Raw genomic sequence first — 65,473 nt, 5'->3', positions numbered from 1 at the left:
CGCTATCTTACAAGCAAAATCCCCCTGACTTTTGTCCGCGGGCAATTTTTCGGCCCACAATTTTGCCTGCTTTTCAAGCAATAAGATGTAAAAATTACATTGTTTAGATGTAGGATGTGTTTGATAGTACAATGTACCATTATACAAATAATGCACAGGTGAGAGGGCATCAGTAGAGATGCAGCCCACTCAAAGATGCTGTATTTACGATGGTGTAACATGCACAAGGCGCAGCGGAGTGCATGCTGCACAACATTGTGGATCCCGAGAGTGAGCTGCATGTCCGCTTACATCTCAAGCTTAAACCTGTACATTATTTGTATCATAAAATGGTAAATACCAGTGAGCTACATATCAGAACTTGCTTTTGAAAAAGCCAAGATGTGCGAAGAAATGTTCCAAACAGACTGGGTACCGGTACTGAACATGAAAACTTGTTAAAGTAAATAGGTGACCAAGTGCGCGCTTGTAAGTGCGCATTGCTAAAGTATTCAATGTGATGTCATTGAGCATGATTATGGCATGCCAAAGTCATGCATGTACAGTATCTCTGAGCGGTTGTTAGTAATCAGTCAAAGGTTAAAACTAATGACCATTAGGCAAAATTAGTCATTTGAGTAGGATCCATATAATCATTTTATAATACATATTTTTGTTAAGAAAAATTAAAATTGGGGAAAAACTCTATGGGTATTTAGGAATCACTTACAAGGCAAATAATCTGACTGTGTCACTCAAACCATATTAAAGCTGTACTAAGCACAAAATACAAACAGTATCAATGAAGTCATACATATATAGGACCCTCCTCAGTAGTCAAAACTTATCAAGTTGGGACAGTTTTCTGCCCCTGTGATCATTGTGAAAGGGAAATACAGTGCACTCCTGTTATACGGAAGTCCTTTAGACTGACAAGTTTTCTTTCATTATATCAAATTTTGTTATGACCGAACTGACGAAAACATGCTAACCGTGCTTACTGGTATATTGTGTCAATTGTTTATTGATACTCATCATACGCTGGCTATCTTATTAATTTTGCTTGAATTTTACATTTAAGAGAGAGCAGAAAGTTGTCTGTACTTATATGCATACAATAGTTTGAAAATACATGTAGGCCTATGAAAAGTGATGGTTTAGGATTCAGTAACAGTTCAATTAGAAAGGTTCATTGATTGGAAAATGGAAAAGATGTGTTATTCCAAAGGTTTGTTAGTCTGAAAACAGTACAGTGGACTCTCGTTATAACGAAGTCCTCGGGACTGACAGTTTTCTTTTGTTACATCAAAATTTCATTAAAACCGCACAAATAATCAATAAACAACATGGAGCCGATAATTTTGCGACCTGAAATTTTTATTTCGTTGTAACTGGAATTTCGTTATAACAATGTCTGTTATAATGGGAGTGCACTGTACTCAGCTTTCTGTTTTTTATACCTCCACCACGAAGTGTCACCGGACGGTTGTCCGTCCTTCCGTCCGTAATCAATTTTGTGGACAGCGTAACTAAAAAACGGTTTGAAGTATCCTAATGAAACTTGGCATGTATATGTATGAGTGGGCGAAGTTGTGCCTATCAACTTCTGGGTGCCCATGCTCAAGGTCAAGGTCAAATACTGAAAATTTCACTGTTTCCCCCATATCTATGCAATGCCTGAAGGTTTTTTCTTGAAACTTAGTGTATACATGTGCTACCACATAAAGATTCCTCAGAGACAGTTTTGGGTCATGAGGTCAAAGGTCAAGTGAACATGTTAACATTTCACTTTTTTCTCCATATCTTTCCAATGGTTAAAGGTATCTTCATGGAACTTGGTACATATCCATGTACTGATTGGCAGTGATTATTTAGGGAATTTGGGGGGTCAGGGTCAAAGGTCAAGGTCAACTCCTCAAAGTTTCACTATTTCCCTCATTAAATGCAATGCCAGCAGGATTTTTCTTGAAACTTGATGTTTACATGTACATGTATTAACCAATAGAGATTCTTTGGGAAGTTTCTTGCCCAAAGGTCAAAAGGTCACAGCTCAAGTGGAAGAGCTAAATTTCACTTCTTCCTCCATATCTCGAAAGTGACTCAAATTGTGTCATCATGGAACTTATTACATAGGAAGTAGTAATGCATGTTCTAACTGACAGTGATTCTCTTGAGAATTTAAGGGTCATAGGGTCAAAGGCCAGACTAAAAGGCAAATAATTTGTCGTATGTAATACTGAAATTACACTTTTTCTCCATACCTTGAAAATTACTCAATGCATAAAAACTTGTAATATAAAAAAGTCAAGTAAAAATCCTCAAATCCCCAAATACAGGTCTGCATTCTACGACAATACTATATATAGCAAACCTAGTTTAATGAAGATTCAACACATTTGTGACAAACCTGTCTTCAATATTTTGCCAGTTATGTGAAACTGTCATCATACATTGTCCACATGGACTATAGACCTATTAGGAGAATCATGCATTATGTCGGAGGCATACCAGTCGCCATAGCGACATTTCTAGTTTGTTTTTTTTCTTCTTCTTTTTCGGATTAACAAACCTAAGTTCATTTTCCGAGCAATGAACCTTCAGAATAACAAAGATTCCCATCATATTGAGATTAATGAACCTTATTTCATTTTGGAATTAACAAACATCTAGATATGTACATTCATGGAATTTTGTGTGTTCCGGAATAATGAATCTCATTTCATTTCGGATCAACATGATACATGTACACGTAAAAACGCAAGTTCCCCTCGGAAACAGTGCATAACACAGTGAGCAATAAACACACTGGAATCTGAAACATTTGCCCATGCAGATATGCTCTGTACATGATTGCTCTGCTATGTAACTTCGTAAGCGATCTGCAGTTTGTTATAACAGCGCACATTCTGTTGTTTTTCTTTATCAATAGCATTCGGAAATGACTTTGTTATAATGAGAATTTTGTTATAACTGTGTTCATTGTAAGCCAATTCTGCAACAAAGACTAATGATTATCATTTTGGGACCTGAATTTTTACTTCACTGTAACAAAATTTCGTTACATGTATAATCATATTCATTTTAATGGATGTGCACTGTATAAGAGCTAATATTTGCCAGCATCATCGGTATGTTGTCAGTGTAGTTAGTGCACATGTAACCAGATTTGATGATGTGCATGGCGTTTGCCATGTTTTGTTCTGTAGGATCTTGAAGGAGCCAGCAACTTCACCTTTTGAAAATGTGATCAATAAGTGCACATGCACTGCACATGCACTTTCATACACTTTCCTTTTGTGTTGCTGACACGTAGTACTGTATCTGCAGTTTATTTTGCAATGTTTTATTTGAAGAACTTTATAAATCAAGTGCTATACTGTACATGTACACAAAATGTACAACTCATTTTAATTATTGCCTTCCGTAACATAAATGCCCTGGGACATGTATATCATCACTATGATGGAAAATAACTAACTTTTCTACAGAAAAGGAGTAGTACATATTTTCTCATTTCAACACTGTGGTTCATGATTTTGAATTCAACTGCTCACATGCAGTGTATTCATCTTACGAAACAAAATCTATGGCAGAGTACAGTGTGTTTGAATTTAAAAAAAAAAAAAAAAAAATGTGGACCAACCACTTTTCATGTGTGTATGTTGTAGATGTGACATAAATGTATAAATCTCTGTTCCACAGGTTTGTAACACTTATCATCATCTTAAATCCATGCACATGATGAGTTCATTTAATTCTGAAAACAAATATTTTCTATAATTTGTTTGATGTTCATTGTAAAACAACATGTACAGTGTATCTCTATGTGTTGTGATTTTTTTCACCTGCCATTTGTTATGCCTTACTAGTCACTTTTTCAAATGTGTGCTCCTATCTAAATGCCTATAAAGCTGTACTTGTACTTGTGTGAAATAACTAGTCAATAATCATCATAAAATCTACCAAAATAAAGAGAACATGCGTTAATAAAGGTTAATATACAGTGGACTCCTGTTATAACAAAGTCCTTGGGACTGACAGTTTTGTTTTGTTATTCGTTATATCCAAATTCTGTATAACCGAACAAATCAACAATTAAAAAAAAAAACATAGAGTGGATAATGTTGCCACCTGAATTTTTACTTCATTGTAACCGGTATTTCATTATAACCATGTTTGTTATAACAGGAGTGCACTGTAGTGTATTTACTTTGAGCAAGTGAAGTACGAGGCAATGAAGTCCAAAGAAATATATGACAGATTATGATACAAAATCAGTGTGTCCTTGTGTTGTTTATGCATATCTACATCTGCAGTCTACTCTTCATAAGTGTATGGCACGTACGTACATTTGTATGTCAAATAATTGGCTTAGTTGGAAAAAAAAATGATTTATGCATAGCCTTCTTTGCGTTAGATTCCTCTGTCCACACAGAAGTTGAATGTTGCTTCAGTCAATGCATTTTCTTCAGTCCAGTCAGGATCGAGTCGTGTAAAATTAACTTTGTACCGTGGTATTTCAGTCTAAACTTCTTTGAAGCACATCCAGACTTTCTATCCATCTACACATACAATCTCTGTATGTACATTCCTCAAAAAAGTTCGGAAGTTTTGATTTTGGTCAATTATTGCTCTTCTATCTTGGTGATAATCGACATATCCACAAAAAAGCTTGTTAAATCATTTGTAAAATTCATATACCCTGTACTCGTTAGGTGCAGTGCTTAATATGTGGGATAAGATCAAAATTGAGTTAAATTGAATTTGGAGCTGACAGCCTTTTTTGCTGCATGAAATTTTTGGAAATTGCCACTAACATTCAGTGCATGTAGTGTAGACAAGAATTTTCTTGTGCTCCTTAATTTGGTGAATTGTGGCTCTCATAACGTGTGAAATTAAAATGCACGTGAACATTTCTGGTGTTACAGTAATCTCACAGAATCTTCACCACACTAACCCAACAAGGTCATCAACAAATTAAGTTATAGTAGCAGGGGCTTAAATTGCATGAAGTTTCATCTAAGTTGTCTCAGAAGGGATCTTTAATTGATCAATGTTTATTGATTTTGATGACAATTCACAGCATATATTTTATTCACAGCACCAATGAAGGTGGGTCTGCTTGCACGGAGTAGTCATTGCTGCCTTCTTTGCAGTCTTTAGTGTTTGTAGATGGGCAGCATGGAGGCAATTTCTCAGTCTGATAAGATGCTCTTGTACCTCCTCACAGCACTTCATTGGATACTCTGTACCATTTGTCTGTGATCCTACAGAGCAAGCAGTCTGATATAATGGACTTACTGTTCTGTTGTGATACAGGCAACTGCCATTATAACGAAGTCTTCGGGACTGGCACTTTTTCGTTATATTGTAATTTTTCCATATCGAAACAAAGAAAGTGTATCAAATTATTTGATAATATGGGGCCCTGAATTTTAGTTCGTTGCAGCCAAAATTTTGTTATGACCGTGTTCGTTATGATGGGAGTGCACTGTTTTCAGATGTATGCTGTTGGGTTGGTCCTTGACATCTTCTGGGTTTGTTTTGTTTTGTTTTGTTTTGTTTTGTTTTGTTTTTTTATGCCTCCACCCTGAAGTGGTGCCAGAGGCGGCATGTTTTCGGGTTGTCCGTCTGTCCGTCCGTAATGAATTTTGTGGACAGCGTAACTGAAAAACCTTTCAAATTATCCTAATGAAACTTGGCATGTATGTGTATTAGGGGGTAAAGTTGTGCCAATCAACTTTTGGGTGCACATGCTCAAGGTCAAAAGGTCAAATACATAAAATTTCACTATTTCCACCATATCTATGCAATGCCTGAAGATGTTTTCTTGAAACTTAGTGTATACATGTATTACCCAATTAAGATTCTCTGGTGAGTTTCGGGTCGAGGTCAAAAGGTCAAGTAAGAATATTAAAACTTCACTTTTTTCTCCGTACCTTGGAAATTGTTCAAGGTATCTTCATGGAACATAGTATTATACATGTACTGACTGGCAGTGATTATCTAGAGAATTTAGGGTTCGTGGGGTCAAAGGTCAAGGGCGACACTTCAAAATTTTACTATTTCCTTCATACTTATGCAATGCCAGCAGGATTATTACCTCCGCCAAGGGGGGAGGTTATGTTTTCGTTACCGTTGGTTTGTTTGTTAGTTCGTTAGTTTGTCCGTGTGCAAAATAACTCAAAAGTAGTCAACGGATTGGGATGAAACTTGCAGGAAAGCTTGAGAATGACACAAGTAACAAACGATTAATTTTTGGTATTGATCCGAGAATTTTGGGGGAATTAATGAAGGATTTTTCATATTTTGGCAGGTAGGGTCGATGATCTTGGGAGTTCAGGCTGCGCGTATTTGAGGTTTACATGCGCGCACTAAAACGCGTGCTGTAGTTTCTGCTAGGGCGAGGCGCGCTGTGCAGCTGAGGGTTTATGACGTAACAGAGGCTTCTATGTTGGGAAATCGGTCGGCTTTCAGCACACTGATCTCTGTGGAAGAACAAGATCAGTGCTTGTGGAAATGGGCTGCATGCTTGGCGGAGGTTTGCGCTCTCAGAGTGCTTCTCTAGTTTTTTTGTTTTTTTTTACACTTGGTGTATGCATGTATAACCTAATAGAGTTCTCTGGAAAGTTTGTGTTTTTTTTTTTTCTTTCTTTTTTTTTTTGCCTCAAAGGTCAAAAGGTCAAAGATCAAGTGAAAGTGCTGAACTAACTTTTTCCTCCATATCTCGGAAGTGGCTCAAGTTATCTTGAAACTCACTACATATTTATGCATGTTCTGCCTGACAGTGATTATCTTATGAATTTTACGGTCAAAGGCCAGATGAAAATGGTAACAATTTACTATTCAATACAGAAATTGCACTTTTTCTCCATACCTTGAAAATTACTCTGTGCATAAACTTATGAATGGGTAAAAGTCAAGTGAAAGTCCTTAAATCTCCAAATACATGTCCTCCTATTCATCCAATTAAACCTAGGTCAAGGAAGGTGAACATTCAACACATTTGTGACAAACTTGTCATTTTAATATTTTGCCAATTTTTTGAAAATGTAATCACACATTGTCCACATGTACTATAGACCTATTCGGAGAATCATGCATTATGGCGGAGGCATACCAGTCGCCATAGCGACATTTCTAGTTTGAATTTGTTTTCATCATTCTGTAATGGTCCCACAGCTTATTCTTTGCCACATCTTTTTAAAACATCCCAGCTTTGATATGCCCTATCGCATGGGCCTTTGGAACATTGCTCACACATGGTATGATGAACCACCAAATACAAAATGAGCTCTCAACCCCGCCTGATATGGCAGCACTACAGGCCTATGCTTGACATTCTATTAAAATTGCCATTCACAGCTGACCATATGAGAACAAAAAAAGATAACTCTATACAAAAGAACATGTTCTGTATTGCCTCTTCATGACCACTGGTGTGTTCATTTTGTGACTTTCAATTTAGACCTTATTCCATATTTTGAAATACACTGTACATTGTACATTTGTACTGCCCATCCCCAATAGTATAATCATAACAAGTAGGGTGTACACCGTAATTTCAAAGAGAATCAGATAACCTTTCTGATAGTACCAAGCATGCATTGATTATAAGTGAAGGGATAAGGGTGAAGGAATCATTGATCAAACTTAGATTTCCAAATTTTTATGGCAATATAGGATATGTGATATACATTGTAGATATTGTAGATATTGTATACGGTATGTCCCAAAAAAAAAACTAGAAATGTCGCTTTGGCGACTGGTATGCCTCCGCCATAATGCATGATTTTCCCAATAGGTCTAGATAGTACATGTGGACACTGTGTGATTACATTTTCACAAAATTGGCAAGATATTGGAAAGACAAGTTTGTCACAAATGTGTTGAATGTTCACCTTCCTTGACGTAGGTTTCATTGGATGAATAGGAGAGCATGTATCTAGGGATTTAAGGACTTTAACTTGACTTTGAACCATTCATACATTTAGGCATTGAGTAATTTTCAAGGTACAGGTGTGGAGAAAAAGTGCAATTTCTGAATTGAATTGTAAATTGTTACCATTTTCATCTGGCCCTTGACCCTAAAATTCATGAGATAATTACTTTCAGGTAGAACATGCATAATATGTACTAAGTTTCAAGGTAACTTGAGCCACCTCCGAGATATGGAGGAAAAAGTTAGTTCAGCACTTTCAATTGATCTTTGACCTTTTGACCTTTGAGGCAAAAAGAGAAAAAAAAAACTTTCCAGAGAATTTCTATTAGGTTACACACGCATACACCAAGTGTAAAAAAAAAAAAACCCTGCTGGCATTGCATAAATATGAGGGTAATAGTAAAATTTTGAAGTCTTGCACTTGACCTTTGACCCCTGACCTTTGACCCCATGAACCCTACATTCTCTAGATAATCACTTCCAGTCAGTACATGTATATACTATGTTCCATGAAGATAACTTGAACAGAGAAAAAAAGAAGTTTTAATATTTCTACTTGACCTTTTGACCTTTGACCTTTGACCTCATGACCCAAACTTTCACCAGAGAATCTTAATTGGGTAATACATGTATACACTAAGTTCCAAGAAAATATCTTCAGGCATTCAATAGATATGGTGGAAATAGTGAAATTTTATGTATTTGACCCTGACCTTTTGACCTTTGACCTTTGACCTCATGATCCAAACTTTCACCAGAGAATCTTAATTGGATAATACATGTATACACTAAGTTACAAGAAAATATCTTCAGGCATTCAATAGATATGGTGGAAATAGTGAAATTGTATGTATTTGACCCTGATCTTTTGACCTTTGACCTTCGACCTCATGACCCAAACTTTCACCAGAGAATCTTAATTGGGTAATACATGTACACATTAAGTTTCAAGAAATATCTTCAGGCATTCAACAGATATGGTGGAAATAGTGAAATTTTATGTATTTGACCTTTTGACCTTTGACCTTGAGCATGTGCACCCAAAAGTTGATAGGCACAACTTCACCCCCTAATACACATACATGCCAAGTTTCATTAGGATACCTCAACAGGTTTCGATAGTTACCTTGTCCACAAAATCCATTACGGACGGACGGAAGGACGGACGGACAACCCGAAAACATAATGCCTCCGGCACCACTTCGTGGCGGAGGCATAAAAAAATACAACGGGATCCTCCACAATGATAACTTTAAAAATAGTAAATCAATCTGAAAACAATTTCAGGGTATGAAATTATAACTCATTACTCACATCTTACAGAAAGCCCCATTCAATTTGCTTCAGTGGTCAAAGAGAAATGAGGAATTGTGTAGAACATGTCAGGAATCCCTTCCCTCCGAGTTCTGTCTATTGTGTTCACACATTATGCAGTTCCAAGAGCATCCGTGTGCTAAACGTGGAAGAATCACACCCATGACACAACTTGCATCAATCCACATTTCTCTGTGACCACTTGACCAAATTGAATTGGGATTTCTGCAAAATATAGCTAAGATGTTAATATTTTATGACCCTGAAGTAGCATTTAGACAGTTTGATCACATTGGTAGTTATCAATGCAAAAATCTGATTGTAAATTTTTGGGGGACATATTGTACACACACACACACACACACATGCACACACACACACACATATTTATATAGTAATCAAAATATGAAAGTTCTGTGTCAGTGCGTAATAAATAGATATCAAGAGTAAAAACAGTCGTATAGAAACACCGCAGGAGCAAAAAAAAAAAACAAAATTGGACTGACGTTTCGGTCAAAGACCTTTATCAAAGTAAGTCTGAACATAAAGAAATAGATGCAAGAAACTGATGCGTACTGTTAAAGTGAAAACATAGTTCTGGTAAGGGTCCGAGAAACCGTCTTGTACCATTTCATATTTGCTTGCAATACATCAAACTGAGAGTCTACCAAGAAAATTACCTAGCTGACGCGATTTGCCGGGATGATGAGTCATTTCCGAGTATTTTGAGATCAAAAATAAAGTCGGTATATTATACAACTTTTATTCAAGAAGGATCCAGGTTAACTCGGTCTCAGGGACAACTCGGCCCTATTTCAGACAATTTATACGGGTCTAGGACTTGTCCCCCGGAGGACAACTCCCCCGGGGACTACTCCCACCTGACAACTCCCCCAGAGGACGTCTCCCCCGGAGGACTACTCCCCCGGAGGATGTCTCCCCCGGAGGACGACTACCCCGGGGGACGACTCCCCCGGGGGACAACTGCCCCGGGGGACAACTGCCCCGGGGGACAACTGCCCCGGGGGACAACTCCCCCGGGGGACAACTCCCCCGGGGGACAACTCCCCCGGGGGACAACTCCCCCGGGGGACAACTCCCCCGGGGGACAACTGCCCCGGGGGACAACTCCCCCGGGGGACAACTCCCCCGGGGGACAACACCCCCGGGGGACCACTCCCCCGGGGGACCACTCCCCCGGAGGACCACTCCCCCGGAGGACAACTCCCCCGGAGGACAACTGCCCCGGGGACGTCTCCTGGGGGACAATCCCATACTGAACAGAGATTTGTGTGTGTGTGTGTGTGTGTGTGTGTGTGTCCTAGAAATTAGAATTAAATTCATCTGTCTAAAAACAGTATTCTTTTTAAATAAAATTTAAATTAAAGTTGGCGTTACCTAAGACACGTCCATCTTTATAACAAAGTTTTTGAAATCTCAGCACAAACTTTTTACCATTTAACACGCTACATGTAATGTCGAAAAAAATAGAAACGCAGGTCCATTTTATCACTGAAAATTGGTCAAGAGATAAACACATTGACGGATACACGCTTTTGAGGGGAGAGTTCATTCCTTAGCATGTACCTGTTATTCTTCATTATTTTATAATATTTTAAGAAGTCCATTCTTTGATGATTTTCTTTTTCTTTTTGCAATTCATGATTATGATAAGGAATATGTTAAATGAAAGAAAGATATCATTCAGAGGGGTGAAGGCTCAAGTTTTTGAGTTTCTTCAGTTTGTCTCCCTCTACAAAGGAATATGTTGTTAGAAATACCCTTTTAATGGGGTTATGATTTTTATCTTAGATTCTTATGATATATAGTTACTATTCTGTATGTCACTGTCAGTAATTTCATTGTGCAATTTTCGTTTGTTATGTTGACTGTGAATTTATCTGAACATCATTACAATTGTTAATGTCGGAGAAATAATTGACAGAAAAAAAAATATGAATATTCTGTTCCTGAAAAGACTTGAACGTGTAAAAAGGTAATATCTTCCAACCGGCATTAGGCACTACAATGCAGAAACAGTATTAGCACTGGTTGCACAGCTACCATGCATCCTGAATGCACCAGCCACATACCGGTATCTGCATGACACACGTATAACATAACCCTTGCTGTACTATTGTTGGTAGAAAACACCAAATTGATAGCTAGAACTTGTTATTAAGAGTATGGTAGTCAATACTACTTGAAAAAATACAGAAAAAAAAAATGCAAAAAATGGCAGTTGGGGTAGGGGTAAAAGGCAAGGAAATTTTATGCCTAAATATGGGCAAAAGGTTAGTATCATGTGGAAGATTAGGTTTTACACTAAAATTATCATTATAATCCATTTCCTTGACCCCCAAAACATGGGGTTAGACACCAAAACCATCACAATTGACCAAAAAATAGCCGAGTTATAACCAGAAATGTCTTTTTAAAGCCGAAACGGCGACCTTTCTTGGCCGCGGGGCACCCTGGATTTCGCATTTTTCGTTCTTTTTTTTTTTCAAAAATGGTGTCAGTAGGCACAAAGTCATCAAACTAAGGTGTGATGAGCATGTTCTGAAAATGTCATCCTCTTTAGCCCATCTCTAAGAGATATCAAGGGATGACGACTGTAATATTTAGCCTGTTATTTAGAGAGTTCCTTAGTTGTTTCTTTAATCAGTCAGAATATTCTCGAGAGGGGTAACTATAGAGCATAGCAACAGCATCATCTCTGTGGGGATTGGTTGGTGCTGCATACCTAGGCACTAGTCTCTGCGTTCAAACTGTACTAATTTCAAACATTTGGCATCTCCTTTCTTTTTTTTTTTAGAAAAGTAAAGTTTCTCTTTTTCACACAGATTTTTTCATTTATCAACTACCACTGAAACTTAATTAATAAGCCATTGTCTCTTTAGGATTATCATGGCAATTATTTCACACAATATACTTGTCCTATTTGAGTAATAATGGAAATACGTCTTGTATGGGCGTGTTTGACTTGCCATATCTTATATCTTACATTCAACTTTACTACATGTGTAATCATAGCAACACATCTTATAAACACAAACATTACTGATACTTGTAAAGTGAGTAACAATTCACTTCAATATTGAGATATCACGGCTTTGTATGACACATTACAACGCACTCTTATAACGACGTAAGTTCAATCTCGCTCTTCACACTTGGAGGAACTATACTTGTGATTGTTTTGTAAACTGTACTTTTGTTCACTTTTAGAAATGTGTTATTTTTGTCTTTGAAGAAACGTTAATCATTGTTTCTCTTATAATAATCGACAAAGCTGTTACTTCTGATAATAAAGTTAGATGAAACACTTTTATTGCACTCAAAATGTAACCAACTCTACTCTCCAGATGAATAGTTCAACATCTAAACATTATCACAATCCCATGATCATTGTCATTTCATTTCCCGTCAAATTCCGGTATCTATCCTATAAAATAGATAAGTTTTTACACTGGTCCGTATTTTTGACGTGATCTTGTGATACGATATTATGTTGAGTCATCTAGCTTTGTTGCATTAAGGATTGTTTTCCGCTGTACCTCTTCTGATGTCAATTCTGTTTTGACAGGAGCATTTTTCCTTCACATTCCACTATGCAACTTCTTGGAAACTTTGTCTTTGAAACAACAACGCTTTTCGCTTCGATCAAAGTAATTTTACTGCACTGTTGTTTCTTGGTCAGCTTTGTTTGCACATTCTATATTACTTTGGTTTCAGCAGCTGACTAGCTGATGGCAGGGTGGTCCTTGTCCTCCTCTGCATCAACAATTGTGCAGGACTAGCATCTAGCCCATCGATCGGTGTGTTCCGATAGTCAAGAAATGCCAAACCTGGATCTGTTCCATCTCTCATTGCCTTTTTCATTAGACATTGCGATTTGTACTGTCTTTCAACTTTCCCATTGCTATGTAGAAAGTGATGAAGACGTGACAAGCTTGAATTGGTACTGACAAGCAAACTCTTTGAACTGGTCACTTGTAAACTGTGTACCATTATCTGATACCACAATATCCGGTATACCATTACGTGCAAAAGTGTTGTTTGCATACTTACTTCAATTACTCTTACGCTAGACATTTTTTTTTGTTTTTGTTTTCCATGTTCAAACGTTATCAAATAAAACTGTGAAACAAAACTCAATTTTCAATTAATTGAAACTCGATTCATCCCATCTTTGTGGTTGAGAGATTTGTGTTGGTCGTGCGGGTGTGCTTTCCCAGGGCTGTTGGAAGATATTACCTTTTTACACGTTCAAGTCTTTTCAGGCACAGAATATTCATATTTTTTTTCTGTCAATTATTTCTCCGACATTAAGAATTGTAATGATGTTCAGATAAATTCACAGTCAACATAACAAACGAAAATTGCACAATAAAGTATTACTGACAGTGACATATAGGATAGTAACTATCATAAGAATCTAAGATGAAAATCATAACCCCATTCAAAGGGTATTTCTAACAACATATTCCTTTGTAGAGGGAGACAAACTGAAGAAAATCAAAAATTTGAGCCTTCACCCCTCTGAATATCTTTCTTTCATTTAACATATTCCTTATCATAATCATGAATTGCAAAAAGAAAAGGAAAATCATCAAAGAATGGACTTCTTAAAATATTATAAAATAATGAAGAATAACAGGTACATGCTAAGGAATGAACTCTCCCCTCAAAAGCGTGTTTCCGTCAATGTGTTTATCTCTTGACCAACTTTCAGTGATAAAATGGACCTGCGTTTCTACTTTTTTCGACATTACATGTAGCGTGTACAAAAGTAAAAAGTTTGTGCTGAGATTTCAAAAACTTTGTTATAAAGATGGACGTGTCTTAGGTAACGTTAACTTTAATTTAAATTCTGTATAAAAAGAATACTGTTTTTACACAGATGAATTCAATTTTAATTTCTAGGACACGAATAAGAAACATCTCTGTTCAGTTATGGGATTGTCCCCCAGGAGACGTCCCCGGGGCAGTTGTCAGGTGGGAGTTGTCCCCCGGGGGAGTGGTCCCCCGGGGGAGTGGTCCCCCGGGGGAGTGGTCCCCCGGGGGAGTGGTCCCCCGGGGGAGTGGTCCCCCGGGGGAGTGGTCCCCCGGGGGAGTGGTCCCCCGGGGGAGTTGTCCCCCGGGGGAGTTGTCCCCCGGGGGAGCTGTCAGGTGGGAGTAGTCCTCGGGGGACTAGTCCTCCGGGGGAGTTGTCCTGATACGAATTTATACACAGTTCGTAATCACTATTACTGTATTCTATACATAGGCGCACACATTTATAGGCGTACCCAGGATTTTTTAGAGGGGGGTGTTTAAGATTAGATTTATTCTTCATTTTGACTGAAAATAATTGATTGACAGGAGAAACGGGAACGCTTTGGAAGAGTGGTGGAGGGAGGGGGTGGGAAGCGGGAAGAAGCTCAAAGGAGTTTTGTCGATGAGCCTAAAAATGGTGGTAATAACGAAATAATAATGCAATAACAACTATGTTAATAATACGAATTCAATCAATTCATCGTTTATTGTCCATATGGGTATTTGTTCTCTTTACATGTAACTCAATGGAAATTACATATCCAGAAGATACAGAGACATGTAGACATAAAAATAAAACATGCAAATATATGAAGTTTTGAGGGTGTGTATGCATGCTTGTGCGTGCGTGCGTGTGTATGTGTGTGTGCGCGTATGTGCGTGTGCTGTCAGTCTGGAAACTGTAATGGGGACTGCAATACATAACGAAACAGGCGCGGTGGAGCACCCCAATTTGCATGTCATTATCGCCCCGTTCTCTTTGAATTCCCAACGGGCATCCACGGCTGCCCGAAACTGTGCGCATGAAAAAGTCAAATCTTTACCTTCTCCTTGTGCCGCTATGCGTGCCGCTAGTAAACTCAAACTTCCCACGCTATCTAAGTTTTTAAAAACCTTCCTTTTGATGAAAAAAATTATGAAATTTGCTGCACTAGAACTTGAGATATTAAAGCGTTTTGAAAATCACCTCTCGCAAAACATGCTCTCTGGTTTTTTTTTCCGACTGGACTATGGCCGGGCTCCAATGTGTCCGAAATTGGCAACATAAGTTTATCAGGCCTCAATCCATATATGGTGAAAGTTTTCGCTTGGTTCCACCTGTTCTTTTTGAGAAATCAACTTGTTTCTACAGGGTTTGGAATAGAAAATTGTAGTCGGTGAAACAATTGAAAATGACGTCATTTCTTTTCCCGTAATATTGGGCATGCGTGTTACGTGAGATTCAGGATTTCGTGCTCATTGTTGGTTTGCATGTGACGCAGTCAATTTTGCCTAGTGTCGCACGGCGGTGTGACTGCTGAGCTGCTGCCGCGCACGCTGCATGCAGCAAAGCGTTGTGTGTGCTGTGACATGCAACGCTACAGTCACGCGATTATATATACATGGGACCGACCTGTACGCTTTGCGTTCGTGTCATTTTTGACATCACCTTCTGTTTTTTTCCGACACAACCATGGCCGGGAATATTACGGTATGACATTTAAAATGCAAGCAGATAGATAAATTTCGGTGTACTTTGTTTGAATGGCGATTTGGTTCCGCAATCACACTTTGTGAATTTTAGGATGATTTTCGAGGCATATTTTTGGTAATTTTGCTCGCCAGGTTTTCGCTAAAATTTTACATTTTATCATAGTCAAATCCTTTAATATGTTATATGTGCATATTCGGACATGTTTTCAAATTCAAACTAACTCAATTTTAATCCGAAAATAGGTTTCCTTAAATTGTTATTAGCTTGAGAAGTTGTTTACTTTTTCTCAACTACGCGAGTAGATGTTGTTTACTTTATGCAAATGAGGCTCGGCTGCCGATGGATTTCTGCGAGATAATTGGGGTGCTCCACCGCGCCTGGAAATGTGATACATTCCACTGCGCAGTCATTTTTTTCCTTATGTATTATGGAATGACGGTGTGAAACGACAAACCACTGGTAGCAACATCAGGAGAACTGCATAAATGAATGCGAGCGAGCGGAGCGAGCGAGCTTGAAAATTTTGACATTTTACAGTCCCCAAACTGCCGTTTGTAGCTATATTTTTTCGCTTTGGAAATTAAGGGGCGCATCGGACGCAACTGCTGGCAATTACTGGCAACGATATCAGGAGAATGACATAACGATTATATGCGAGCGAGCGAGCTTGAAAATTGTGACATTTTACAGTCCCAAAACTGCCGGTTGTAGCGATATTTTTTCGCTTTGGAAATTAAGGGGGCGCACCGGGCGCAACTGCTGGCAATTACTGGCAGCGACATCAAGAGAATGACATAATGATATGCGAGCGAGCGAAGCGAGCGAGCTTGAAAATTTTAACATTTTACAGTCCCAAAAATGCCGGTTGCAGCTACATTTTTTCGCTTTGGAAATTAAGGGGGCGCAACGGGCGCAACTGCTGGCAATTACTGGCAGCAACATCCTAGTAGAATGGCATAACGATTAAATGCGAGCGAGCGAAGCGAGCGAGCTTGAAAATTTAGACATTTTACAATTCCAAAACTGCCGTTATGTAGCTATATTTTTTCGCTTTGGAAATGAAGGGGGGGGGACGCACCGGGCGCAACTGCTGCTGACAATTACTGGCAGCAACATCATGAGAATGGCATAACGATCAAATGCGAGTGAGCTTCACAATTTTGACAGTTTACAGTCCCCAAACTGCCTTTTGTAGATATATTTTTTTCGCTTTGGAAATTAAGGGGGGCGGCACCGGGCGCAAGTGCTGGCAATTACTGGCAGCAACATCGGGAGAATGGCATCACGATTAATGCGAGCGAGCGAAGCGAGCGAGCGTGAAAATTTTGACATATGACTGTTACTGTCCCCAAACTGCCGTTTGTGTAGCTATATTTTTCGCTCTGGAAATTAGGGGGGCGCACTGGACGCAACTGCTGGCAATTACTGGCAGGGACATCAGGAGAATGACATAACGATTATATGCGAGCGAGCGAAGCGAGCGAGCTTGAAAATTTTGACATTTTACAGTCCCAAAACTGCCGGTTGTAGCTATATTTTTTCGCTTTGGAAATGAAGGGGGGCGCACCGGGTGCAACTGCTGGCAAATTCTGGCAGCAACATTAGGAGAATAACATAACGATTATAGTATGCGAGCGAGCGCAGCGAGTGAGCCTGCAAATTTAATTGTGACATTTTACAGTCCCAAAACTGCCGTTTGTGTAGCTGTATTTTTTCACTTTGGAAATTAAGGGGAGGGGGGGGCGCACCGGGCGCAACACATCAGGAGAATAGCATAGCGATTAAATGCAAGCTTGAAAATTTTGATATTTTACAGTCCCAAAACTGCCGTTTGTAGCTATACTTTTTTGGCTTTGGAAATTAAGAGGGGGGGTGCAACGGGCGCAACTGCTGTCAATAACTGGCAGTGATATCGGGAGAATAGCATAACGATTAAATGTGAGCGAGCGGAGCGAGCGAGCTTGAAAATGTTGACATTTTTCAGTCTCAAAACTGCCGTTTGTAGCTACACTTTATAATAATGGGGGCGCACCGGGCGCAACTGCTGGCAATTACTGGCAGAAACATCAGAAGAATGGCATAGCGATTAAATGCGATCGAGCGGAGCGAGCGAGCTTGAAAATTTTGTCATTTTGCAGTCCAAAAACTGCCTTTTGTAGCTATATTTTTACGCTTTGGAAATTGAGAGGGGGGCGGATCCGCCACTGGTAGTCAAGGGTGTCGGTTTATGTTCATGATTTGGGGAGGTATGACCAGCGAGGGGGCGTCGAAGTGACCAAATGGGGGAAGGATATCCAAAATCTGCACTTTAGAACATCTCTAATTTTTTGTGTTTGTGTGTGTGTGTGTTTTATGTACATAAAAAAGTTAGGAAATAGCCCAGGTCAAGTCTTATTATTGGCAATGCAATGCATTTTGATATAGACTAGTATGTAAAGCAACAATGCAAAATCATTAATGATCTAGCTTTGATAATACGAAGCGTAAGGTACAAAGGTGTACATTCTACCTCACATTGCGCAACGTTGCAGCGACTCTTTTTGCCGTTCGGATGTTCTGAGTACACTGCGCACATCCTGCTTATATTCAGAATGCCAACCAGGAATCATGCTGAATCGCAATATTTTGTCGGCTCCGGACTTTTTGAACAATGTTTCACGTTATATACCTCTTTAATTATGGTTAAAAGAAATCTTAGAAAAATATCTTATTTCTTGATCCCCCTTTCATGTCGATTTCAAAAGCAGTTTACTAACCCTTGAATTACCATTTTTGTAAGTTTTTTATTCTTTTTTTTTTTTTTTACCAGTGGATGGGGGGGGGGGGAAGCTTGGCGCCCCCCCCCCCCCACACACACACACTTAACAGGGATCGAATGTACCACTGTTTTGCATGAAATATAAAGTATGAGGGAAGTGGCAGCAAAAATATGAAGACTTTTTGTTTTTGTTTTTGTTTGTTTGGGTTTTTTTTTCTTTTGCTTGTCAACCGACTTTTGGCGGAAAATCAGACCTTGAAAGAACGAAGAATTTTTGTTGTTGTTTCTCTAATCTTTTGATTTTCTTTCTTCTTGACTGACAGGTGATTTTGACCCCTCCCCCCCCCCCCTTTAAAAACGTAGCATAGCCCTGAATAATGCCCAAATATATTCAGTGAAATGGTAATATGGATCTCCATTTCTTTGTATGTAATAACGTACCGGTATTATCTTCCTGTAGGTATTGTATTTTTCTATTTTCTTGATTTAAGTCAATAAAGCAATCATCCCAGGGGCATCGTTCTGTAATGATGGTGGGTGGGGGAGGGACTTGGAGTTAGAATATCTGTGCGAGGGAGCGGAGCGACCGAGTGGGGGGAGGGTGTGGGAGGGGGATATACCCCCCTCTCAGACAAGGAAGATTTTGCATTTTCAGACCTGAAATTAAGCGATCTGGTGCACACTGTTGGTGAAATTTTGGATTTACATGTTTACAATGTAGGCTTATAAGAGAAGAAGTAGAAACGTCGATGCTTCGATAATACACAAAGCGCGTCACAGAATCGAATAGGCTGCAGCGCAGCATGCATTGTACACACATAATATTATGCATCATACATAATTTACGGTACCGCGTACGGTATAATACCGGTAAACGGTGAACATAATTATGCGCGATGTATCTTCGCGATTCGGCCAGAAAGCAAAGCAGTGTGGGATCGGGAATGTTTGCGCGTCAGCTTCGCGCGCGGTGCAGGAACGTAGTATTAACACGTACTGTACACGAGTTCTTTAGTGCGTATGATATTATCAAAGAGATTTTTCTCCTCCCCACTGGGGAAAATCTCTTTGGATATTAGTGTAACTCCATAATGTATCATCATCCACACAAACATTAATAAAACAAGGAAGAGAGAGAGAGAGAGAAAATGAACACAAAAGAAAGGAAAGGCGGAATTCAAAACGGAAATAAAAGCGGAAAAGACAGCTTTTGTTTCATTATTTTGTCAACATCTAAACATTGCTGAAGAGGGGTGTTGAACAGCTCAAACACCTCCCTTTTGCCCAAGGGAGGTGTTTGAACACCTCAAACACCCCCATTTTGGCAAAGGGGGGTGTTTGAACACCCAAAACACCCCCCCCCCCGGTATACGCCCTTGGGCGCACATTCATTTTTGTAGGTGCGCCAGAGGTTCTTTGATGCGCGCGTTGTATTAACTCGGCCCATAACTGCGACCAGCCAGAACGCGAAGCGTTTCCATATAGTACAACACTGTGAAATCCAGAGGGACAACTCGGCCCCGCCATCAAAGTGAGGCCGAGTTGTCCCCGAGTCCGAGTTAGCCTGACCCCGATCGCGTAAGTTCTGAGATGTGAACATTTTTGGTTAATACAATGTATTTCGCATTTTCGTCATTACCCAACAAATATCTTGATACTGTATTCTAGCGTTATTCCACTCATTTCTTAGGCATTCGGGTACATTTCGGAGCGAAATTTGACAATTTTGTTGGCATACCAGAACTATGTTTTGGCTTTAAAACAATAAAGTGCAAATTAATGTTGCAATGACGCAAGAAAACCTGGGGGCGTATCAAAGTAAGCGCATGACGCCATAAAGGAAAGTATGCCTTTAAAATATATATGAAGAGTTTGATTGCAAAACGCAATAAATCCTTTTTCACTGAATTGAGAAAAATAAGATTTTCTATTTTGAATATTTCTTGAAGAATAAAACCCATGATTTTTTTTTTCTTGATTGTTGAGCTCTATGAAAATATCAAAATCACACATTGAGCTAAAATCTAAGTATGCAAGATTTCTTGGAAAATCAATGAATTTGAATGATTTTTCATCAAAATGCAATAAATCCACAATGTCCTTTTATTGCAAAACGCAATAAATCCAAGCTGTCCATTATGCAAGTGTATTTTTTTAAATTAACACTTTGGAGTTGTTTGGGGCAGCAGGTAGATCAGAAGCACACAGAAACACACACATGCAAACACACACATACACACGCGCGCGCACATACACATACACAAACACACACACATGCACGCACACATGCATAGTGCAGATTGCGGGCATGAAGAAAGACTAGGTTTTCGAACACATTCATTGTATTCTTTCTCTCCCATGCGCGCGCACACACACACGTGTAGTATTTATGATGATACATGGATAAATAAATAGACTGGCAGACCTGACTGTGATCCATGCTTTCTCTGCATGTGTTCTCCTTGACTTTATTCATTACTCCTTTTGTGTGTGTACAAAGTGTATATAAAGTACACTGTATGTGTGTATACACAGTACATTCTGTTTGTGTCATACAATCATAAGACTCTGTGTGTGTCATACACAAATTTGTTGTACTGAGTAGCCAGAGAGCCACATGGCTGTTATGGAAAGCCAGATATGTAAATGATATATAAATCAGTCATAACATTATCATTGACCAAGTACTGGATACTACAACACGCACGCACGCAAACACACACAAACACTTTTTTTTTTTATAATATTCTTTTATTTGAGTTTCATTCAATGTGAAATCCATATTAACAATAAAATTAATACATCCACCAACAAAAGAAGAAAGCAGCTGTATTCTTCTTTCTTGTGCTGCTAAATCATTTTTCAAACATACAGTTCAATATATTTGATTCTTTTTACCAAATCATACCCTGTTTTTATAAGGGAAATGACATAAAAATCTACATAATTCTCAGAAAAAGCTATTTTGATCAGCCTAATCAAGCCAATCCGAATGTGCCTTATCACTCACACACCGACTAAGAAATGTGTGCTACTCAATCACTTTTTCACTTAACTTCCTTTTTTTTTCTTTTTTTTTTTTGGCAGAGCACGCACTATATACATAAATATATCAGATAAAGTATAACTCTTAAAGGGAAAAAAATCTTGATCAACTTGATCAGATTGCTCAATATCCACTTCATTATATAAATTCTCTTACACTCTTTTGAGAATACAGCAGTTCCTAAAATATATAAAAAAAAGCATTCTTTACTTAACCGAACAAAACTCATCATTTTTTTTTCCATCTAACCTATCAACCACCCCTCCCCCCCCCCCCGTACAAGCACAAAATAACCATATGTGTATATCATCAAAACAAACCATATTCCTGCCTGACCCCTTAACCATTATTCTACCATTGCCTAACTACATCTACCTAACCCTAACCATCCCCACCTATTTCCCCGCTAACCATTACTCTATTCTAACCTAACTACATCTACCTATAACCCTAACCATCCCCACCTATTTCCCCACTAACATACCCCCCCCCCCCCCGTAGCCTTCCCTCAACACACACACACACCCATATATGCACTAGACATCAACCAAAACAACAACATACCCACCAGTGCGCACTCACAAACACCAACATTTGCACGCCAAATCACACTACATACTTGTGGTATCTTGGTTACCTGTTTCTTTGACAGTTAAACACACACCAAATTAAAACCGAAGCTAACTAAACATTTTACATGGGGGAAAAAAAAAGTGACCAGCATAATGCTGATACATATACCAATTCCTAAACATTAATACGGCTAAAACCTAAACTGACCATACATCTGACTCTATGAAAGTTTCAACTGCTCCCATTTTTGCAAATGAAAACCGAGCTTACCTGCTTTAACCGCAACGTTCTTTTCCTCCTCTATAAAATCCAGAACACATTTCTTTATCTTTTCCCTCTTAGGTAACTTATTTTGTTCTCTTGACCGAAATATTACAATTTTCATCAAAATTATCAAGGCATTCACGCATTTGATTCGATTTGAACTACCTCGTAAACCTAAAAAAATATCTCTCCATTCTAATTCTTCTAACTCAACTAAATCATAAAACTCAATAAGAAACTGCCATATCGGCTTTATGGTACGTTCCCACTGCCGATCAGATCAACTCGATCAATCCCGATCAAGCTTTTTTAGCCTGGTCGGGCTGACTCGGCATTGGTATTCGGGGTCGATCTACCTTGATCGGCATCGCTCCTGCTTCCTTCACGATAATTTTGGACATGTCCAAAATATTCGAGTAGGAAGCCCGAACACCAACAGCTCGGGTAGTGATCGAGAAGAGATCGTGCTGATCGGGAATCGGTCGTATAGAAATCTAGTGTGGTCGGGACGGATTTTTCCCCGAGCTCAGTTCCCGATCATCTCGAGTTATACTCGAATGCTACACAATTGATTTCAGATCATCTCGATCCAGGATTCATCAGTTTCATGAATAACTCGACCGCTACACGACCGATACAGGACTGCTATCGATTGATACTCGACTAAACTCGATCATGCTTCGACCGGCACTTGATCAAAAACCGAACACTTTTTGACAGTGGTTGCAGCAGGTGCAGACGTACTTTCTTAGCACTCATTTATTGTTCAGGTATTAAGAAAAAACATATGCAGTCCTTGGTCACGTTAAAAAGTTAGATGTCGTCAGTTTCTTCATCCACTCCTGGCCCACTGAAGAAAAGAAAAGGGCCACGAAGAGAGGGAAAAGAGAAGAAACCCTAAACAGCAGACATGACAGAATTTGACTCTCCAGACAAAAATACCAGAAGTAAGAAAAGAAACACAACTGAAACTGAGAAAAAATCGGTTTTCTGGTAATATGACTGTAACGTGAAAGGAATTTTTCTAGATTATATACTTTACTTATAAACTGAGAAATGTTTCTTGATTTCTTTTGCTAGCTTGTCTGTTTCAAAGTTGAAGTTGGTTACGTTGATATAAAATCTATTTCTTACACTGACGTGTTAAAACGTAGATTCATAAATGCTCAGTGACCTAATTTACTTTTATTTACGTAGATGTTACACTTTTGCTTCGCTTAATAAGGTTTTTTTTTTATTGAGAGTTGTATGTACATTGCTTGAAGTCCACCTCGATTTCGATTGGCTGGGATGAGTTGACAAAAAAAAATAAACAACCAAGATTTTCATCATTTTTTTGCTAGTGTAAAATGTTATATTATTTTATTTTCATGATAATGTACTCTGTTCTTCATATCAGCACACTTCATGAATTTAGGAATTAATATGATACATGTATTTTCTTTTACACACTCTTGGGCCTATATAATTTATCAATGAATACATATATATTTTTCATTCACTTTTTCATTCTTTGATAATGAGAACAATAATGACAGAGATAACACGACTCATTTGGGGTGTAGAACAGTCAGTTTTTTCCAACTCTATATAATGGTACATTCATGGGCATATAGGCCTATGTTTCATTTTAGACCAAATTAATTTCAGCCCAGCTATATGTCATGCCCTTATACGAAGCGTGGCGGTGTGACATTTCTTTTTTTTTAATGAGATATCAAACTTAGATTTGCTATTCTTCACATCCAGTGAAAATATCGAATGCATATGAACGAAGCTATTATAGGTATTATACATGGTGTCCCGGCAGACAGAGTGCTACAAAATTGTCTCTTATTTAAAAAGATATGAGCGACTGAATGAAATCGTTACATTATTCAATAGAAAGAACACCTCAAATTTTATTTGATACAATGATAATCAATCTTCGTGCAGGCGCTTTGATCTCCATGAAACTTTGTGATTTACAAAATCTGTAACTTTCCGCACTGATATCCTACTTGACTGAGCGATAGTGAAGCCGTAAACACTGATAACGAGTGCGTCAAAAAATAGCTACTGAGAACGGATAAAATGAATGAATACAAATGAATGCATTTTTGGTACCTTTTTGAGTGGCTCACAAACAGTAGTGATCAGTCTTTGTCATCGTTTTTTTTTTCAGGAAATATGACTACAGAATCGGAACGCCTGCACGAGAATTGATGATTGCGCCTGGTTTCAAAATAGGAAGTGTTCTTCTATCAACTATAGGTTTTTCCGGCCAATTTCGCACTTTATCAATTTGTCAGTCCAATTCCTAATTGCTGCATTCTATTTAACAAAATATACCAAAGATGACATGTTCGGTATAGTTTAATTTTATGATCTCTTCATTTAAATTCATATTGGAGCATTAGCCTCATTCTAAGTAACACCTTTTCTATTGAAATTCGTAACACAAGCACCATTTGGTTATTCGTTTAACACTTTTTCTATTGAAATTCGTAACACAAGCACCATTTGGTTATTCGTTCATTCAGTTGAGAATGATAGTCAGGTGATCACGGACATGCTGCTCTCGTTCATTCCAATTCATTTTTTGGGCAATCAATTTAACATCTTTTGCAGTCAATTTAGCACGCATGTTTATGGTTTGCTTCTTTCTTTATTTTCTTAACATAGTTATTGTTTTCCAAGCGTCATTACATATCATATTTTCGTACTCATTTCAGAGATTTTGGCAACATTTTTTTTTTTCTTTAAGGTGCTTGGTGACTCTTCAATTCCGAAGATAGTGCAACATGTGCATGGCCACAACTTATCTCGCCGTTGTGCGCTTTATTCCTTGTGTCGGCCAGTTGTAGGAAGTCAAGGTTATGATCATCAAATATTCCTATAATTCGTTTTCTGTCCCCTTGAGAAATACGTCTGTATCTAACTTGTGCCATCATGACTATAAGAATATGAAGTTAAACTAGAGTATTGGTACATGTAGGCCTAAAATGTAATGTATGAAAGAAAAGGGGCGTTACAGAACAGCAAAGTTATATAATATGGTCAAAAATACGATACTTTTACTGCTTAACAGTGTGTGGATGAAACAATAAGTCACATAGAAATACGCTCTTAAATGTTATCACCTTTTCAAAAAAAGAAATGACATGACGTTAATTTCGATGAACATGTTAGGAATTTGACTGCCCATACGCGAAATTGAATGACTGAAATATCCCTTTCGCCAGTGCTGGCGAATTTGAATGACTGAAGAGCACGTGCCAATTTGAATGCCCGTTTTACGAATTCGAAAGGCACATGTGCAAATCTCATTGATCGGAATGCTAAATTGAACGAACAACTTGCAATTTTGAATGACCGAATGTGCAGTGATGAGGATTTCGCTAAATTGAATGAACCTTTCATCAAATGGACTGACAAAAGGGCGAAATTGGCCGGTAAAACCTATACTAAAGATAATCATTTCTGTCGTTCATTCATGCTTTTGCAATTAATAGTCAGTTTGTAGCACTGTTTTTGGCCACGCTGTATTCAAGCATAAATACTGAGTTGTCTCATAACCAAACGAATACTGTATTAACCAATTCTTCCTTCACCCGATCACTGTACGAACCTGCCGACCCGTTCGATGCAAGATCTTACACAGATCGAGTCATTTCGAGCTGGTCTAGGAAGTCTAGTAGAAATCGAGTATTGACCGTGTAGCGATCGTGTATTGATTGTGTGTATATCGGGATGTTCTAGCAGAGATCTGTGTGTCTGTCGAGGAGAGATTCTGGAGATGTCGAGAATGGTCGGATGCGGATCGTAAAAGATCGAATAGCGGTCGGGAAGGGATCGTGTTGAAGGACAATCGAGCATTTGGTCGGGATTGCTCTGGCAAAAATAGATGATCGGGATTGATCTCGCTTGATCGAGTTGATCTGATCGGCAGTGGGAACGGGGTATTACTTTCACACAATCAAAAAATATATGTGAATAAGTTTCCCTTTCCAATTGACAAAAAGAACAAAGATTATCATTCACAAAACCAAACTTAAACAAATGTTCCCTTGTATATATCACCCCGTGTAACAACTTAAACTGAAATTCCCTATGTTTACTAAGTAAAGTCGTGCTTCTAGGTCTAAGAAATAAATTTCTAATTTCCTTATCACTGCAATCATACTTCACTTCACCATATCTTATTTCCAGAGTATACAATTCTTGTAAAACTGTAACAAAATACTCATACACTATTTTTGATTTAATATTTTGAAATTCTAATATCTTACCAAAAATCTTCACCTGTATATCATAATTTAATACATCAATTTGCTGAAACTTTACACTCCCTGCGGACTCTTTCCACTTTTCTGGAAGAACATTATAAATATCATTTATCTTAAATATACCATTTCCCATAATACCTAAATTTCGAAAATACCCAACCAGTAGAGTGCCCTCCATTCATAACACAACTGCTAATATCCTTATAAAGCACTTTAACCCAGGAACAAAACGATTCACCGAAACCAAACCTATGTAAGACCTGAAATAAAAATTCATGTGCAACTGAATCAAACGCTTTTTCGAAATCCACTGTGACCAAAAACCCACTTGTATAGTGCAAAGAATGAAATAACATATCATCTACTAATCTTACCGCTTCTCCTATATTCCTATTCTTTATGTACCCAACTTGATCAAAATGAATAATCTCTCCCAAAACTTCTTTAATTCTATTTGATAAGACCTTAGATAATATCTTATAATCTACATTCAAAAGTGTAATTGGTCTATAATTTTTGATGTATAGTACATCCCTATTTTCTTTTTCTAATAAAGTAATAACACCTTGCTTTTCTGATATTGATAAAGCCCCTTCATCATATGCCTCATTCAGAGCATCTACCATCATTTGCCCCAGAACCGACCAGAAAGTGAGATAAAACTCCACTGTGAAACCATCGTTTCCAGGAGCTTTATTACCTTTCATTTCTTTTAAAACCATAAAACATTCATTTATATTAACTTTCCCTTCACAACTTTCTCTACTCTCTTCACTTAATTTCGGAATATCATCAAAAAATACACAATTTATATCATAAATATTTTCATCATTATTAGAATACAACTTTTCATAAAATAACCTAATTACTTTCATTATTCCATTTACATCCTTTATCAACTGTTCTTTATTATCATATATTTCCTTAATAACACTTTTCTTTTTATTAGATTTCAACAATTGTTCAAAATACTGTGTTTTTGTTTCTCCTTCTTCAAACCATTCAGCCCTAGACCGAACTCTCAAACCTTGTCGAAAATACTCATATATTTTTCGTAACTCCGATTTCTTCTCCTCTATATCATCTACTACCGCATTGCTGGATGAAACTAATATCTGGTTCTCTAATTCCTCAATATTTCTTTCTAACTCCTCTATTCTACTTCTTCTCAATTTTGCTTTATCTTTAGAATAACTTATAATATATCCCCTCATTTTCATTTTCATAAAATCCCATAACAATCGTTTACCCTGAATACTCAAACTCAATTCTTCCCTTAATCTAATTATTTCATTACTAAATTTTTCAACAAATTCTCTATCCATACATAAACTGTTATTAAATTTCCAGTATGACTTACCATAACAAAATATATCTACCAACTGTTCAACCTGTAACAAAACACCAGAGTGATCAGGCGTTATTGACGTTATTATTTCACACTTTTTCACAGAGTGTTGTAAACTAGAAGAACAAAACCAGTAATCTAAACGGCTTTGAATAACAGGCCATTTTTGTCTAAACGTAAATTGTTGTTTATTCAGATTTCTCTTTCTCCATATATCTATCAAATTATATTTATTCAAAAAATCTTCAAATTTTTCATTAAAAACAGTTTTCAACACCTTCCTTGGTCCCATATAATCTAAACTTCCATTCATTATCAAATTAAAATCCCCTCCTATAAAAAACAATTGATTAGGATTATACAACCTAGATACACTAATATCTAATTTCTGCAAAAACTCCACTTGCATTCTCTCTTTATCTCTTGTAGGGAAATAACAATTTCCCATTACCAAAGTAACCCCTTGCATATCACCTTTGAAAATAACATATCTTCCATCATCATCTATTACCACTTTTTCAATCTTTAATTTTAAATGTGAAGATATCAACGTTAATACACCCTGACTATGATTTGATCCATGACTGAAAAACATAGGTCCATCCCAATCTAACTTCCATATATCTTCCACCTCTCGTGTACTATATGTTTCTTGTAATAAAATTATATCACTCCCTTTACTTTTACACCATTCAAAAATATTCTTCCTTTTCAACTTATCTCTTATTCCTCTTACATTTAAAGACATAAATGTACAAGAAGACAGACTATTCATATACTACATCACATATCCCAAAAATTCTAACAACCTTATTCCCAACAGATAATTCAATCACACCCCAAACATGCCCACAAAAAACTTTCTTTCCCAGGACATTTCTTCCCAACTGATTACACAGACAGGAAATTGCAAAGTGCGAACTTGCGCTGACTGAAAATAACTCCTTAAAATGGAAACAGGCAACCCTACCACGACTTGACATCCCATAACATTCACGCTCACAACACCTCAAGCACACAACACTCACCTCACACCCTTCACTCCTAGAATTAATCCCCTCTCCCTCCCTCCTATTGCAGCCTAACTTATCCCAATATCTAATTCGGTAACAAAAACCTGATACCCATGTGCTACATATACCTACTCTGTACATAACTTCAAACACTACAAAAATAAACCTCCATACCAAAACAACTAACCCACTTTCCATACCATAAGGAGATGATTGAAAGCGGCCCTCCACCAAAGCCATACGAAAAAAGAAGAAGAAGAAGAAAAAAAAAAAAGAGTTTCTGCAAAGTCTGCGTACTCTACACACATAACTTAACAGTAATTTCTTACCCGACATACATGCACTGATTTGAACCGGGTAGATAATAACATTTGAATCGGGTAGATAATAAGATAAAATTTGAACCGGGTAGATAATAAGATTAAAAAAAAAAAAAAAAAAAATTCAAATTATGCATAAAGAATATGAAGCATACCGAACCAAGAATTTGTGCATTCTGGGTGTGGTGCAACACGCACCAAAACCCATATCGATGGGGAAAAAAAAAAACAAAAACAAAACATTGTATAAATATAGTGTACAAATCACCCCAGAGCCTGACAGTTAACATACATGGCAGGCATCCCAGCGAAAAGAAGAAATAAAAAAAAAAAAAAAAAAAATGGTTCTGCCCATGTCAAACCAAGAATTCGTACGTTCTGGGTGTGGTGTAATTCACATCGAAAATTATATCAATAGGCGTCCTCACACCAGCCCGACGCCCCGACAGATCGCCATTTAATGATATACCAATCAGCGCGCTATTATCGAGAAATCCTCCCGAGTCCATAACTCTGGAAACCTCGAAACAGCAGTATAAATCGATGCGAACCATCGCGCCACTTGATAACGCTTGGGCTGATGCGAATAATATATGAAATAGCGCGCCAATTTGCGATCGCAAAAAGAAGAAGAAGAAGAAAAAAAAATATATATATATATATATATATCCCGGGCCCAGATCCCCACCGGGCCGACGCGAAAACGCCCACATACAAACACACACACAAGCATACACGCACAAACGCACTTGAAGTTCTTTTGGAGGAGTTTTTTGTGGAGTCTGTTATTTTTAGATTTTTTTTAGGCAGCTGGTAGGTACGTACATTACACACACTGGTATACACAAAATTATGTATTACATTGCTAAATTATCCACTCTCTTGCTCTTTAATCTTTCATTTTCACATACACCCACACTAACAGACACAAAAACACACACACTTGCACAATTGAGAATGAGGGCAGAGGAGCAAAGAAAGGTTTACACACATGTAAATCAGCACTGCACACTCGTGTTTTACCGTCTCTTGCCCACACGCGCGCACGCTCATACACACACACACACATATATACACACATACGCACGATTTATGTCGCATTCACTTGAGTCTTTCTCGCTTTGGATTTTCCTTGCAGGTTCCACGTTTTCATGGGTTGGGGACAGTTCCACTGGCTCTTCTAAATCGTCTAAATTCATATTTCTGTCCAATCCTGACGCGCTTTAGGCCTAAACTAACTAATACAGTTACGGCGAGTGTGACAAATTAGCGCCAGCAAGGTTACTTTATAGTAGGAAGCTCAGCCTAAGGCGCAGCTAGCTATACATAGCTGGTCACTGCAGTGATGCGTAACGTAACTGCATGGGGGCCGCCATGTTGGACAAATCGAGGACCCTGATTGGCCGGGTGGATGTATCGCGTTTTGCAGTAAAAGAATGGTGGCGCTTATCACATTTTGCGATAAAAGTGACTTTTCTAATACTAAAAACTGGAGATGTGATTCGAATTGCAAACAAGGAAAAGTACAAATTACGCGGTGCGTAATATATGTCCCCGCCGGAAGTACATGTAGCATTTAGTAGCAAAATGTACAATATAGGTAAAAAGATCAAGGTCAAAGGTCAAAGAAGTCAAAGGTCAAAATTCTGTGTAGAAGTTTTGAAGCCCTCACCTAGTGCCATCACATAAAGCAAACGGAATCGAAATCGGGTTAGAAATGGCAAAGGAGTAGCATTTTGTAGCCAATGTACAATATAGGTAAAAAATCAAGGTCAAAGGTCAAAGAAGTCAAAGGTCAAAGTTCTGTGTAGAAGTTTTGAAGCCCTCACCTAGTGCCATCACATAAAGCAAACGGAATCGAAATTGGGTTAGAAATGGCGAAGGAGTAGCATTTGGTAGCAAAATGTACAATACAGGTCAAAAATCAAGGTCAGAGGTCAAAGAAGTCAAAGGTCAAAGAAGTCAAAGGTCAAAATTCTATGTAGAAGTTTTGAAGCCCTCACCTAGTGCCATCACTTAAAGCAAACAGAATTGAAATCGGGTTAGAAATGGCGAAGGAGTAGCATTTTGTAGCAAAATGTACAATATATAGGTCAAAAATCAAGGTCAAAGGTCAAAGAAGTCAAAGGTCAAAATTCTGCGTAGAAGTTTTGAAGCCCTCACCTAGTGCCATCACATAAAGCAAACAGAATCGAAATCGGGTTAGAAATGGCGAAGGAGTAGCATTTTGTAGCCAATGTACAATACATGTATAGGTCAAAAATCAAGGTCAAAGGTCAAAATTCTGTGGAGAAGTTTCGAAGCCCTCACCTAGTGCCATCACATAAAGCAAACGGAATCAAAATCGGGTTAGAAATGGCGAAGGAGTAGCATTTTGAAGCAAAATGTACAATATAGGTCAAAGGTCACAACTGAAATTCTGTGTAGAAGTTTCAAAGCTCCCATGTAGTGCTATCATATAAAGCAAACAGAATCAAAATTGGCTCATAAATGACAGAGAAGTAGCAAATTGAATATTTTGATCACACACGGACGCACAGACGGACGGACGGACAGACAGACGGACGGACGGACACACAGACACACACATGTACGGAGCCCGTTTCATAGTCCCCTGCTCGAACTCGTTCGGCGGGGACAAAAAATAATTATGCAGTTATATTCCTACGTCCATGAACAACAGATTGATAGCAACATCTACAAAAACAATATTTTGGCGCTTATTGCATTTTGCAATCAATCTCTACACTATATATATTTCATGCCTCTCATCTTGGAACTATTTCTTTTTCTGTCCTCTTTGGCGACACCATGCATTTTGTGAATTGCATAGAACAGTAAAAAAAAAAAAAAAAAAAAAAAAAAAAAAAAAAAACCTGGCCTGGTTAGGATTAACATTTCTTCATGTTTTTACTGCAGCATCAGAAATTCTCTGCATTCATTTGAAATGTCAAACTTTGAGGGTGCAAATCAATGTGGATGATCATGCACATTGATTTGTACCTTTAAATTAATCAAATGAATGTAGACAATCTTCAGTAATAAGGTGTTGATGTTGCTGTAAACACATCACAAATTTCTTGAACCTGGGAGCATTGGTCATGATTAAGACAAAGGCAAAATCACTTTGAAGCAAAATAAATATAAGGCTGAAAACCTTTTTTTTTTTATTGTCACTGGTGGTCATTTATTTGTACAAATGTACAATTCAAGCACATCTGCTTACTCAAACACTTAGGAAACATTCATTCCAAGCATTAATGCGCTCTCAATCATGGCAGTCTTTTTGAAGAGACCGAAGTGTCACAGACTGACTTCAAAAAAATTCTCAACCCCTTATTTCCTTCACTTAAGGACCTATAATATCGGTCACTGCTGCTACTCTTATGAACACCATATTTACTTCTTACAAGTATCTAAGCATAATAACAAAGTACAACTTGGCTGTATTACCCCAGAATCTGGCATAGATGTTTGAAGCTCACACAGTTACAGCACTGGAATCCAGCTCCAATGCCCTAAAAGGGGCCATAGGGGCTACCTGTGCCATTTTAACAAATTTGACAAACCTTATGTCAGAAAGCATGATGCCAGATTTGACAAATATCTGATCATGTATTATAAAGAGATGATTAAAATATAAATTTATTACTACACATATCAACCCCATTACAGTTGTCCCCATAAGCACATTATCAGGTCACCACTACTGCTGTCGTGGACAACTTATATTGTGAAAATATCACAATTCAATATGACTTGGCTGTATTTCTAAATCTGGAAAAGAAAACTGAAATTTGCAAACTTTTTGTTTGCACTATCCTTTGGGACCATCTGTAACATTTTAACAAATTTGCAATCCAAACCCCTTGTAATGATGATAGCCAAATACGGGTAAATTTGAGTTTTACCAAAAGGAAATGAAATTTTAAACAGTCAATGGACAACTCCCAATGTAAATGTGCACAATGGAAAAGTGATTGTAACAGGTTGCTTGAGCCCTTGAATCTAATAATTTCAATTTTCTAAAGCTAAATCATCTATTCTTGAAAGTGAATAACTGAATCTTTAATGGTCCATACAAGTCTTCTGCTCAGATGAGCTGAAATGCTTTTAACCAAGTGTGCCGGATAACTTTTGTTTTGTTTATTTGTTTGTTTTGGGGTGTTTTTTGTTTTGTTTTTTTTGACAAATCGAGGACCCTCATTGGCCGGGTGGATGTATCGCGCGTTTTGCAGTAAGCGAGTGGTGGCGCTTATCACATTTTGCGTTAAAAGTTACTTTTTTAATACTAAAAACTGGAGATATGATTCGAATTGCAAAAAAATAATTATGCAGTTATATTCCTACGTCCATGAAGAACAGATTGATAGCAACATCTACAAAAACAATATTTTGGCGCTTATTGCATTTTGCAATCAATCTCTACACTATATATATTTCATGCCTCTCATCTTGGAACTATTTCTTTTTCTGTCCTCTTTGGCGACACCATGCATTTTGTGAATTGCATAGAACAGTAAAAAAAAAAAAAAAAAAAAAAAAAAAACCTGGCCTGGTTAGGATTAACATTTCTTCATGTTTTTACTGCAGCATCAACAGCATCAGAAATTCTCTGCATTCATTTGAAATGTCAAACTTTGAGGGTGCAAATCAATGTGGATGATCATCCACATTGATTTGTACCTTTAAGTTGATCAAATGAATGTAGACAATCTTCAGTAATAAGGTGTTGATGTTGCTGTAAACACATCACAAATTTCTTGAACCTGGGAGCATTGGTCATGATTAAGACAAAGGCAAAATCACTTTGAAGCAAAATAAATACAAGGTTGAAAACCTTTTTTTTTATTGTCACTGGTGGTCATTTATTTGTACAAATGTACAATTCAAGCACATCTGCTTACTCAAACACTTAGGAAACATTCATTCCAAGCATTAATGCGCTCTCAATCATGGCAGTCTTTTTGAGGAGACAGAAGTGTCACAGACTGACTTCAAAAAAATTCTCAACCCCTTAATTACTTCACTTCAGGACCTATAATATCGGTCACTGCTGCTACTCTTATGAACACCATATTTACTTCTTATAAGTATCTAAGCATAATAACAAAGTACAACTTGGCTGTATTACCCCAGAATCTGGCATAGATGTTTGAAGCTCACACAGTTACAGCACTGGAATCCAGCTCCAATGCCCTAAAAGGGGCCATAGGGGCTACCTGTGCCATTTTAACAAATTTGACAAACCTTATGTCAGAAAGCATGATGCCAGATTTGACAAATATCTGATCATGTATTATAAAGAGATGATTAAAATATAAATTTATTACTACACGTATCAACCCCATTACAGTTGTCCCCATAAGCACATTATCAGGTCACCACTACTGCTGTCGTGGACAACTTATATTGTGAAAATATCACAATTCAATATGACTTGGCTGTATTTCTAAATCTGGAAAAGAAAACTGAAATTTGCAAACTTTTTGTTTGCACTATCCTTTGGGACCATCTGTAACATTTTAACAAATTTGCAATCCAAACCCCTTGTAATGATGATAGTCAAATACGGGTAAATTTGAGTTTTACCAAAAGGAAATGAAATTTTAAACAGTCAATGGACAACTCCCAATGTAAATGTGCACAATGGAAAAGTGATTGTAACAGGTTGCTTGAGCCCTTGAATCTAATAATTTCAATTTTCTAAAGCTAAATCATCTATTCTTGAAAGTGAATAACTGAATCTTTAATGGTCCATACAAGTCTTCTGCTCAGATGAGCTGAAATGCTTTTAACCAAGTGTGCCGGATAACTTTTGTTTTGTTTATTTGTTTGTTTGTTTTGGGGTGGGTTTTTTTTTTTTTTTTTTTTTGGGGGGGGGGGGCAAAATCTCAACGGGGGCACAACTTTTATGAGACAGTGCGAGATCCTCAACGAGGGAGTGAAGTGACTGAGCGAGGGGTAGGGGAGGGAGGGGGGAATCCCTCCCACGGTAGGGACTTTTTGTAAAAACATAATATAAAAGTCACATTTATAGAGCATTAAAAACAAATTTCTAGGAAATTAAACATTCTTTTTTTTAATCACTGCCAAGGACTATAATTATAACATACAGGGGCACATTTATGTTAATCCATTATTAATGAGCCAAAACTGTTGGAAATGTTCATGGTAAAGTCACTAAAGTGTTACTTGTTCATCATCTTGCGATTGGCCATTACCTCTAAGATTTCTTAATGTGGATGAGCAGCTTGATGCATTGCATGCATAGGCTAGGTCAGTGCCAGCATGCACTGGTGGGATACTTTCACTCTGCCATTCAGTTTTAGTCTGATATGTATTCATTAAAAGCTCCAAATCCAAAGTATCCTCCACACTGTTCCAGGGATACAATTGCTATCAGCATATAAGACCTTGTGGAATAGTTGTGCTGGACCACAAGAGAGTCAGACCACAAGTTAAGATGCATAACTCACTGGTATACCTAATCTGGTTGACAAGAAGCTTGACAACTGTAGCTAAAACCATTTCACATGAGCTGTAGCACAATTTTTGGCAACATATTTTCTTATTCTCTTGCTAGGGCAAGATTTCACATCACAGCTATCATCATTTTGTCCAGCTGCTTATCACTCTTTCCATTTTAACACTTAAACTCTCATGTTACTCTCATTTCCAAAGAAATACTGCCACATCAAGCAATTCAGAACTACAATGTGCTCATACTGCTGGACATTCTAGCTCTCATCAAACAAAATCAGTTGCCCTCTGATATGCCCTCATGTTATGCTGTTTGAAAACTATGCACACACTTCACATAAACTATGCACGACCTTCATTTGATGTATGGATCATGTCATTTAGTTAGCGTAGCATGTTATCACCTGTAGATGTCACTAGGTATGTGCAACATAACACACCTTCTCCTTCTGAACCAGTGCCATTGAAATCATTCCTTACTCAGTGTACAGGACCAATGCAGTATACTGTGCACTGGATGGCACTCCTGGAGAATTTTCATCCTTCTGCTAGTATAGGAATGTGCACAATCAATATACAGGGCCATCATCCAGTCCATCATCTTCATCCAGATATTCTTCACCAGGATCAAAGTAAGATGAGATGTAGTCTGTTCCCTGAAACAAATGAAAGCATGGGTTGGCCATTTTTTTTTCAAAATGTATTCATGCTGCAATTACATGTTTTATCTTAAAGGTGCATAGTCCCAGTAGTGTAGAGGGCGCTGTTGATGATACTGCCGATCACCCTTAGCGTTGATACGAAGATTACCGAAGTTGAGCTGTCATCAAGAGTAAAGCACGTAGGTGTTGCTAAGTAACGTTGCCTTTGTTGTCTTCTCTGCGCATCACGCACTCTGTAGTAATGCCTGGGTGCGTGCATAATGTTTTTTTATTATGACATCACAAAAGAAGTTTGCTAAAGCTGTCATCCCCTTCAGCCGAATCATGAGCTGAATTGTGATCGGACCCCTGGCTACAGTGGATCGGACTTCTTCGGACTTGGAGAAGTGGGCCACAGCGTAAGCGCTTAAGAGGAGTCGATAGCGTAGGTCTCTATATGAAACTTGCGCCGTGCGCCCACGTACGCATTTGACTAAACCACCGGGACCACATACAGTCAACTTCGGATACCTCGAATTCGTCGGGACTGAAGAAAATGGTTCGAGGTACGTGAAATTCGAGGTATGCGAAATTCGAGGTACGCGTACGTACGTCGAATTTTCTTCGACTTATCCGACGTTTATCGATGTTCAACATGGTATCTGTTATAGTGCCTACTGATTGTTTGCATGCTTGTCAATTGGAATTGAATCGACTTTTATGTGAATGAATTGAATGAAAATCGGAATTGAAATCAAAACGTCAGAAATGAAGATTTTGGTGGCCCTATCGCGCCACCAAAAAAAAAAGTCGGATGTTTGCCTTTACTTTTGAAAATGAACAGCGGTAACAATCGGCTCCGTAAGATACTAAAATAAATGTCGGATGTTTGCTCATATTTTTGGAAATGAAAAACGATAAGACTCAGCTCCGTATGGTGCTAAAACTAACGTCAGATATTTGATTTTGCGTTCGGAAATGATTAAGGACAACATTCGGCTCCGGAAGACGCTGAAATAAATGTCGAATATTTGCTTTGACGTTCGGAAATGAAAATCAATATTCAACTCCGTACGATGGTAAGATAAATGTCGGATGTTTCCTTATACTTTCGAAAGGAAATAACAATAACATTCTGCTCCATACGATGCTAAAATAGCTGTCTGATGTGTGCTTTTAGATTTCGAAATGAATAACAGTAACATTCAGCTGCGTTCAATGGTAAAATTAATGTTTGATGTTTGCTTTGACGTTCGGAAATGAGTAACAATAACATTCAACTCCTTACGATGATAAAATAAATGCTGGATGTTTGCTTTTACGATCGAAAGTAAATGGCAATAACATTCAGCTCCGGAAGATGCTAAAATACATATTGCTTTTACGTTTGGCATGTTTGAAAGTGAATAGCAGTAATATTCTGCCCCATATGATACTAAAAAAAAGTATTGGATATTTGCTATTACATTTCGAAGTGAATAACGGTAATATTCAGCTACGTTTGATGGTAAAATAAACGTCTGATGTCAGCTTCGACGTTCAAAAATGAAAAACAGTAACATTCGGCTCCGTACGATGATAAACTAAATAAATGTTGTCAGAATGATTCATTTAACTTTCGGAAGTGGACAGCAGTAAAATTCGGCTCCGTACGATGATAAAATTAATGTCGTATGTTTGAAATGAATAACGGTAATTCTGCTTCGTCCGATGCAAAAATAAAGGACAGATTGTTGCTTTTACATTTGGAAATGATTAACGGTATTACTCCGCTCAGTTAGATGCTGAAACAAATAGCGGATGTTTGCTTTCACGTTTGGAAATGGATAAGGATAGCATTCAGCTCCGTAAGATGCTAAAATGAATGTCGGTGGTTTGCTTTTACATTTAAAAATGATTAACGGTAATATTCGGCTCCGTAAGGTGCTAACAGACTAATAAATGTTGGATGATTGCTTTTACAATAAGAAATCAATAACGGTAACTTTCGGCTCTTTACAATGCTAAAACAAATGTCGGATGCTAACAGATGTCGGCAAATGCTCCCACTTTTTCATTTCAAATGTAAGTTTTGACCTCCAAAATGTATAGGCATCAACTTTTATAATAATCTATACGCCTATTTGCTAAATCTTAAAACACAAAATAAGATGATTGGATTTTCTAATTTTAATTTCGAGTAAATTCGACCACCAAAAAATAAAAATCAGTGATACTGTTGGCCCGATAAAAGTTAGTGTGGAGCCCTGTCTATTCTATTCTTTATTATGCTCGGCCTATACTTCCACATCATCCACATCCACAATATTTTCATAATCGCATTGCTGGAAAAAAAAATAGTGCTTGCGTTCTCGGGGAAGAATAAAATGAAACATACTTCGTGAAAGGTAAAAAAAAAAAAAAAAAAAAAGGTAAAAAAGGGCACTACGCAGGAGATCGATGTTTGGACAGTGGACCGTGATTAATGCCAAAGATAATAAACTGTCAACACCCAACACCTACGCAGGTGCGCCACAACGGTTTAGAAATCTACGCGCGCGGTATGACTATCATGATCAAGAATTAAAACACAGTGGTTAAAGAAAAGAAGATGATGGGCAGAGCGTAGTGCTATCGTAAGCACTCCATTGGCAAGGGTGCTATGTGCATACCGTGTACGTATGTAGGGAGGTATTGGGGATTTTTCTTGTAAGCTGTGTACCGGGTATTTCTTTGGGCGCACGATTGTTCTGGTCGGGAATATTTACAGTCGAGTGTGAAAAGATTTGTGACGTCTTCTTCGCTGTCCACGCGCGCTTAATCGGAGATGCTGAGTGATGTTGCAATTCGATTCGAGCTACATGCTGGGAAAAACAATAAGTTAATTAAGATCGGGACAGTAGATTTCACTTCGAGGTAACCGAACTTCGAGTTATTTCTTCGAGCTACGCGAATTTTAATACACGGAAACTCCATAGGAACAATCGGGACTTTCATTTTGCCCCCGAGGTAAGTGATATTCGGCTTATCCGACGTCGAGGTATCCGAAGTTGACTGTACCTTTAATGCATCAACTGTTGTGATGGCATGTTCCTGTTATTGGTCTTTTTTATCATGGAGATTTACAAATTTGTATTTTGTCAACTACAGTTGTATATATAAATGTACATATCCACGCGGGTTAAACTGATTAAAAGGGTCTAGGACAACTACCCCATGGAAAACCACCCTCCGGACAATTCCCCCTAGGGCAATCACCCCCAGGGCATTTCCCCCGAGGACAATTACTCCCAGGATAACTTACCCCAGTACCCCAGATAGATACTCCAGGATAACTACTCCTCCCCCCCCCCCCCCCCCATAACTAACCCCAGATAATTATGCCCTGGATAACTACAATCCAGACAGCTACCCTCCAGGGTAATCCCCCCCCCCCCATAACTTACCCCCAGGGTTTATAACTTACCCCATAGGACAACTATCCTCCCAGACAACAATCCCAGGGCAACTGCAATGAGGAAAATTACTCAAGGATAACAAACCCTAGGGCTATCCCCCCCAACTACCGGTACTCGGGTTCAGTTTTGCCTATTTAGGCAAAAAAGTCTCGGCGTAACCATGATATCATCCATAACCATGTCTGGGCCCTACTTATATATTTCATATTTATTTTATACATTATTGAATAAATACTGTATCTATTTTAACAATGCCTATCACTGCCACCAGTTGTGTTAAAGGGATGGTACAGTATTGGTGGAGATGAGAATTGGACTTTTAATTGTTTGCGAGATACCAAGAAAACACTTATGAAATAGTACAGAGCATACCATTTTAAGAGGAATTCAAAGTTTATTTGATGAAAATCGGGTTTGGAATGACTGAAACATCCAAAAACAAAGTAAAACAAAGCAATCGTAATAAAGTGTGGGTCCCACTGGCACACTTATTAGAATCGCTCTGTTTTGGATATCTCGGCCATTTCAAAACCAATTTTCATCAAATAAACGTTGAATTCCTCATAGAATTACATGCTCTTTCATATTTCACAAGAGGTTTCTAATTATCTTACAAAAAAATGTTAGAAACCTGAAGTTAGGTCTCAACCACAACTATACGATCCCTTTAAAGTATGGTGAATGAGACATCAAAATCAAGAAAATCATATTAAAAAAGGTGTCAAAGCAGAGGAAAATGTCTCCTAAAACAGATAATTAATGTGACTTATTAAAAGATATTCGCGCCACTGAGAAATCGCGAGTTAAAACTGACTGATTTGCTTCACCGATATTAGCTCCGGAACAGCTGTCTTTTTCGAGCCCTAAAATATGACGTCACGAAATGAACAAAACCCTTTACGAGTGCAGCGGGACATCGAGGCCACCATTCATAAAGCACGTATTTTTTGGTGGGCGGATGCAGTATCTGGCCTGTCTTTAGTCGCCTCTGCTTTCTCGGCTGAGACATTAAAACGTCCAAATTTCCCTTATAGTGTACGGAAAGACTTTGAGTTTGACATCGAGAGTGAATTGAGTAATGACAGTGACAATGACACTGATAGTGACAGTGGCAAAGTCGGAGAGGTAGAAGAAGCGATTGAGAGGCGACGGATATGGATGGCCGCCGATAACACAACTCGTTTGGGACATACATGGATACATGGAAACGGGCACACTGCCTGTCCATACGTATGCCCCAAACGAACCATGTCCGCAACGGCCCTCCATAGACGGAGCCCACTGTGTGGATGGAGTGGTAGCACAGCGCACATTTCATGACGTCATAATTTTGGTCAACAAAATTTTCGCCGTCAGATCGGGTTCTGGTGGTCTAAAAAGAGTCTTAAAACACCATCTCTCTATCGTTCTGAAAACGTTTTTACCTTCTGAAAGTTAATTATTCATATTCCTAGAGACTTAAGCTTTCCAGGAATGTATAAATCACCTTGTTTATGAATATCGTCCTTTTTTTCTCGTTCACCATACTTTAAGGCATTTCTTCGATGTGATTTTACTGTTTATACCGTAACACTCATTCCAGAATTGCCCTGCTGCATCACTGGGCATTAACAACTACTACACTGTAGTAGTACAGTTATCACAGAGCATTACCTCCTTTCTTAAAATTAGCCCCAAACAATCACCCCTCTTACATTTACCCTGTGCCAGGAAAATTAAGCCTCCCATTGTTAATGTATTTTTCAAACATCATTTGTTTTTGGGTTTGTTTGTTTTTTTAATTGAAAAAAAAAAACACACACACACACACACACACCCTTTTTTTTTTTTTTTTTGCACATTAAGGGATCTCGTGGTTTTGGTTGAGACCAAAAAGAAAAGAAAAAATCAGGTTTCTAACATATTTTGGCGAGTTAATGAGAAACCTCTTATGAAATATGAAAGGGCATGTAATTCCAAGAGGTATTCAATGTTTATTTGCTGAAAATAATAAAAGGTGGGACCAACCTTCTATTACTATTGCTTTGTCTCCTTTGCTTTTGGATGTCTCAACCATTCCAAAACCTGATTTTCAACATATCAACTTTGAATTCCTCTTACAATGGTATAATCTGTATTATTCCATAAGTGGTTTCTTGGTATCTCACAGGAAGTTAAAATCTCAATCCTCATCTCCACCGTGTACTATACTATCCCTTTACACCTGTTAATATCAACAACATTTAATTTGAAAATTAGCACAATCACATGGACAATTAGCTGTAATTATACTCTACGACAGATCAAGCCACTGTTTCATGAAAGTTGCCAGCTCTGACAAGTTGTTAGTCTCTGATAATTTCAGCAAAATCCTGGGTTTTGATTGGCAGAGAAGCTCTGGTCACAGACTTGTTACCATGAACCTACAACGACTGCCATTACTATGGTAATTGTCAGAGACCGACAACTTTCATGAAACTGAGCTTAGATCCCATCAGAAATTATGGCTTAAAATTACAACTAGGTACAGTGCACTCCCGTTATAACGAACACGGTTATAACGAAATTCCGGTTATAACGAAATAAAATTTAGGGCCGCAACATTATCAACTCTATGTATTTTTATTGTTTATTCATTCGGTTATAACGAAATTTCGTTATAACGAAAGAAAACTGTCGGTCCCGAGGACTTTGTTATAACGGGAGTCCACTGTAGTAGTTTTTGGGAGGTGGGAGATTGCCCTAGAGGGTCACTGTCCTGGTAGGGTAGTTGTCCAGTGGGTAGTTATCAGGGGGTAGTTATGAAAGGGGGGGGGGTAGTTGCCCCAGTGGGGAATAATAGCCGGGGGGGGGGGGGGTAATAGTAGTGTGTGTGCACATGCATTTTAGCACATTTTAACCCTATTCTACCTGGGCTTTTTGAGACCAAGTTTTTACTGGGGGGGGGGGGTCAATTTGACCCCCCCCCCCCCCCCTTCAGATCTCGGCTACCGATCGCGCGATCGCCGCGAAATTTTGCCTGAAGATAGAGCTGGATGTCAACTACAAGATTACATGGTCATACAATAGGAAAATACAGTTGAACCTCTATTATCCGGCCTCCCTTTATCCGGATCTCTCTATTATCCAGACGCAATCTCGCCATGATTTTTTTTAATCTTTTTCGAAGAATTACGGGAGGAAAGGGGGATTCCCAACTCCTTGAGAACTCCTACACAAACACATATGAATTACTTGATACATTTCTTAATAATTATTTAGGTAAATCATCCCAAGAATTTATAAAAGAAAATGATTTCATTCTTGCAAACACGAACCTCTATTTTGGGGTCTGTTACTGAGTGTAACAATGAAAAGGTTGCGGTATACACATTACTACTTGTGGTACTACAATAGGCTACATCAGTACATGTGTATGTATATGAACATGTATAAAGCATTGAGTCTCCCGTATCCGGCCAAATCCCTTATCCGGATGAGCCCCGGTCCCGACTTGTCCGGATACGAGAGGTTCAACTGTACTGCCTTTCTATTTTTAATAAATTAATTATGCAAATTTGTGCATGAAATCATATTTTCACCTATAATTCCATTAAAAAGACTGAAGTATTGCTAAATTTTTGTGTCAGAATTCCTCAAGACATATCTAGCAATTCTCATGTAAAAAAAATAGCACAATCAAAATCAATTTCTTTTTTTTTTTCTTATTTATTTTATTGTTCTTTTGCCAAAACTTGTTGTAGGCACTTTTTCAGGCTTATCTACACTAGAATTGATTAATTTCAATGGTTAAAAGTTGAAATAATCTAATTTATATCAATTTAACCCCAAAACACAATTTGCATTCAATTTGCACACGATATCATGAATTTGAGCTGTTTTCGGGTTGACATGCATATGCATAACATTACGTAACTTCAAACCGGTGTATCCGGACGTCGCAAATTTGGTCTCAAAATATGCGGAAGACTTCAAAGAAAAAAGTTGTGTAACGACGCGGCAACATCTTTGCGCGTTGCGGAATAGTGTCGCGAAAAGTCGAGGGGGGGTCAATTTGATCCCCCCCCCAGTTAAGAATAGGGTTAAAAGTGGGTCACTGCTGGAACATACACAATAGCTAGTCGTCATAAATCCCCTTGCAGTGAAAGATAAGAGATTCAGAGGTCTAATGGTCACTTGAATATTGCAAATTTACTTTCCATGCATGTTTGCAGACCATAAACTATGATGAACATACGACTGTATGTAACAAACTTGGAGGGGAAGGGAGTATGGTATCTGTTTGGTGTCTGTTTGTTTTATCACACAGGTGATAAGACCTGTCAAGTTTGTAGAAAATTTGATCCTGCATTTTCAAAAAGAAGATTGAAATATGAAAACTGGCATCAAGTTTGGTCCCCAATGTGAACAAAGTTGAAAGTACAATCACTTCTGTAAAAGTGAAAATTTTTGCAGTGTTGAAATTTTTGGGCATTTTGCGTGACCAGAAATTAGCGCGAATATATGTTCCAGTAGCTGATGTCTTGATATCACAGAATTAAAAACACGTAAAACTCTTCTTACCCGACCCAGCGCGAAAAATTAGTCACACGAAAATATCCCCTTTTACAGTAATGCATTTAGGCCTACTCGGGGCATTTCTAGTTTTATCATGCTTTTCTTTTTCTTCTAAGATTTTCTAATTTAGAGGTTCAGGGGTTCCCTGTAAGGACCCTACATACAAAGGCATATAATATATACTGTCACCCTAGCAATAACCCCTGCTAAGCTTTGCTGCAAATTTCAAAATGTGTTTTCAAGGAAAAGATAAAAATGAGCAAATTGGTCCCACTTCAGTCCCCTCCTCCCCCCCCCCCCCCCCACCTTCTTGGACTTAAAACATGGGCATAAATGCAGTCAATCATAAACAATATGTACTTAGTTGTTGTTGTTTTTTCAAAGATATTCTAATATGGGGGTCCTGGGACCCCTAGGGGCACACGAGTGGGGCATGTGCTCATATGCAGGCCTACAAATATTTTTTCTATCCCCCTAGCCATAATGCTAACTCTCACACATCTGAGTATCCCAAGTTCATCTTCCATGCATTTTTAACTCTTAACGTGCCATGGTCGCCAGACGGCGACCTTAGTCCTGACGTGCCATGGTCGCCGATCAGCGACTAAGGAGAGCGAGAAAAACATTGGTCATTTAAGTTCTTGTGGTACCATAATACGTTACACCAAGAAACTGCCACTGATGTGTACTGGTAGCTGATTAGCATAGCCATCGTTTCTACTAAAAATATGAGTATACTTACATAGGAAAATTTTGAGTAAATACATGTTTTTTCAGCTAGATGTATTTTTTTTTGCGCGGGGAAAATCCGCAGAGAGCGCACCCTCTGCGAGCTGTGTATAGATCAAAATTCTCATTGATAAACCACGCGTGTGTATGCTACTGAATCTGCGTGTGTTGTCTATGCATTTCCACTCGCATTGTTCTTCTTGGGTGCTCTCCTGTGGGAGCGGCTTTCATTTTGTCCCTCAAAGAGGGTCAAGCTTTCGTTCGTCAGTCAAGTCTTTCATCCTTTTGTCTTGGTGAACTTCACTAATCGTCCCCACGCTAGCATATACAAAGGAAGAACACGCTTTTGTTCTTGTCTATGCACATGTACAGTGGACGGAAAGACAAATTTGTTATCATTTGAAAGATGAAATGCAGCTCTAAAACTTTCTCACAGATTCATGGGAGGGTTATATTGAAGAAAAATCACTACTGACTCTTTCTTTACATACTACACAAAAATTTATATTAACTTTTTAATGATATCTATTATTTCTGCAATATTTCATGTTCAGATAGATATTACAGCCAACTGACTACATGACACAAAAGACCAATTATTTCTGATATTTGTTGTGTAGAACTCAAGTCAAAACAGTCAATATTTTCAAAGATATGGCAGTTTTAAATTACATTGTCAATCCAGTTTGTAAACTTTCTGGCGTTGGGTAAAGACGTCTGGCACGTTAGGGGTTTTGGGTCCGGCACATTAAGAGTTAAAGACTATTATCAAAAAGACCATAGCAAACTTGGGGGGGGGGGCGGTGCAGCTTTGAGGGCCTCCAGGGGGTATGGTGTCCTTAGTATTTTCTATCGCACTGGCAAAAATACCTGCCAAGTATGTAGAAAATTTGATCATGTATTTTCAGAAAGAACATAAAAATGTGAATACTGGCCCTCAAATTGTTCCCCCCCCCCCCATGTTGAGCCCAACACAAAGTCTGTCACGAACAAACTGGAAGCTATAGACCGATTCGAGCTACTGTTCATGGAAGTGTGCCCTCTTAAGGTGACGCCATAACTGGGGGCCATCCAGGCCGGGTCGGCAAGCGCTGTGCGTGCGTGGCAAGGGTGCAAGCAGAAGCCAGTGCTTTTACCACCCGGCGCCAGCCGGCCAGCTAACTGTATCTCTGGCAGTGATCAACGCGTCTGGCTTTGTTACAACTGCATTTTTTTGCTCACTAATTGTAAAATTCACGGTCCAACAGCGATTAGTGAAATTCGTGAAAATTAAACAACTTTACCCAAGTATGAGCGTATGGGTAGGTGACATACGGCTGTAGCCAAAACTTGAATTCCAAACCAAGGTAAATATCGGTACGATCCGTGAGTGTTTGTAGACTCTATTTCTTGGCGATGACTTGGGTACTCGCGTGTATTATAAAGCCCCATATATTCACATTTGTGTAAGAGAAGGAAAACCGCTGGGGAGAACTAGAGTCTATGGCTAGGTGCAGGCAGACGTCTGTCTTGCGAGTAAGCCTAGACTGTTGAGAAGTTAACTGATATAATTAAATACATATGTGACCCGCTACAACAAAAAGGTCCTAAAGTCGCGCACCGCTGAAGCCATGAAAATCGAGTTTGAAGTCAGAGCATTAAAATTGGTCAAAACTTACGATTTTCTGATTTTGATATATTATTGGAGTCTAACATGTCTTCTATCATCTGTCGAAATTTTGAAGCAAAATGATCAAAGGAAAGATAAAAAAATAGCGTTTTTCTGAGCCATGTTTTTTGGCGTTTCAACAAAGCAGAAACTTGTTCGAAAATTTGGATCGAGCGCCACAGATAGGTTCCGCCCCTAACAACGACCAGAGTGATCTCATTGGTCAGTTTGCTGCTTGCTGCTAACCGAAGCGTGAAGCTCGCACACTGCCCAGTCGACTGGTGCGTGCGGGCAGGGTGCGCTATGCTCAGCCGCTTCTCACATCCTGGTCACTGATTGGTTGGTGAGGAGACCGCCGACGCTGATGTGCTTGAATGAACTCTTCGGGGGTTGCTAAGGCTTACCTTCTATTGTCCAGAGGTGAAAATTGACTTGCGTGTCCCTTGATCGCGATTGCGTCGAAAGGAAGACTTTTAGGGCGCTTTTCTCGAAACAGTGATTTTCCAAACGTCTCAACATGCTCTCTTTTAAACATCGATATCTCCGCAGCCGATTATTTTTATAAAATGTGTTACATATCAATTTAAAGCAGAAAGATTAGGGGATTATATCATGCAATTTTCAAATAATCGACCTCGCCCGACTTTAGGATCATTTTGTTGTTGCGGGTCACATATGATGAATCAGAATCTTGAGCTAGATATGCCGCTAAGCGCTATAAATTGCAACTTTTCAGTTAACTTAAACCTATCTAAGCTTTACTCAGCGGGGTAGAATCTGTCTAACGTTAGACCTTGTCTAGAATTCCAGGCTAACAACTTAGACCTATTGACTTCTAGAACCCTACATCCTTCATTATAATTTCGGTTGTCACTAACTTCCTGCAGACAAGCCTAAGTAAACCAAACGGAATACAGGTCTAGGCGTTTCTAAACCGTATAAATTAAATTAAAGTCGCCTGATGTCAACAACCAAAAATTCTAGTAACTTCTGTTCTACGCTCTAGCTACAAGTGTAGGTCTAAGTAACATTGAATAACATAGTGCACGTACTAATGCCTAATATTATAATCCGCAAAAGTGATTTTCAAATTAAACTTTCTTACGAGATATGAGACTCGTCACACTGAGGACGAGTTAGGTGATACGCTTGGGGTCATCAGATGTCGGTCATCTGTGATCGACAAAGAAAAGAATGTGATATAGGCACCTTGAAGTTATATTGAGCGTGTATGCAAAAAATGTTTCTCTAACCACTCGGCCACGGGACATCCACGGAAATGGTAAGGCAAAAAAAAAAAAATGTATAGATATTACAGGGGGAAAAAGTCAATGCCCACTCAACAAACGTGGCCACGTGAACATGTATTGCATTGCTAGACGGAAATGCGGCCTTGTAACGACTGATGTCGCTATGCCATTTCTGGCAACTTGGGAAAAATACGTCCCGTAGACATAAAACCTATAATCGGCTGGTTTTGATACCTTGCCTTTAATCACAATTTTCAGTGTGATGACATCATCCAAGTACGAAACAATGACATGGTCTTGAAAGACAATTTTTCAAAGTACAACACCTCCGTCGTCGTCATTACATACTATGATCGGTTTGACAAAGTCAGCCTGCAAAATTTTGCGGCAGTCAAAGCAATGTGGTCTCCAAAACAAAAAAGAGGGATATTGCGTGTGTGTGTGTGTGTGTGTGTGTAGGTGCGTTTATATACGAACGTGATTTCTACATGGACAAATATGTAATACACCACTGAAGAAAAAAAAGTAAAATAGCTAAGTATTTTGTTTCGTGATCTTGTGGGGTTCGAACCCGCACGTGTGCAACCTCACGTCTCTGAGACGTCGCCTTTAACCACTCGGCCATACGTCTCGATGAGAAAATATGAGGAACGTAAACTTATGTATGTGAAAGATGAATCAGGAATCGTTTCGTCCACATTCCATTCTCATTTTTAGTTTTAAACTGCAAAATTGTCGACCTGATGAGGAGATTTCAAAGAATAAAATGCATGATTACTGCAGCTTATTTTCTCAGCTACCACATACTTAAGTTTCTGAGGAAATGAAGCAAAATCAGCTGAGACAAAGGTGCTTAAACGTTGTCAAGTCAATGCATGGTTTTAAAAAAAAATCACCTCCCATAGACATAACACATAAACTTGTCCGATTTTGCATCTTTACCTTTAATCACAATTTTCAGTGTGATGACGTCATCAAAGTACAAAACAATGGCATGGTCTTGAAAGACAATTGTTCAAAGTACAACACCTCCGTCGTCATCATTACATACTATGATCGGTTTGACAAAGTCAGCCTGCAAAATTTTGCAGCAGTCGAAGCAATGTGGTCTCCAACACAAAAAAGAGGGATATTGTGTGTGTGTGTGTGTGTGTGTGTGTGTGTGTATAGGTGCGTTTATATACGAACGTGATTTCTACATGGACGAATATGTAATACAACATTGAAGAAAAAAAAAGTAAAATAGCTAAGTATTTTGTTTCGTGATCTTGTGGGGCTCGAACTCGCACGTGTGCAACCTCACGTCTCTGAGACGTCGCCTTTAAAGGGAAGATAAACCCCAAAAACAATGTGGATTGAGTGAAAGCAGCAACATTAGTAGAACACATCAATGAAAGTTTGAAGAAAATCGGACAATCGATGCAAAAGTTATGAATTTTTAAAGTTTTGGTGTTGGAACCGCTGGATGAGGAGACTACTACAGGTTATGACGTATGAGTGGACTACAATATCAAGAAAATACAGTAAACCTCGCATGAGTCGAAGCTCTCGGGACTGTCAAAAATGTGTCGACTTAAGTGAACTTCGACTCTCGCGAGAGTCGATTTTTTTTTTTCGACTCACAGTTATGTACGTGTATTATAATACATTTGCATGCATGTGTGTGTGTGTGTGTGTGTGTGCGTGCGTGTGTGTGTTTGCATTCAAATTTGTCTGTTCTTGAAGATAATGTTCTTATTTTGTTCTAAATTGAACATGGAATTTGTATCAATACTAGTAGTTAAACGTAGTTCTGAGAATGTCTGCGCTAATGTGGCAATGTGCATGCTAATGTGGCAATGTGCATGTGGTATGTCTATGGTGCACGTGAGAGTGTTTGTCTCAGGGTAGGTTGACAGAGATAGCTACCTATGTTGCTATCCCAGGCCCATCCCACCTCCATTGAACAAAACTATACAGCCAGCCGGGCACGCACAAACAAGCTCCGCCCACTTGGCCTGTCACTAAAATATTAAAGCAGCGATTGGTTGACCAAGTATGGGTGTGCTGTGTGTGTGGATAAAGTATGGATCGATGTGCTGTGTGTATACATGTGTATGTATTCGACATGCGTGCGGAGCGGTACGGCGAGTGTGCACGCTTACCTGCAGCAGGTCAGGGGACGGGGTTCTGCGACATGCCAATTTTTTTGTTCTCGAAAATGTAATGAGAATGCCAGACAAATCTTCTTCGGCTCAAGTGATGTAAATTACGTGTGTTTTGTACAAAAGGGACTGAAGGTTTTACTTCAACACAGCCGAAATTCGACTCTCGTACTTCGGCTTATCCAAATATTTCTTTGAGAAAATACATAGGGAAAAATCGGGACTTTTTATTTTGCTTCGAGTGAAGTGATTTTTGACTCACTCGACGTCGACTTATCCGAGGTTTACTGTATAAAGAAAATACTACAAAAATCAATTTTTCATGAAAATTACAAATTCCATCAACTTGATATTGACATATGTTAAGGGTAGCAATTATTCCCCCTGCTTTCTGAAAGCGGTTGGTCCACTGCTCTTTCATAATTCTAGAAAAGTGAATTTTTGTTGAATATCCTTTATATTTTCTTTGTATTGTTGTCCACTCATACGTCATATCCTCTAGTAGTCTCCTCATCCAGCGGTTCCAACACCAAAACTTTAAAAATTCATAACTTTTGCATCGATTGTCCGATTTTTCTCAAACTTTCACTGATGTGTTCTACTAATGTTGCTGCTTTCACTCAATCCACATTGCTCTTTGGGTTTACCTTCCCTTTAAAGGCAGCCGATCGCCATCCCTAACGGTACGTAAACTCAGCTGAGATAAAGTCAATGCATGGTTTTAAACTAGATATATCGCTACGGCAACTGATATGCCTCCGCCATAATGCATGGTTCTCCTAATAGGTCTATAGTACAATGTCTTGACAATGTGTGATGACAGTTTCACACAATTGGCAAAATATTAAAATGACAGGTTTGCCACAAATGTGCTGAATATTCACTTTCCTAGAACTAGGTTCAATTGGATGAATGATTAAAATGTCAGAGTGCAGGTATTTGGGGAACTGATGATTTTTACTTGACTTTGACCCTTTTATAAGTTTATGCATTGAGTAATTTTCAAGGTATTGAGAAAAAGTATAATTTCAGTATCAAATGGGAAAATAGCATTATCTAAACCTGGCCTTTGACCTTTGACCTCACAGTTCCAAAGAGAATCACTGTTAGGTTGAACATGCATAAATATGTAAGTTTCGTGATGATACCTGGAGTTACTTTTGAGATATGGAGGAAAAAGTGCAATTCAGCACTTTCACTTGACCTTTGACCTTTTGACCTTTGACCTTTTGGCAAGAAACTTCCCACAGAATATATATTGGGTAATACATGCATACATCAAGTTAAAACAAAAACAAAAACCTTCAGGCATATTGCATTTTAAGGAAAGTAGTGATATTTTGAGGAGTTGACCTTGACCTTGACCCCCCCCCCCCGACCTTTGACCCATGACCCCAACTTCCCTAGATAATCACTGCCCATCGCTACAAGCATATATACTAAGTTCCATGAAGATACCATGAACCATTTGCGAGATATGGAGAAAAACATGAAATTTCAATTTTTTTTCTTCACAAAATAACCTGTGACCTTTGACCTTTGACCCTGTGACCCTAAAATCCACACAAAGTATTATCCCCCAAGGATATACCCTCATACCAAGTTTGATGTAAAACCACCACACGGTTCTTGAGATATCGACAAAAACAAAACGGGACAGACGGACGGACGGACGACCCGAAAACATAATGCCTCCGGCCACTTCGTTGCAGAGGCATAAAAAAATCACCTCCCATAGACATAACACGTAAACTTGTCCGATTTTGCATCTTTACCTTTAATCACAATTTAAAGTATGATGACGTCATCAAATTTCAAAACCATGACATGAACTCGAAAGGCAAATGTTCAAAGTACAACATATCTGAATTTGGGATAATATTGCGCTTAAACAACAGAGATACGAGCAAATGAATGTCAGAAACAGTACCTCCAAAAAATTAATTCCACTTTTTTGATTTCAGATGATGATATGATGACGTCATAATGTATTTATGGAAATATTGATACTTGAAACGTTATTTCCAATTCATATGCTTTTGTAATATGCAATAAAAACATAGGGTCAGCGGACGTTTTAAAGAGCTATGGCGAAATAAACAAAGACATGTTTTTCGCTATATTTCCACATAGACGCGCACACGAAATTTCAAGTTTGACGCCAGCGCATTCCTTTGTTATAGGTCAAAATTGATCAGAAATCAATGGATATTGTTACTTAATGTATCAGGAATCCAAATCTGTCAAAAAATGTGCATTTTCATGTTGCTTACGCGCACTGCGCGCGAAAATGCGCGGACGGACGCGTACGCGCGGAACGCTTAAAATTGTCTGAAACTTCGAGATTTCCCATTGGAAAGTTATTTTGAGCCTTTTAAAAGTTTGACGCACGCGTAATGATGTCCTAGGTAATTAGCATTAAAAAGTAAGATTGAGCGTGACCTCAACTTTATGTCCACCGAAAATGATACAGAAATGACCTTTAGTTATGAAGTTATGATCGATCATGTCACACGGTCCGAAAATCACAAAATGGCGCCTAGATGACGTCATAGATTGGTTACTGTCATGAAAACCTTATTGTGGCTAGATATTGTCATGAGACATGTTGACTGAAAATTTCATGTTATTCCGTAATGTCATTCTTGAGATATTGACGACACAAAATGTGGCAGAAAGAAAGAAGAATTAAAAAAAAGAGAAATTTTGACAATCACAATAGGTGATACGCTGATAGCGTATCACCTAATATGATTATCAAGCGGATGTTTGCCCCCATCCAAGTATCAATATCAAAATTCAAATTTAGAGTTTCAGGCCAATTTTGAATAGCTAGATACCTTGGCATGCTATGTGAAATGCTGAACATTGAAGAAGTGAAAACAATATAAGAATTTAACGCATTTTGAAACATTTATTTTGCCTGTAGAGTAGGCTGTAAAGTGCTTGTCATAATGATATAATATAGCCAGGAAGTGTATTTAAACTTTGGAAAGTAGTGCACCAAGCATAAAACATAAAAGCATAAAGCATAAAAGCATTTTTATACCATTGTATTTCACTTGTCTCTAATTGTATATTCATCATACGTCAGTGGTGAATGAATTTCACACACTGCCATGCACCTTCAATTTCCGTCTTTTTTTTCTGTTATATGTGCACCCAACAACTGCACAATATATTTTCCTGATCCTTTGAAGTTTTCATTGTGAATCAATTTGTCTGAATCATTTAATTTGTCCAAAAGAAATACAGGAAAAACTGCTGAAAGACTTTCACATACTGAGTAAACAATCACAATATTAGAGCGGCGGCTGCCAGCACCGGCGCCGGCGGCCGGCCGGCTAACTATGTGCGATGGGTAACCCGGGTGCACTAGGCTGCAGCTGCGCCAGTGCAACTCACTAGGTAGCTAGCTCGCTGGAAGCCCCCGTTGGCCCCCAGTTATGGCGACGGTTATAGCGCCGCTAGCGGCAGTAGGTGAACAGGACCTCGAAATCGAATTGGTCTATAGCCACCCATCTACTGGTAAGTACTAACAGCACCATAAAGTTAGCTTAGTATCCCTTATGGTTCTAGATAAGAAGATTTGTAAAGTGAGATCCTATCCTCTAGGGATGCTATATGCCAAGTTTGGTCAAATCTGCCATTGGCTTTTCAAGAAGAAGTTAAAAATGTACGAAGTTTTAGCAGGACGCATGCTGGATGCTGGACGCTAGACACCAGATGCCAGATAATGAATAATTGCAATAGTTTACTTGAACCCTTGGCTCAGGTGAGCTGAAAAGGGTTGTGCATGCATGATACTTTAGACAGGGACATGAATTCTGAAGGATTTTCTTGAGAAGAGGAAGCTCTCGCCACAAATATTGCAGTATATAATATGAATACCTCTTCCTGTTCTTCTTCATCATAGTATTCTTCTTCCTCTTCCTCCTCTCCTTCTCCTGCTTCATCCTCCTCTTCCTCTTCACCAGACTTGGCACCTTCTTCTTTCTGCTCTAATTCCTTTGAAACATTGAAAAGACATGTATCAGTTGGTGGGAATGAGCCATTAGTGCAGCAGCCACCAATAAATGTGAACTAAGGAGCCAAAGAACACATGCCATATTATACTGAGGGGCATATTATACTAAGTGCGAGGTCTATACCATGGTAGCATGTTGTGTCCCCTCCTTGCTTTACAGTATAGCAGCAGCAGCCCCTAAAATTGGCAGGAATGATGATGTCATCACCTCACATGTCTTCCTTTCAACTATAAAACAAGTTTCACAAAATTTTCCTTCTTTTCTGCTTGAATTCAATAACACTGTGAAGTATCAGGTGCATGAAATTATTGTGCTAATGCATAATATGCTGCAAGTAATAATGCTTACTTTTAGGGAGAAACAAGCAGCCGTTGGTATTTAACCGTCTGAATGAAAAAAAAAATACAGGGGAATTCCGTTATGACGAGATCAGACACAACGAGAATTCGTTTATAATGGGATAAATTGTCTGGTCCCAACAACCTTTGTGTGTTAGCCTATGGGAATTCAAAGTTTCATTTATCGGAGATCATTTTTGGGCCTAAAAACAAAGAAAAACAAAGATGAATTCATGTGGATATAACAGCATTTTTTTTAACTGAACTAAACAGCGGGAAAAATCACACACTGTTTTAAAGCCAGACAGACTCCATTCTCCGTACAATTGTCTGAATTTTATGCAGGCAGTGACTAACAACTGCCACTGACAAACAGAATGCAATCAAGGAGCATGCGCCATCATATTACTCAATACAAGCAACCCAATTTTACCACAGCATGTTTATATGGTGTACTTTCCCCAAGTGTCTGGATACAATGAGAAAAATCACCTGGAACTGACAATCTCCTTATAACAGCATTCCCTGTATTGTAATAATATTACTGTGGAGACACCATTGGGAGATAGGTGAGGTGGTGTCATTATCGCCTCTCCATTTGAATGTACATGCTATTAAAGCCCCGGTAGCACATAGAAACATGGGTGGTCCAACTGAATTTGCTTTCCACCACAGGCACTCAAGAACCACAAACAGCATCAGTTAGCCATGTGTCAGCAAATATGTGCACTGAAGAGTATGCTCATTGGCAACAGTCAACTCCAGTCAAGATTCTTCAGCTGTCTGTGTACTTCTAGAGATCAGTGATAAAGCTTTACAAAATTGTTACAGGGATTCTCAAATATATCCAAGCTGTGTCCACCTTCCCACTCCATGGTTTCCCCACACTACCAGGACTTAAAAACATTATGCACTTGTCAATTGTAGTCCCGACCCCTGGGTACCCGGGGATGGCCGGGACTTGCAACCAAGTTGGGCGGGCATTTCAGCACTTTTTTCGCCCGGGTGGGTCGGGAATAGACCAGGCTTTGTCGGGGGAAATTCACTTAATTTGCCCCGGTGGGTCGGGGATATACCGGTACCGGGGTGTTGTCGGGGGAAATTCAATTATTTTGCCCCAGTGGGTCGGGAATGAACCAGGCTTTGTCGGGGGAGATTCACTTAATTTGCCCCAGTGGGTGGGGAATAAACCGGGGCTTGTCAGGGGAAATTCGCTCCAACCAAATGGCAGGGATTTGGGGCGGGAATTTTGGCCGGGATTGAGTCAGATTTTGCTTGAGAGTTGACCGTGACTTGTACCATTTCCATTACGGTAATGTGACCATAAATTATTACGCTTGACTAGCAATTCCCCGCTATTGAGGACTCGGTAACATTGCCCAAAAGTCGCGTATAGCAAAACGCATGAATCACGTAAGAAAATCGAGCCTTGCGCGAAACATGCGCAATTTGCGCATTTCTTGAATTTGTCTAATGTGGAACCTTCGTATTGTCCACCAATGTGCGCCGGATCGGCGCTTTACGCGATTCCATGCGGGCTCGGTCACACTGGCCAAAAGTCGCATAATCGCATGAATCACGCAAGAAATTTGGTTTTGCGTGCTTGTCCGTTGAGAATTTGACCATTTTCGCTGATTTACGCAATGAAAATCACCGATGAATTGCGCAAGAACTACGGAAATATCACGCAAAAAATCACTAATATAGCGCCAATCATACGCGAGTTGTAAGTGATACATTAGAGATTCATCGATCAGTATTTCATAAGTATTACATGCACTTATTTGCGTGTTCTGTTAGTGTTAGAGATACATACTCCAATATTTTTTTACAGTGATTTCCAGTGATACCTAGGTGTTACAAGCGTGAAACATGCGTCATTATTAATATTTATGTCTGCTAATCATCAGTGGAAAGTCGTCGGTGAACGCGATAGCGGCAACATTTTTGCGAACAATCGCTGATATTCCACGCATATTTCGCACATTGTTCGCGTAAGAACCATGCAAACTACGCAAAAATTACGTAAAACAGCGCAATTGCCAATACTGTGTAAAATTTTACGCGAAGCCAAGTTTTGAGCTGCTCAAAACCCGGAATCGCGTAAAGCGCCGATCCGGCGCACATCGGCTGACAACTACGAAGGTTCCGCGTCAGACAAACTCATGAAATGCGCAAATCGCGCATGTATCGCGTAAAATTAAGGCTCGAATTTCTTACGTGATTCATGCATTTACGCGACTTTTGGGCAGTGTGACAGGGCCTCAACGGCCAAGTTTTTGAGCAGCTCAAAACTGTGTATTGCGCTGTTTTACGTAATTTCTGCGTAGTTTGCGTTCTTACGCGAACAATGCGCGAAATATGCGTGGAATATCAGTGATCGTTTGCGAACATGTTGCAGCTATCACGTTCATGTGCTAATCATGCACAATTCATACACAATTCATTATAGTGATTAAGGGCAGATTATGCGTGATTTTCCGTGGACCTCAGTCGTCGCGCACAACCACAAATTCGCCCTATTTGGGGCCTTTGCGTGCCTATGCGCTGAAAGTGCGTGGATTAGTGATTTTTGAGTGATATTTCCATAGTTCTTCATCGGTGATTTTCATTGCGTAAATCAGCAAAAATTATCAACGGACAAGCACGTACAACCAAATTTCTTGCGTGATTCATACGTTTACGCGACTTTTGGGCAGTGTGACCGGGCCTTGAGGGTCGGGACTTGGCCGGGGATTTCTATGCAAATACTGCCCGGCTTGTCGGGGACTTGGCAGGGGATTTCTGCACAAATATTGCCCTGACTGTCGGGGAATTGGCCGGGGATTTCTACTTCAATTTTCCCCGGCCTGTTGGGGACTTAGCGGGGGATTTCTGTGAAAATTTTGCCCGACCTGTCGGAGACTTGGCCGGGACTTGGCCAGGTGGTGTAACATCCTAAAATTGCAAGTGGGATGCAAGTCCCGGCCATCCCCGGGTACCCAAGGGTCGGACTACAATTGACAAGTGCATTAGACTTTAATATTCCATAACTTTCTTAGTCTACATCCAATTCAGATTGCCCTTCTATCGTTCTACTTGTTCACTTGATTTCACTCTAATTACAAAAAGTCAACTTGTGTTGAAAATGATGTGGAAAAGCACTTTAATGATTAACACACACACACACACACACACACACACAAAATCATACTTGAGTGACAAGGTGCAGCATAATCTTGCTCTTTCTTACATATCGACTCACATCTAGTTTTTTGATAACATCCTCTTTATTCTCCGTTGCTTTTCTTCGTGTAGCAGTCAATGATGGCTTGACAGTTACTGTATGAGAATCAAACAAGAAACAAATCAATAGCCAATAGCCTTCTGGGTATTGATAGAGAGTTCTTAGAAGTGCAATCTGCAAAATATGCCCTCAAAGAAAAATAATCTTGACCAAAGTTTGTAACAGGGTAAACAGTCCAAACAGGTGGAAATCTCAATTTCAATTTTTCAATTTCAATTTATTTTCATATTTCTCACAAATAGCACAGAAAAAATATAATCATACAATACTAAAATCATACAAGGCATAAATTAGATGTAACTTCACCAGAATGTACAACAGTTTGTCTAAGTATCAGCACAAAGGTCTGTATACATTAGAGTTCAGCTATAGTGTGGTCATAATGCAAGAAATATAATGATGGGGTCTGCGTAAAAGCATACTCGTACAGCCGCAAGTCCCGTGATAAAACAGGGGAATTATGAAACACAGATCTATTTAGACCATACTTTGACTGGGGAACCAAATAAAAACAAAGAAAAAAACAGTCAAAACAAATGTTACTAAGTAAAAAACAGAAAAGCCACATGATGCAACAATGTTTGTTTGTTTGTTTGCTTGTTTTTGATAATCATAAAGCGCTTTGAAACATATTTGTATTAAGCGCTATATAAATATTTCTTATTATTATCATCAATATCATAGCGTTACAAGTATGGACATTGGGAAAACAACGACAGAGATTATAATGATTCAACTGGGTGTGAAGGTAGATTAATGGCATAACAGTATGGCATATATTTTCGAAAGGTGGGATAGTAAGAAATTTATCGTAGATGTACACAATACACACAAAGAGAATACAGCTCAGGAGTCGCATTCCAGCAGGGCTCCTTGAACCCTGATATCAGATGCTCTGATTGTTGAATGTCTGTCATCTTGACCATGCATGTCCAATAGGCTATTTCATATTCTATGAGCCTTGTTTGTTGACTAATTCAGATATCATAAAACTGTCACTGAACTGGCACCACTTACAGAAAAAAAAAATAGCAAGTCCAATCAAATGGAGGAAATTTTGCATAAACTTTGAAATATTACTAGCACCATATTATGAAATTCCATTACAAATATTCAAAATTCATGTCAATAATGTGTCCATGAATGCATGTGATACATTCATGCAGTATACATGTACATGAATACTTACAAGTTGATTTTGGTCGTCTGGCTTTCCTTGGCCCTATTTGAAGCTCTTTTGGAAACCTTTTCCAGTCTGGTTGCCACCCTATCCCACTGTCATTGGATCCAACCTGGTACTTGTCTGAATAGCGCTCAATATCTGAACACAGCAATGGATATTGGTGAAATGATAGGTTATGCAAGCATATAAACTGGAGACAGTCATTCTCTCATGTATGACACTGTGCATGATGCAGTCATTTGTTGAACATACCTTGGAGATTTATTGCTATCTTGACTGGGGTTTAATTTCTTTCACTGAGGACTCTCCAAGAACTTGTAATACTAAAATACTATTAAAAAGAATATGTGACCCTGCACCTCAAAACAAACAAACAGTTGCCACACATGAATTTTTAATTAAGACCATATTCTGAAAGAGCAGACTTTAAGCTTTAAAATGATGTATAACTCAAATAAAATGGACTCTCCTAACCTATCTAAATATTGGAAAGAAAGCACAAACTCAGGAAAAGTGTGAACTGAGAAAAGAGGCTCTGAAGTACAGTGTCTATTCAAACACTTAATCTTTACCAAACCGTGCTGGCTGTGCGATGAATGGGACAAAAAACAGGAAGTAAACCACCAGAGTAACAACAATGAAGGGATTATCAGATTGAACTGAAATTAAGCATGCCTAATTAACACAATCTGTCCATAATTAATACCAACTTTCAAAGCAGTAGCCCTATCCTTTCAAAAGTTATTAGAGTTGAAAGTGAAGAGCATGGACAAGGTTTTTCAGAAATGAAAAAGGGATTCTAAAGACACAACTAATCACACTTTTCTACCAAAAATGTTCGAGATAAACTGCTAAAACACACACTTTCCTGCCTGTTTTATGATACCAAATTTTAGCATAATGTAAAAGAAGACCCGCTCTTTCAGAAAATATGAGAAAGTCCAGTTCGGCTAGGTTGACCCATTTCACTTATTTTCAGTCCTCACGCAAAATCAGTGTGTGCGATTTTATGTTCGTTTTGAGGTGCACGGTCACTTGCTATGTATACCACCATGGTATTCCTTCTAGATAATATGTTATGTAAAAAGGCCCAGCTAGGATCAGGTATTAATCCTTGAACTATCGCCACTCAATAGTAAAATTTCAGAGTTCTTCATAACAGTGTAAGAAATGAGCAAAATTGCAAGAATTGGCAGCCCTGTACATGTACATGTGTAATGCTATAAAAAAAAAAAAAGTGGCAGTAGACATTTTGCATGAGCTGCTGTTATAATGCTCTGCAACTGTTGTCAAATGACCCTGAAAATGATATTGAAACTCACACATATTGTCATGAAAAGTCATACTTATAGATATTGTGTGCAAATTTTATAAGAAAACTTGTCTTCAAGTGATGAGTTTCATATCTCGTTTGTACTTGCATTTGTGCCAAAAGTCACATTTGAAATATGGGTAGTTGCACAAAATGTTCTGCTTGGCAAATGAGTCAATGCCATATAAATGAGACATGAAAGGGACATTTTGCACTACTGTAAAAGTGGAAATTTTTGCGGTGTTGAAATCTGCGTTAGTTGAAACTAGCGCGAAAATAAAAGCATGCGAATATTTTTGCTTGCATGTATGTTCCAACAGCTGATGTCTTGATGCGCGGAATTAAAAACACGTGAAACTCTTCTCACCCCGCCGAGCACGAAAAATTAGTTGCGCGAAAATATCCACTTTTACAGTACTTTCTGGAAGTGGGAAATCAAACTTCATACATTCACTTCGAACTGGATACCGGTACTCCAATTATGCCTGCTGTTTCTCTACAAACCAGAGAGGATTTTTTGCAATTCATCCCAACCTGGACAGATGCCATTGTCTCTTTTGTTTGTATGAGTTCACATAATTAAATTACAACACATTGCACAAAGGCTGAAATACCAAATCAATTACCTTTCTTCTTGTTTACAGGCTTGATATAGTACGGGGAATCTCTCATATAGCCTCTGTATTCTTGTTTCAACAGGAACATGTACTCACTACCTTCACTTTGAGGTAATGGGGCTGGGTGGAATTCTAGTTGCTAAAAAACAAACAAACAAAACATTTAAGCACAGACAAAATTTAAAAAAAAATCTAAAAGAAATGAAAGGGGTTACTGATACAAATTCTGCCAACTGAAATAGTTTGTACACAACTGTATACAGGCACAATACATACAATTGTAAGCATACTGTCGAAAAGTGGAAAATTTTCTCTCATTTCGCACAACCAGAAACTAGCGTAAATATAAAGCACGCGATTATTTTTTAATGCCACATGTTCCATGTCTTGATTCTGCGGAATTTTTTTTTTGGGGGGGGAGGGGGGATGGGTCATTTCACTTTTATTCTATGTAAAGACATATCTATTGAGATGATTTTATTTGATTCTGATTGTTTGTATTATAATAAGTATTCATGTGTGTAGATTTCAATGTTTTACTGTTCAATAATGTATGAAGGTTAATTTTGTGTTACGATGAATGTTTATGTATTTTTATCACGGGCAGGGCCCTCTGGAAGAGCCCCTCTCTGGAAGAGCAGGACCTGCTGGTCTTGATGAGACTACCCTGTGGAAATAAAACTGAAATAATAATAATAATAATTAAAAACATGTGAAACTCTTCTTACCAGGCCGAGCGCGAAAAATAAGTCCCGCAAAAATATCCACTTTTACAGTACACATACACACTGCTCTAGCTCCTGACCATCCGCGCATTGAGAATTTAGGGTTTCTGGGACAAACACTGAACTAGGGCTTTCTATAGCTCAGTCCATAGAGCATCAGGCTAGCAATCCGGAGGTCTCTGGTTCCAATTCCGATGGAATCCCATTTTCTTTGCTCATATGTATTTCCACTAAAATTATATTCATTTCTGGTCAGTTTTCTGCTTGCGTTTGTTACATACTCAAGATTATTTCTACACGCTATTGTTATCATAAAAATATGACCAATGACAAACCTAGTGGTCAAGATTGACCAGGGCCAACCCGGCACAGTTTTTGCCAACGTTGCATATATGTGCACACTAGTAGCTTGGCTTACGGCACAATGTACAATTCCTATGCAATACGCACTTATGCTCCATGATCTTCAGCTGAACGCCTTCATGTGGCTCGCGAACACTGCGTAAGCGCCAATTCAAAATTGTGAAAGCCTGGGAAAATAGCAGGCGCACATGCACCGAATGCAAACAGGGATCGCAATTCTTGCGGTGTTGTTAATGTTGATGTCTTTCTCTTGTTTTGACTAAAAACATCAAATCAAATACAGTCCTGTTGATGAAATTTTTTTCTTTTCTCATCATGGAGAGTGAACATGTGTGTATATAACAAAAAAATTACAGTGCAAACTTGTGACCTTTTTCATATATATGTAATCAGATGTGAGATGGATGAGAAGTGAAGAGGAGGCCTCATGAGCAGTGCAGGGAGGGAGCCTCTTGAGTACCCCAGAGGTGCTCAAAAGGGGGAGAGTTCCTTGTGCGACGGAGCCCCCCTCGTGAGCGGATTTCCCAGACTGATAAAGCTCTCCAAGAGTTCTCCCTAAATGCATCGCTGCTTCCTGAGTATAGCATAGTGTATCTAGCGAGTCTGACTTCACAACAATTTTGGGAGTGATTAAATTCGCAATTGTGAAGTACAGCGCGCGTGGAACACAGAACATATGTGTATGCATGCACATCTCATCTGATATTTTCGCATTTTTAGATTCGCAAATAGCACCCGACTCGCAAAATTCGCAAAACTCAAAACAATTGTGACATATTCAGCATTGTACCGGAAAATTAGACCTAGGCCCTACTAACATACCATTGTTGTAAGTCTATAGATATGGGAGTACTGCAGTATCATAAGGTTAGGTTGTACCAATTCTGATTTTCTAGACTGAATATTTATTTTTCTATTGTCTCCAGAGTAAAATAAAGCTGATAGCGTGAAAGTGTGATTATCAAAGAACATCTGTTATAGGCCCTACAGGAAAATTTCTCATTCAGTCAACAAAACTCCTTCCACTCGAATTCATTGCAAGCCCCGACTCACTGTGGTTCGCGAGTGTACCACTACTGTAATTTCGTGTGTCTTGTATGGGAGAGCTGCATTATTGTAAGTTTAGCTAGCATCAATTCTGATTTTCTCATGATTCCAACAGTTAGACTAGACCTAATTAATATAATTTAAATATTTATTTTTCAATCATCTCCACTTTCAGAGTAACTAAAATAAATTCAAAGCTAGCTGATTGCTGATTACTGTAAAATGAGAAATGTTCGCGTGCATTTTAATTTCGTAAATTTCGCGAGCGCAAAGATTTGTGAAATTAAAATGCATGCGAAAGTTCTTGTCTACAATACAATAGTTTCTATATGCATTGAAATGTTGAATACCAGTGGCAGTTTGCAAAAATTTCATGCCGCAAAAAAAGGCTATTGGCTCCAATTTGCGAAAAATTCATGCCGCGAATATATGTAGAGTTTGTTTGCCAAAACCGATAAGTCCAAATTTGCCAAATGGAGATATTTGCGATTAAGGTCAAGAAAAATAAAGAGAATAATAAGAAAATTTTTGCTTTTGGCCGTAACTCCAAAAATGTAGAGTCTACCTTTATATGGAACTGTTAGTGACCAATATATCATTTAAAAGGTATTATTTTGTATAGTAAGGGTACTAGGTCTCGCGCAGGGACGTAATGATCGCGCATAGCGTAACTGCGTATAGCAAGCAATATTACGCGTAGGACTAAGCGCAAAATTTGCCGATACGCCAATGGAATAAAAATACCTGACAACCGCTAAACATGAGAAGAAAGCAGGTAAGAAATTTTGATTTCAAACAAATTTTGCACCAAATTTCCAATTTTTCGGAACAAATTTTTCACTAAATTTCCAATTTTTTACATTATAATTTACCTACCTTAGCTTAAAATCTTTTTTTAAGGATGTTGTAGCCTAGACGTGTCGTCTCGCTTGTCTCGTTCGTATGATCGTAGCCGATAGAATTCGTAATTTGTTCGATCGATCGTTGATAATATTCTACGAAAGCCGAAGCACGCTACAGCCGCAGAGAGGGGCAGACACTTTCACGCATGAAACTACATAGGGCAGCTGCGCGATCTTTACATACCCCGAGAAGGTGAACGCATAAAAAAAAGTCCGACATACAAACGGCGACAGCGCACTACTCCGTCATCGTATCATCAGGAGATTCTGGGAGGTGATTTTTCTGCATTTTCGTGATATTCATTGAGAAATTCAGGTACGATTATGGAATAACTTCTATTATAAGAGCATTTCAAATTTTCGTGCGCGATATCTAGACCCCTCAACCATACTTTATGACAGAGACCATACTTCAAAATCTTCAAAAATGGACTTATCGGTTTTTGCAAACAGACTCTTCATAAAATTATGTTTTACAGTAGTGTGAAAATATGATTAATTTATCAGTGGATCAGAGAACATCTTTTCACAATAGTACGCCTACACACAGCTCAGGCTTTAGTTTTTGTGGATACTTTATTACAGGAACTTGAGGAAGATTTCTCATTCCTATTCCTGCCTCTGAGAAGCTGTATTCTCGACCTGAGAAGCAGTTTACATTGAGCACGCTGCTGCACAAATTTATTCACTTCTTTAGTGGGCGGATGGGTCTGCGTAATAGAATTAGAAATAGAATGTGGTCGCGAAAAGGTTAAAGAGACAGACAAACAAACAAACAAACATCAAATTCTACGCGAGGGACTGACCGGAAACAATGGTGGTGGCTGAACTGTTGGAGCTGGCAGAGATTCACCACCCCTTCCCAAACCAAGAGCATCTGCAGCAAAAGTACCACGACCTCGTCCACGACCACGGCCTCTTCCAGCCATAATGTGGGATTATAGCCTAAAAAGTGCAGTACCTACCGCTGAAGTACGATCTTAGTAAGACTAAGAGTACACAAGCCCCAATCGATCCGATGATAAGCATGAAGGGTAAATTTTATAACAATACAAAGCAAAGATCTAACAGTAGGTCTGAACAGTAAGCTCGTGTAGGGCCTACGTATATACAGAAAGATCCATCTGTCCGGAGGACTCTTTTATATTTTGCCATTGACGCTGTCCTCCGTAGACAGACGGAAGGTACCAGTACCCATTGCTGTGTGGATATTCTTAACCACTGTCTCTATGGAAAATTGGGTGAGGTACCTCACCCTTCTCGATTGCGTCTAGTCTTAACAGCGGGCGACGTATTTTTAGCCTAAATCAGTGACTGGCAGTCAATAGAGGGCGCGACGATGTGGAAGTCAAGTTGACTAAAAATACGTCTAGAAACCTCCAAATAGAGGCGTGGAACCGGGTGTGGCAAGACATTCAGTTGTCAGTCGTCAGCTCTCGAAGTTTTATTGGCTGAGCATCGGATG

The 65,473-nt window shown here is 38.7% G+C and overlaps 1 protein-coding gene across 1 annotated transcript; it reads right to left on the bottom strand.

Annotated features, from left to right (window-relative positions):
- Window positions 1–35,254: 35,254 nt before the first annotated feature.
- LOC140230765 (DNA-directed RNA polymerase III subunit RPC7-like) lies at window positions 35,255–64,941 on the bottom strand. The gene is made up of 6 exons (XM_072310903.1): window positions 64,815–64,941; window positions 60,981–61,110; window positions 59,049–59,180; window positions 57,818–57,894; window positions 54,099–54,215; window positions 35,255–36,478 (listed from the first exon to the last, which is right to left on the bottom strand). The coding sequence occupies exons 1-6, from the start codon at window positions 64,935–64,937 to the stop codon at window positions 36,392–36,394; spliced, it is 666 nt and encodes a 221-aa protein (XP_072167004.1). The 5' UTR covers window positions 64,938–64,941; the 3' UTR covers window positions 35,255–36,391.
- Window positions 64,942–65,473: the final 532 nt, after the last annotated feature.

Source organism: Diadema setosum, chromosome 7 (genome assembly GCF_964275005.1).
Source record: "Diadema setosum chromosome 7, eeDiaSeto1, whole genome shotgun sequence".
NCBI classification, from domain to species: Eukaryota; Metazoa; Echinodermata; class Echinoidea; order Diadematoida; family Diadematidae; genus Diadema; species Diadema setosum.
The sequence above is the reverse complement of the archived record's forward strand: the minus strand, read 5'-3'. Positions and strand labels throughout refer to the sequence as shown.

Coding starts and splice junctions, on each gene's coding strand:
- LOC140230765 (XM_072310903.1), bottom strand. CDS start 64,937: ATGGCTGGAAGAGGCCGTGGTCGTGGACGAGGTCGTGGTACTTTTGCT. Junction 59,181..60,980: donor GCCTGTAAACAAGAAGAAAG/GTAATTGATTTG, acceptor TGCTGTGTTCAG/ATATTGAGCGCTATTCAGAC. Junction 36,479..54,098: donor ATGAAGAAGAACAGGAAGAG/GTATTCATATTA, acceptor CATTTGTTTCAG/GGAACAGACTACATCTCATC.